At 37.0% G+C, this 72,089-nt stretch overlaps 3 protein-coding genes across 3 annotated transcripts; 1 reads left to right on the top strand and 2 right to left on the bottom strand.

Moving 5' to 3' along the window:
* Positions 1-12,697: 12,697 nt before the first annotated feature.
* On the bottom strand, positions 12,698-13,948 carry LOC116127543 (putative disease resistance protein RGA4). Its single transcript, XM_031413195.1, has one exon. The coding sequence runs from the start codon at positions 13,946-13,948 to the stop codon at positions 12,698-12,700; it is 1,251 nt and encodes a 416-aa protein (XP_031269055.1).
* A 16,872-nt stretch (positions 13,949-30,820) lies between these two features.
* On the bottom strand, positions 30,821-32,145 carry LOC116127542 (putative disease resistance protein RGA4). Its single transcript, XM_031413194.1, has 3 exons — positions 31,895-32,145; positions 31,498-31,786; positions 30,821-31,297 (listed from the first exon to the last, which is right to left on the bottom strand). Exons 1-3 carry the CDS (start codon positions 32,143-32,145, stop codon positions 30,821-30,823), a joined length of 1,017 nt encoding a protein of 338 aa, XP_031269054.1.
* Positions 32,146-47,507: 15,362 nt separating this feature from the next.
* Positions 47,508-57,638, top strand: LOC116127540 (pentatricopeptide repeat-containing protein At4g21880, mitochondrial-like). Its single transcript, XM_031413191.1, is given in 14 exon segments — positions 47,508-47,667; positions 49,320-49,424; positions 50,362-50,426; positions 53,803-53,910; positions 54,157-54,270; positions 54,955-55,050; positions 55,190-55,333; positions 55,399-55,473; positions 55,668-55,772; positions 56,187-56,351; positions 56,424-56,544; positions 56,602-56,714; positions 57,002-57,204; positions 57,313-57,638. Coding segments are annotated over 14 exon segments (1,779 nt in total). The 3' UTR covers positions 57,518-57,638.
* The last annotated feature ends 14,451 nt before the right edge of the window (positions 57,639-72,089 follow it).

The raw sequence follows: 72,089 nt of genomic DNA, 5'->3' as shown, positions 1-72,089 counted from the left end.
AACGAGTATGAAATTATGGACCCATATTTAATTTTCTTTATACACTAAACTTTACATAATATAATAAAGTCTCAAAATAGTAACTCGACAGTTTTGCCCAAACCTTCCGCTGCGTGATGTTCCAAGTGATTGTATCTCACCTGTTTCCTGCAAAAAACATTGAAAACAACGGGTTGAGCACTAATTGCTTAGTAAATAAACCCGTTATGCTACCCTTCTCTCTCCGTTGCTTAAATTTTGAATTTATTTCCTTACTTCACATTTCCCCATTCTTCTCTATTCTTTCTCTATTCTTACTCTGTTTTTCTCTCTATTCTTTCTCTGTTTTTTTTTTAATACTAGTATCATATAATCACGTTAACAATGATAATAATTTGAGAAAAAATTATTTTGTTGAAGTGAAAATAAAGTTTCTTGGGCTCCATAAATTATGGATTTGAAAATTAAACTATTTAAAAGGAAATTTAAGTATAAATTATTTAATTGTTTAATTACTTATATATAAAAATTAGAAATAAAAATATCGAAGGTCAAAAGTGACTTTTGGCTAAGGTGGAGGACCAAAATCACGGGAAATTAGAAATGAAACATGTTGTGCTTCTATTGAAACTACAAATATTGGTACTACTGCACTACTGCAACACATGGTAAACGATGTCGTTTTGTCCACTTCTGAATAGGGGTGGAAAAAACAAAACCGAAAACCGGTCTGAATATTTGGTTTTTTTCTGGCTTCCGTTCAATTTCGGTTTGCCATATTTTGTAAACCAAATATTCTGTTCGATTTCGGTTTTCTGAAATAAATAAAACGATTAACCGGAATTGAATTTTTGAACCGGTTAAATGAATAAAAAATAAATTTATATTTTATTATTTTTCAATTTAAAAAAAAAATTATCCTAGGTTCAGTCTTCACTTATGTGCATTTTCCATCTAGACTTTACACAAAACATCTTTTGTGCCACTGTCGACCAATCTCATTGCCAGTTGCAGCCTACCGTCACCCATCTTTCTAGTCACCATGGACCGTCGTCGCTCAACCTTTGTGAACCACTGAACCTTCCCTTCACATTGTCTAGCCAGTAGCTTTCTCCCATTTTCATCTAAGTTCACTACCAGTTGCCACGGCTAGATTTCTAGTCACCGTTGAATCGTTGACCGTCGTCGCTCAACCTTCATGAGGCATGAACCTTCGCTTGACATTGTCTAACCCTCTCCCATCTTTGCATTTTGTCTCAGAGGTTTCAATTCATTGCTAGTTGATGCCGCCGTCTTTCCAATCACCGGTACAACCGTCTTAGTTCACTGCTGGCATCTTTCTAGTCACCAATTCGACCAATTCTCATTTCTCTCTGAAACCCTGTCTCTTTTGCTAAAAACCTAAACCCATTTTCAATTCATTTCAGGTGCGGTTGTTGTCTGCCGTTGTTCCAGTCACCGTCGACCGTCATCACTCGAACTCCGTGAATCTTCACTTGAGAACACACAATAGCAGCACGTGAGCAGGTGGCCCATTTGAATAAACCTGTCAAAAAAAAAAAAAAAATTGGCCAAAGTGGTGGGTTTGATTGAATTGGGCCGAATTATCCAGCCCATTTGAGTTAACTGGTTTAAAACCATTTAATTGGATTGAATTTTAGGTCCAATTAAAAAACTGTTTACAAAGAAAACATGACCGATTTTGGTTCAATTTTTTAAAAAAACCGAAAACCGGTTCGATTCAAGTTTAGGTATTTCCACCCCTACTTCTGAAACTGGATGTTTTGCAACAAAATTATTCCCCCCTCCCCGGTACACTTTTCATACTCTATTCTATTCTAGTATCTTATCGAATCCAATGAAAAACATGTTTGTTTTAACATTGACTATTCAATTCAATTTAAAATCCAATTCTATTCTATTCAACTCAAAACATTTAACAATTACCTTTCACAATAAAAGTTTATAAATTAACAAAAACACCCCTACCCAACCAAGCCACTATCACCTGCCAGCAGCCACCGTTGCAGTTGCCACCTCCAAACGTCGATGTCGGAATGACACATGACTAGCTGGATCTAACTGATCGTGCATTGATCTTTCCTTTTTCGACCAGAGCTATCTGGTTGTTGACGGCGACTAGAAATCTAACCATAAATCTAGTCTTTTATGATTATATGCATAGTGGATATAATCGAAAAAACAAGATCGGCGCATGACTGGCTAGATCCAGCTAGTCGGGCCCCATTTTGGTGACTAACAGCCACCATCTGGTGGTAGTGGCCAACTTTTGGCAATCGGTTAGGTGTATGGGGGTGTTTTTGTTAATTTATAAACTTTTATTATAAGGAATAATCTACTGCATGTTTGGCTAAGTATTTTTATCTATATTTTAGACCGGATTTTACAAATGTTGTTTGTTTTATTATTTACAGAATCCTATCCTGATAATGGAATCCTGACAACTATCCTAACATGTTTTTTTGACCATTACAGTTTGTTTTTTCATTTTTTTTCACTGCTTCACCATTTCACTTTCTCAGTATCACTGCATCCTCACTACCAGCTTCGTGCTTCAGTTCTCAATTGGCATTACCGTTTTCAGTGCTTCACCTTCTCAATATCCATCACCATCATTTCAGTTTCTGATAATCCATTACCAGGTTCAGTGTTTCACTTCCCAGTTTGCATTACCACCATCTCCCTTTCTAGTTTCCAGTACCAGCACCGTGAACCCCCAATGCCTTCTGTCACAAACCCACATTCTAACCCAACGTGAACCCACCGTCAACCCGGAAATCCCTCACACACAATCCCACCGTGAACCCACCTCAAATCCGCAGTCGTGAACCCACTGTGACCCGATCTGTCACACACAACCCCACCGTGACCCGATCTACCCCAAACCAACCCACCCCGAGCAGCCATGCACCCACCGAGACCCGATCTACCCCAAACCAGCCCACCCTGAGCACCCACGCACCACCGCGACCTGATCTACCCCAAACCAGCCCACCCCGAGCACCCACGCACCACCGCGACCTGATCTACCCCAAACCAGCCCACCCCACCCCGAGCACCCACGCACCACCGTGACCCGATCTACCCCAAACCAGCCCACCCCGAGCAGCCATGCACCCACCGAGACCCGATCTACCCCAAACCAGCCCACCCTGAGCACCCACGCACCACCGCGACCTGATCTACCCCAAAACACCCCCCCCGATCACCCACGGCACCCACCGCCATCTACCCACAACCATCCCACCCCGAGCACCCACGCACCACCGCTACCCGATCTACCCAAACCAGCCCACCCCGAGCACCCACGCCCACCCGACCTATCTACCCCACACCAGCCCACCCTGAGCACCCACGCACCCACCGTCACCGTGACCCGATCTCCGCAAACCCACACCCTGATCTGGATCAAACCGCACCCCAATCTTCATCAAACCCACCTCATATCTGTGTAAAAGTGGGAACAGTTGCATTTTCTCTTAGTTTGGCATGAATGGATTGTGAATGCTTATTTTTGTTTTATTTCTCGTGGGGCACATGGCATGGATGGGTTTTTGTTTTACTTGCAATTGTTTAATTGGGTTTTTTCGGCAATTATTGTTTTATTGGGTTTTTGTTTTAATTGGTTTTTATTTTATTAGGCAATTGGCATAGATTGTTTTAATTGGGTTTTATTTTATTCGGCAAATGGCACAGAATTGTTTTATTGGGTTTTTGTTTTGTTTGACAGCTTTTTAATCTCGTGTACACACGGATCCTTTAATTGTATTTGATGTTTATCTACTCAGAGAAGGGAAGAGGACCCACGACCATATCCAATCAAGTTTGTAAGTTTCCGTTACCTATTTGTTTTCAAGACACCGAGCCGTTATTTTTTTCATTTTTTTTTTTTGGAAATAATTTGTATTAATACTGTTTTTTTTCTTTTCATTAATCCTTTAATTTGGACTTTATAATGCGTTTTGTATTTGGTTAACTCAAATATTTTATTCCGGTTTCACTAATTGATTTTTTTTGTTCTGTATTCGACATCGTTCTTTAATCGTAACCAGAAATTACGCTCATATGCACAGATGTTCAGCATAAATTGTCTCAACGTCGCAAGATTGATATACTTGCAACAGAGGCAAAAGTTTTGACGTTTTTTCCAGAGTTGGAGTTCGTCATACACCCTGTTGGTTGACATTGTCTGTATCTTCCCCTGCATTGACATCTTCAAGCAGTGTCGAATCGAACGGGTATAATTTATATGTGTTTAGTTGATTACGTTAACATGTGAGTATTATATTGTGTAATGTGTTGGTGATTCGTATGGTGCCCCAATGTTGGTTGTCCCTCACCGTACTGTCCTTAGATGTTGATTCTGTGGGCTTGGTCTGCTGAGATGACCCAAAGATTTCTGGTCCTGTTATCTGAGGGCGCCAAACTTCACATGGTACTGCAATAAAAACAGCTGATTACCAAGAAATGTTGGACGACATATCATCACTGGCTAGCGCAGACTCAACGTGACACATTAACCTCTAAGTTCTTTCGCTTGCGAAAACTTTATCAGCATGGCGGAAATTGCTGCAACACACAGGATTCGGATGGGATCAGGAGTCACAAAGTCCATGTGTCCCGTTAAGGTTTGGCAAGAATATGTCAAGGTAAATTTCCATATTTTTTAACTATTTTATTCACGTCATTGTAAAATACGCATTTTTTTTTCGACTGCTAAATATTATATATTATTCTTATTAACTTACCACACATCCACTGGCGCAACAATTTTACCACAAGGGACTTCCCACAAGGAACTTTAGAAAATAATATTTGAGAAGCAACTGCCACTGGAAGATATGCGTACACATCTACATCCAACAGGTGGAGCCCTCCAGTTATTCCCAATCCGGCTCAGTTCATGGAATAGCGACTTTGAACCTGATCCTGATCGTTTACAGGGGAAAAACGGCCAAACACTCTGGCCATGGAAGAGCGAGAAATAGGGAGCATAAAAGGGGGGTCGGGAATTCAATTGCGGATGCCATTTTTTAGCTTGACGGATGAGTTGCGGACAAGGACCATGGGATCCAGGGCTTCCAATCGCATGGATGAGAGGGAAGAAGCGAACACCAGTGCTCCATCTGATCCCTTTCTCCATGAGCAATTGTATTGACATCATGATGGCCATGCAAGTACCGACACAGTTTTATCTGCCGGCTGTCACGTACTTATATGAAATCCAGGGTGCGAGAGATATTTGTGAAACTCCCACTGGAGGAAAAGGCTAACTGTATTCACAAAATTTTTTCCAATATTAGTAGAGTCACTATATTCATAATTGTTTGGCAACAATTTTGTATGCTCATGGTCAGTGTTGTCATTACAATTACATTTATAACGCTACTGTTATGAACTATTTATGTGATATTGTAATGTGTAAACACTGTTTTAGATTGTCATTACAATTAATACTGACTGTTATTTTGCTAAGTAGTACAACAACTGCTAAGATGTGAAATGTTTTGCAAATGTGTAGGTTTAAATGGCGTCGTCTACCGTAAAAGGAGAGACAAACGTGCTCACAGATGAAGGGGTGAAGAAGAATATGACAGATATAGCCATTGCACTCTGCGTGTTGCCGCGTTTGAGGCAAGTCGACGTCAACCCGACATACATTGTATTAACTGTCATTAGTAACTGTTGGAAGTACCAACGGTCATCCTCCTAGCAGGATCTATGACAGTGCCGCAGGACGAGACTGTTTTACATTGTTATGTGAATTTTTGTCCAATCAGGCAAATTGCACCCAACAAGGAGGACGAGTTTGGAAGAACAAGTATGATATTTCTAACAATCGTTGGAAAAAATAGGACAGACAACAACGATGATGGGAGGATTCCAACAATTCGGTGTGAGACATCTCTAGACATGTTACCGCAGTTTGCGGATGCTATATGTGAAGTTGAAGATAGAGTTTATCAGACCACCTGCCTTTAATGATGTTCCATGGGAAATATCAGCCAACAAATATTACCCTTTCTTTAAGGTCTGGTCATTATGTTTGCTATTAGTAGATATTAAGTTCATTGTGTTATTAATTTGTTTGTAGGTTAATATTAGTGAATGCCTTCATTTCATGATAGGACTGATGGAGCCATGGATGGCACACATGTATACCTCTTCGTTCCACGTGAATTTGCCAATAGGTACCATCCTCGCAAAGGATCGATGTCACAGAATAAAATGGATGTATGCGCCTTCAACATGATGTCACTTATGTCGTTACTGGATGGGAGGATCAGCGTATGATTCAAGATTTTTAAATTCAATTATTGAGATCCTAATATCTGGAATTCCCATATCTTCCACCAGGTATAAGTATTTTCTGACGTATTATACGCGTATTACCTCCACTGTTGAGGCGCTGTAATTCAAATAAAATGTCTGATATTATTACAGGGAAAATACTATTGGTTGATGCGTTTATGCAAATAGGGATGGGTTCCTCGCCCCTCATAGGCAAGTGGCTACCATATTTCTGATCACCGCCGTAACCGAAGGGGGCCACAAGAGTTGTTTAATACAGACATGCTTCACTCCGCAAGTTTATCGAGAAAACCTTTGTGTTTTGAAAAAACGGTTCCGTATTTCTAATGGAATGAACAATTATCATTTGGACAAACAAGGAAGATTGTCATGGCATGTGTGACTTCATAATTTTATAGAATGTATAATATGGCGACCGTATCTTCGACACAACCCATAATAGTACGGTAATGAGCAAGCATATTGTATCATAAAACGGGCAGAATATGGCCGAATGGAGAAGGATCGAGTCAACCGCAACAAGATATATAGACAACAGACGACTGTACGGATAACATAACGAAGCCTGTGGGTAGCACAGTGGAGTCCATGTCATAGTTGTTTAATGGAGTATACGTGTAATAATGATTGTAAGGGTTATAATTAGTATTTTTGTCATATATATATATAATGTGATGTTTTTAAACAGTGTTGATTAATACTTGAAATTATATGAGTTTTTGTTTGTAAAATATAATACTTACCTTTAACAAAATTACTCAATAAAATATTTAGTATTATTAAAATGTAAGGTGATAAGTTATATATATAATAATACATTATTTTAACAAAATACAATAAAATATTATATTAATAAATCATTTATAAACAAATATATTAATCAAATATTTAACACAAATATCAAGGTCAAAATACTCTACCAAAACACATATTCTGAAAATCCTATTCTCGTAATCATAACCCTATCCAATTATTCAATACTATCCTCAAAATCCTATCCAAAATACTAAACCAAACGCATCCTAATATTTTTAGAAAATATTTTCTTATAATGTACCAAACACATTTTTAGAATCATATCCTAAAATCTATTCATAATAGGATTTTAGAAATCCTATTAAAATAAGTGTACCAATCGCAGCCATTAGATCATATGGGACTATACGTTAGATAACATTATTTGGTTCTTTATTAATCATTTGAACTTAGTTGCACTAAAAAAATATGAGTTTTGTACGCATTGACAGCCACGGTGCATGCATGTGTATTCAACCAATAAGTGTTTGTAACGTCAATATCTGTGATCTACGCATGTCTCCTGATTGATTGCATACACGTGCGAAATATATGGAGAAAATACTACATCAGGTTACATGATTTGTAAATATATTGTGATCGATCGGAAGTACAGATATAATATGTAGGTACTTTATGATTGATTGAAAATACATACATCCAACGTACAAAAATATAAATTGTTATTTGTTTTAATTCCATAACTATTTAAACAATTAGGTGGACCGATTGTTCACAATAAATGGTTATATTTTATACATTTAAAATTTTCATTGGAGGGGAAAAAATGTAAAAAAAAAAAAAAAAATATATATATATATATATATATAGAGAGAGAGAGAGAGAGAGAGAGAGAGAGAGATGGCTGTAACTGCAAAGCTACAATTTTGTTGACATGTACCAAATCAAAATTCATATTATATGAAGACATCATTCGTGTATTTAGTGAAACTCTTGGGTACAACATGCAAATATAAAAAGATTTGTACCAGAGAGATATTATATTACAAATTTAATGTTCTACATTATAATTCATTTTGTCCCCTCTCATAATTGAATTAATAAAACTAGCCATCGCTAAATAACAACACTAGAGAATTTGGGAGTGAATTAACTGTACAAAGCATCTTAAAATAATTTAATTATAATTAATGAGAATAGAAATATGAACAGAAATCATAATAATAATTATTTTTTAAATGGAAATTTATTAATAAAAGCACAAAAACATACACTTAATATAAAACATCCATGCATAACAAACAATAAAACACAACCAAATTGAAAGCTGAAAGTTGGGACTAATGTGAAGCTTGATGCTGGAAGCTTGCAGGAATCACGATGAAAAATAACAAAGGAGCAACACACCACTCATGAAAACAAAATTTGGAATCACAAAAACGAATATACTTTGATTGGTCTAAGACCATAATATTTACTTAAAATCAACTGAATCTTACATTCAAATAAGAAATACATAAAAAATATATTTGGGTTCATTTAATTTTGATACTTCTCACATCAAACTTAAAATCTTATCCTAGTTAAAAATTAATTAAAAAAGAGTTAAATTACGGATCATCTTTATCAAATAATAATTATTATCATCATCATCACACTATTATTATTATTGTTGTTGTTATTATTATTATAGATGCCATTTATTCTAAATGCCATTTACCTTATTGTGAATTTTACCTTTCTTCACTCACTCTACTCTCAACTACCTAACCATGTTTATTGCTTTATTCTGCAAGTTTATTGCAGTGAGAAGAAACGAAAAAATTTGAGAAAAAAAAAAAGGATCATTTGAGGGGAAAAAAATTAAAATATTATATATATATAATATATATATATATATATATATATATAATATATATATATAATATATATATAATAGCTTTACAGTTACAGCTCTCTCTCTCTCTCTCTCTCTCTCTCTCTCTATATCGCGTCTCCCTTTCGTTCAAGAAATCGCGTTTTCAACTGATGAATTTCGATTAAGCGACGTGAATAGTTAGTGGGGCTTGTTTTGCGAAATTTCAAATTTTGAAAACTTTCATTATTTCTGATTCGGCCCACATATGTTTTAATCTTTTCATTTTAACCCATTTTACTTGTTTAATTAATCCTAACTTTTCCACGTCATCTTCTCTAAATTATAAAAAATTTAATGAACAGTTTCAAGGCCATTTTCTTAAATACATACTTGGGGGGACCGGGCAGCTAAATTTTCTCGTATTTTTCATCCAGACTTTACACAAAGCATCTTTTGCGCTGCTGCCGACCAATCTCATTGCTAGTTGCCGCCTACCGTCACCCATCTTTGCAGTCACCATGGACCGTCATCGCTCAACCTCCGTGAACCACTGAACCTTCCCTTCACATTGTCTAGCCAGTAACCTTCTCCCATTTTCATCTAAGTTCACTGCCAGTTGCGACGCCGGATTTCCAGTCACCGTAAAGTCATCGACCGTCGTCGCTCAACCTTCGTGAGGCATGAACCTTCGCTTGACATTGTCTAACCCTCTCCCATTTTTGCATTTTGTCTCAGAGGTCTCAGTTCATTGCTAGCTGCTGTCGCTGTCTTTCCAGTCACCGGTACAGCTGTCTCAGTTCACTGCCGCCATCTTTCCAGTCACCAATTCAATCAATTCTCATTTCTCTCTGAAACCCTGTCTCTTTTGCTAAAAACCTAAACCCATTTTCAATTCATTTCAGGTACAGTTGTCGTCTGCCGTTGTTCCAGTCACCGTTGACCGTCATCACTCGCTCTCCGTGAATCTTCACTTGAGAACACACAATAGCAGCACGTGAGCTGGTGGCCCATTTGAATAAACTTGTCAAAAAAAAATTTTGGGCCAAAGTGGTCGGTTTGATTGAATTGGGCCGAATTATCCAGCCTATTTGAGTTAACTGGTTTTATAGTTAACTGGACTGAATTTTAGGTCAGATTAAAAACTGGTTTACAAAGAAAACATGACCAGTTTCGGTTCAATTTTTTTAAAAAACCGAAAACCGGTTGGATTCAAGTTTAGGTATTTCCAACCTCACTTTTGAAATTGGATGTTTTGCAACAAAGTTATTCCCCCCCTCCCCGGTACACTTTTCATACTGTATTCTATTCTACTATCTTATCTAATCTAGTGAAAAACATGTTTGTCTTAACATTGACTATTCAATTTAATTTAAAATCCAATCATATTCTATTTAACTCAAAATATTTAACAATTACCTTTCACAATAAAAGTTTATAAAATAATAAAAACATCCCCACCCAACCAAGCCACTATCACCCGCTAGCAGCCACTGTTTTCGTTGCCACCTCCGACCGCCGATGTCGGAATGACACACGACTAGCTGGATCTGACCGATCATGCATCGATCTTTCCTTTTTCGACTAGATATATCTGGTTGTTGACGGCGGCTAGAAATCTGACCGTAAATCTAGTCTTTTCTGATTATTTGCACGGTAGATATAACCGAAAAAGGCAAGATCGACGCTCGACTGGCCAGATCCAATTGGTAGGGCGTCATTTCGGTGATTAACAGCCACCGTCTGATGGTGGTGGCCGACTTCCGGCAATCGGTTGGGTATATAGAAGTGTTTTTGTTAATTTATAAACTTTTATTATAGGGAATAATCTAAATATTTTTAGAAAATGTTTTCTTATAATGTACCAAACACATTTTTAAAATCATATCCTAAAATTTATTCAGAATAGGATTTTAGAAATCCTATTAAAATAAGTGTACTAATCGCAGCCATTAGATCATATAGGACTATACGATTAGATAACGTTATTTGGTTCTTTATCAATCATTTGAACTTAGTTGCACTAAAAAAATATGAGTTTTTTGTACACATTGACAGCCACGGTGCATGTGTATTCAACCAATAAGTGTTTGTAACGTCAATATCTGTGATCTACGCATGTCTCCTAATTGATTGCATACACATACAAAAGATATGGAGAAAATACTACGTCAGGTTACATGATTTGTAAATATATTGTGATCGATCGGAAGTACAGATATAATATGTAGATACTTTATGATTGATCGAAAATACATACATCCAACGTACAAAAATATAAATTGTTATTTGTTTTAATTCCATAACTACTTAAACAATTAGGTGGACCAATTGTTCACAATAAATGGTTATATTTTATACATTTAAAATTTTCATATATATTTAATTATCAGATTTAACTGCTCTTTACCTTATAATTAAAAAATTATTTATTTTTAGTATTTACTTTTTCTTTTTAATTATTAATATTAGCCCACTTTATTTATTCCCTATCGTACAATTGAATAAATTTCCTTTTTTCTTTCTTATTTTATAAATTTAAAATATAAAAATATTATTTATATTAAAAATAAAAATAAAGAAAGAAAATAATATTTTCCATCCCTCCAATTAATTTGAAGCACAAAAAACGAATATACTTTGATTGGATCTAAGACCGATAATATTTACTTAAAATCAACTTGAATCTTACATTCAAATAAAGAAATACATAAAAAATATAATTTGGGTTCATTTAATTTTGATACTTCTCACATACAAACTTAAAATTCTTATCCTAGTTAAAAATTAATTAAGAAAAAAGAGTTAAAATTATCGGATCATCTTTATCAAAATAATAATTATTATCATCATCATCATCACTATTATTATTATTGTTGTTGTTATTATTATTATAGATGCCATTTATTCTAACATGCCATTTAACCTTATTGTGAATTTACCTTTCTTCACTCACTCTACTCTCAACTACCTAACCATGTTTATTGCTATTATTCTTGCAAGTTATTGCAGTGAGAAGAAACGAAAAATTATAGAGAAAAAGAAAAAAAAAGGATCATTTGAGGGGAAAAAAAAAAGAAAATTATATATATATATTATATATATATATATATATATATTATATATTATATATATATATATATTATTAAATATAAGCTTACAGTTACAGCCTCTCTCTCTCTCTCTCCTCTCTCTTCTATATATATATATATATATATATATAGAGAGAGAGAGAGAGAGAGAGAGAGAGCTGTAACTGTAAAGCTACAATTTTGTTGACATGTACCAAATCAAAATTCATATTATATGAAGACATCATTTGTGTATTTAGTGAAACTCTTGGGTACAACTTGCAAATATAAAAAGATTTGTACCAGGGAGATATTATATTACAAATTTGATGTTCTACATTATAATTCATTTTGTCCCCTCTCATAATTGCATTAATAAAAATAGCCATCGCTAAATAACAACACTAGAGAATTTGGAAGTGAATTAACTGTACAAAGCATCTTAAAATAATTTAATTATAATTATGAGAATAGAAATATGAACAGAAATCATAATAATAATTATTTTTTAAAAGGAAATTTATTAATAAAAGCACAAAAACCTACACTTAATATAAAACATCCATGCATAACAAACAATAAAACACAACCAAATTGAAAGCTGAAAGTTGGGACTAATGTGAAGCTTGATGCTGGAAGCTTGCAGGAATCAAGATGAAAAATAACAAAGGAGCAACACACCACTCATGAAAACAAACCAGCATTAACCATAAAAGCTGGTATCATGATCAATAAGATGAACCACTGGAACATGAGCAATCTTCAACTCATCATTTCTGCAGCTTTCAATTAGAGCAGGACACTCTGTAATCTTCAATTCCTTCAGGGAAGTAAGGTGTTCTATCCCTTCTGGAAGAGATGATAATTCGTAACATCTTGTAATCTCAAGTTTTTCAAGTGATGTGAGATTTTGCAACGACTCCGGTAGTGCTTCTAACTTTTCACAGTCTTCAATCTGCATGTACTTCAGAGTGTCAGTAGATGCTTGAAGAAGAAGTTGGGGCATATCCACCAATGATTCTAAATTAACAATTATGAATTTTTTAAGACTCAACCTCAGCTCACGATCTTCTTCTAGTAATTCCATCTTCAAATTAATCTTGGGGCAACTCCCAATCGCTAACGTCTCTAATTTTTTCAGGTATTTGATAGTATCTGGTAACGACGAGATCACAGGATTGCGGGTTAGAAACAATTTTCGAAGACTTTTTAGACCTTGCATCCCTTCACACAAACTTAGTAGACTTTTGCAGCCAACTACGTGCAAACGTTGAAGGGAACTCAGACATCCAATTCCATTTTCTGGAAGAAACTCCTCTTGTGTGGTTATTTCCAAGTATCTAAGGCAGATCATCTTTCGTATGTTATTAGGCAAATTCTTAATCTCAGAACAACCCCGAAGTCTTAACATTTGCAGTTTTTGAATCTCACAAATAGATTCAAGGATCTTCTTTAATGCATCATTCCAAGCTAGATCAAGGTATCTCAGATGTCTCAATGTACTGATAGAATCCGACAACACTTGAACATGTATATCACACAAGTCTAGTAGTCGAAGGTACTTGAATTTGGATATATCTTTACTAATAAATGATCCAATAACAGGTGCATCTCTGTATTTCTCTGCTGCTGGAAAGACAATGCTTCGAACACTCCTTGAGTTATCAACAATGAGTTGTAGAAATTCTTCACCACATAACTCTGTGTCACCATGTGAAAAATGCCGCAATTTCCTATCAACTTTTTGGCTTCCAAAATTTATGAATGCGGACTCACCTTTTGTCATTGATATTGCAAGATCATGCATAAGATCATGCACCTTAAATGTCCAATAAAAACCATGATCCAAGAAGTCCACTAAGAAACCCATTGACCATAAAACTTGCATATATTGATCAGCAATATCTTCTAGCTCTTCAGTTTTATCATTGGTTTTAAGAAGTCCAAGTGCCATCCAATATTGGGCCACATCATTATTGTAATAAATATAATCCTTTGGAAACAATCAAAGATAAGTAAAACATCGCTTCAAGGGAGATGACAAATGATCATAGCTCAGTTCCAATATAGGTAAGATGTCTTCATTATCTTGATCCACCTGCCAAATGTCATTGTTTTTTATTTTCAACCACTCTCGTTCGTCTGTGTTTGCATAAAGTAAGCTCCCTAAGGATCTCACAGTCAATGGAACTCCTTTACATTTTTTTACAATGTCCATCCCAATTTTAATGAGCCTTGGAAAATCTTTCCCTTCTCTATCTTTAAACGCGTACTTCTTAAATAATGACAAAGACTCCTCTTCAGAAAGACCTTGTATGAAATGCGAGGGAACAGTGCTCATTATTTCTGCAACTCTTTTACTTCGTGTGCTCACAATAATTTTACTTCCATTGACACCATTAACCAGTAAGTCTTTCAGTTCCAACCATTTCATCGGCTTCTCATTCCAAACATCATCCAAGACAAGCAAAAACTTTTTACTTGTCAAAATTTCTTGCAAACGCTTAGGAATTTATCTCCTTTTAACTTATTACAATCCTCACCTGTTGCAGAATAAATAATTTCTTTCATCAATCTGGTGACATTGAAGTCATCTGACACGCATGTTCACATCTTTAATGGAAATAACTTATTTACTCTTTCATCATTATAAACCATTTTAGTAAGAGTGGTTTTACCTGAACCCCCAATTCCAACTATTGGAAGGACAGAGACATTAATGTTGGTTGGTTGAATTAAAAAGCTCATGATCTTTTTTTTTATCATCCTTTCTTCCAATCACACAAGAACCTCCGAAGAAGGGATCAGTCTCCCTCTCCTTTGGAATTACATGCGTATCTTCAGCAGGAGTACTCTCAATAAGAGAAAGTCTACTCCTATCACTTGCGATCTGATCTAGCCTTTCTCTAATCTCCTTGATTTTATGACTAATTTCATATTGAAAACCAACAGGATTAGAGCTTGAAAAGCATTGCAATACCTTTATTAATGTGCTCCTCTTTTGTCTCTCCACTTCCCTCCCGGAAGCTTGAAGCTCGAATTCTTCTAAAACTTCCTCAGCATCAAGGAAAACATCTTTAAGCTTCCCAAGCCAGTCACGTAGCTGATCATTTTGTGCCTGCTTTTTCTCAGCATCCGAGAGCACGGCTTTGATAGTGCTCAGGGTTCCCTCCAGGCTTTTTAAATCACTTTCAAGATTCCACAACAAAGACACTTCCCAACCCACAAGAGAGCCTATCTTCGTCAGAACTTCAGTCGCAATGTCAAACAGAATAGATTCTGTCATTTTCTCTCAAAAGAAACGAAGAGAGGGAGAATAAGGTAGTTGAAGATAATTGAATTAGGTGAGAATTAATGGATGCTTAGTATGCACCTATCCTATATAGCTATACCACTAACATAAAACCTTAAAAAACCATGATAAAACATCGAAAAGTCAGCATCCAAGGAATAAAAAAATTCGTTCCAGTGCTGGGGTTGGTATGAGAATCTCAAATCTAGCGATACTGCTAACAAAAAGCATCAAAAAGTCGGCATCAAGGAATAAAAAATTTGTTCAGTGCTGGAGTTGGTTTCAATCTACCGACACCACTAACATAAACCCTAAAAAATTCAGCATCAAGGAATAAAAAATTTGTTCAATGCTGGAGTTGGTCTCAATCTACCGGCACCACTAACATAAACCCTCAAAAATTCAGCATCAAGGAATAAAAAATTCGTTCGCCATTGACCATCGGCATTTGTGACTTCTCCTATCTGTCGAATATTAAACTTGATTTGGGCCAATAATATTTGGGTTTATGAGTTAAATGATTCTGCTTAAGCCCAATGTAGGGCCTACTCATTTATTAGCCTCTACAAACCATAGTAACAAACCACCAAACGGACAGACGATGAAGAAACAAAACACAAGAAACAGAAACAGTAAAATTAACCCTCAAAATTCCACCAAGTTATCCTCACTTTATGAGAGGATTCAGGCAATGAAACAAACCATTAAAACCATAAGCTAAAGCGCAGAGTTCAACATTACTTGTTGTTTGCCAAGGAGCGCATGTAGCCTACCCTAGCAGTTAAATAGTTGGCAAGCTTTTCTCTTTGGTGGGGGGCGCGCAGCATGGTTTAAATGAGTGGAATTTCTCGATGAAGGCCATCAACAACCTTCATTTTTCCAACTTCTTCCATTACATTGAGCCAGTGAGGGATCCAACACAATGCTATCTAGATTCTCAAAATCTCAAATATCCTATGGTTAGGCTCGCCTATCTAACAAAAAACAGAATTATAATGAGATGGGAAGTCATATAGTTCTCATAGAGCAAAAATAATAATAAGAAGAAGAAGCAAGAGAAAAAAAACTGAAAACATGCACAAAATTTTGAAGTAATTTTGTTGGAATTGGAAGCAATAGAATCTAATTAACAAGATATGCTTATGCCAATCGCTATGATACATTGATGACAACTGTTTCTTCCATAAATGAGATATCTATTTTGATACTACAATATATCATTCCTCAATCTAACATCAATTCCCTTTTTATTTATTTAAAAAATTATTTATTTTTGTGTTTCCTTTTTCTTTTTAATTATTAATTTTAGCCTACTTATTTATTATTCCCACCAACCATCTTGTGCAATTGAATATATTTTCCCTTTTTTCTTTCTTATTTTATAAATTTAAAAAACATAAAAATATTATTTATAAGAAAATAAATATATCTTTACTTAAAATTCTCATCCTAATTAAAATTAATTAAGAAAAAAAAGGGGTCAAAATTTTCGGATCATCCTTATAATAATAATAATAATAATGATAAGTAAATAAATAATTGAAATTTGAAACAAAGAAATAAAAAAAATAAAAACGTGATAAAAAACTGTCGTCTCGTCTGCTTCCGAAACTGGACGTTTTTGCAACATAAAGTTATTGTTATTGTCACCTGGCTCTATGCTACTCCAACAATCACTGACACCTTCACAATTACGTTATTGTTATAATTTCTTGAAAATTATAAGCTGATGACATAGATACTTTATTTCCCGTGAAACCAAAGCCCACGCATTGTTGGAATTTGGAGGGGATTGAAGATTTTCCATCTTATTGTTATGACAACGTAAAAATCTCAAACCATGCACTGTGTAATGCAATAGACCAATTTTGGAACCTAAAATGGGACTACATTGGAAGTTGAATGGAAGATTACAGAAGTTGATTGTTATGGCTCTATACATTGGAAGGAGTAGGCTTTCAAATGGAACCGCACCTTCATCCAGTTGAAAAATGACTCATTTAGCAAAATCACATGGGATAGAAATGATAATGAAAAAAGGTTTAGGGACTTACAGTAATAGGCCAAAAAGTTAGTTGGTCCCACATTGATTAGGAATGAAAAGTGAAAAACTTTTGGGCCTACAATAAGGACCCAAATCATTGTTATTTTGTATCCCAAGTTGTAATTCCATTATACTTCGAAATGGATTGTGATATTAGGCCCACGCCAAGCTAGATGCCTACCATAATCAGTGGGAGTTTTGTTCATAAAGAGTTATGACAAAACATATCGAAATAGATTATAATATTAGGTCCACGGCTAGGCCATAGTGAACCTAAGAGGTCACACATAAAAACTAAGGAGAATGGAGAAATAGCCAAAGAGAGTTGATTATCTAAGGTTGGCTAGCACCTACCAATGGTAATAAAGTTATTTATATGAAACATTTTCTTTATATTAAATTGGATTTTACAAGGGGTTGTAATTGTAAACAATTTGTAAACAATTTAAGGGTTAAATTGTTATGTAAACAATTTAAGAGTTAAATTGTTAATTGTGATTAAATGTTAATCCAATGTTATCATTTAAAGAAGTTTAACAACTTCATAACAATTATGGAATTGTTTAAGGAAGTACAAAACAATTATTGAATTGTTTACAAGGATTCCTATATAAAGAAAATGATATATCAATTTTTGTGTAGAGAAAAATCTCTAAGAACCCTAAATCTCCCTCTTGGTCAAATTTCTTCTTCCCTTGGTGTGGATACTCTTTTGCTTAATTTCTCTTGAAATTAACAGTCTCCAAGGTTGCTAAGGGCTTAAGGTAACATGTTCTACCTTACTTATTTCAATTTGATTGAAATTTATTTTTAAACTATGACTATACTTGTTATAGTATGATATGCTTGATTTTCCATGCATCTATCTTTCATCCTCATCAGGACTGGTTGTTTAATTTTGAAAAATTTGATGGAGTTGTTTATATGGGCAGTGATGATGCTTGTAAAACAACTAGGATAGGTTCAATTTGGTTGAAGAATCATGATGGCTTAACTAGAACGCTGACAGATGTTCGGTATGTACCGAAGTTGAAAAAGAATCTTATCTCTTTGGGAGCCTTGGAATCTAAAGGCTTCATGGTGAATATGTGAGATGGAATTCTAAGAGTTTATTCAGGAGCTCTTGTGGTAAAGAAAGGCACAAGGAGAAACAACTTGTATTACTATAATGGTAGTACGGTTATTGGAACGGCAGTTGCAGTCGTAGAGGAGGATGCAGATTCAGAAATACTCAAGCCGTGGCATATGTGTGTGGAGCATACTTAGCAGCAGGTGGAGTTTGAAACAGCAGTTGAACTAGATAGTGTCCACGAGACAGAAAGTGATTCTGAGGTGACTAATGTGGATACTATAGATGAAAATGAGATTTTACCCCAAGAATCTCCTCAGCAACAGGAATCGATTGCATACAAGAGGCCAAGACGAGAAATTCGCAAGCCTGCTTGTTTCGCTAATATGGTGGCTTATGCACTTCCAATCGTAGGTGATGATATTCCTACTACTTATAAAGAAGTAGTTAGGAGTTCAAATTGTGAATCATGGAAACCGGCTATGAATGATGAAATGCGATCCCTACATTAGAAGACGATTGGATGCAAATGGGTGTATGCAAAGAAGAAGAGATTTCCTAATAGAGAAGATGTTCGGCACAAGGTTAGGTTGGTAGTAAAGGGATACGCTCAAATGGAAGGATTTGATTATAGTGAAGTGTTTTCTCCTGTGGTAAAGTATTCTTCCATTCTAATTTTGCTAACCTTGGTGGCACAGTTTGATTTTGAACTAGTTCAATTGGATGTGAAAATCGTGTTTTCACATGGTAGTTTGGAAGAGGAAATCTACAAGACTCAGCTAGATGATTATAGGGTTGCTGGAAAGAAAAATTGGGTTTGCAGATTGAAGAAATCACTATATAGTTTGAAGTAGTCACCAAGACAGTGGTACAAGCGATTTGATCAATGTATGATGGGCCATGGGTACACAAGGCCTGATATTTCACAAGCAGTTAGTATGGTGAGCAGGCATATGCATGATCCTGGTAAAGGACATTTGCAAGTTGTGAAATGGTTTCTACAGTATATTTTATGTACTATAGATATTGATTTAGTTTTTGTGTGGGATTATATTGAAAATGGGAAAATGATTATTCAGAAGATTGGCATTGAAGATAATCCTACAGACATGTTGACTTCAGTAGTGGCAAGGGTCAAGTTCATTTATTGTTTGAACTTGATCAACATCCTACAAGCTTGACTATGCCTTTTGGCGTATTTGAAGGTGTTGCAAAATTTGACAGAAGAATACAAAACTTTGAAGGTTTGCTAATTCGCCAAGCTGGAGATTTGTTGAAAAATGGCTCATTTAGCAAAATCACATGGGATAAAAGTGATAATGGATAAAGGTTTAGGGACTTATATGTAATAGGCCAACAAGTTAGTTTGTCCCACATTGATTAGAAATGAAAAGTGGAAAACTTTTGCGGCCTATATATAAGGACCCAAATCATTGTTATTTTGTATCTCAAGTTGTAATTCCATTATACTTCTTTTGTTTAGGGTTTTTTCTTTAAGGACCCTTTAGTTTACAAGTTTTATTGTATCTTCCCTTTGTTTTAGGTACTTGTTGTATTGCCCAAAAGTTTGTAATATTGTTTAGAGATAGTAGAGTTTTCTTTTGCAGCGCCCGAGGACGTAGGTTTCAATACCGAACCTCGTTAATTCCTGGTATTCTTTATTTTTGTATTTAATTTTGGTTATTTATTTATCCTTTACTACTTGTTATTATTATATTCAATAGCTAGCATTAGAGTTTATGTTTCCGTTGCATAACACATCCCTCTAACAAGTATTTGTCCATGTGCTGCGGGAATTTGTGATGTCCTTATCCAAATGTCCATCCGCCAAGCTGCATAATGAATCCTTTGATCTGCAAATGTATGAGAACAAAAGTCATGTGCCACGAGTAAGGAATGCGAACCACGGCTTAAATCATCGCAGAGTAAACACATAATAAATGCAACTGCATTTAGTTTCAGTTTATGTGCTACTGATAACAGATGAAACCTTCGCACAACTGCCGACAAAATATCAGCCAAGCTCAAACAAATTGTAACAAGCAATTAGAACACTGAATTCAAAACAACATTAAACAAGAACATTATGATTGTCTGAGTAAAATTAACAATAAAAAACTCATCAAAAGACTGGAACAAGAAACTAATAAGATAATTGGACACAGAATCGCTACTCTAAATTGTTTTTATCAATGGGACTTACCTGCCTCAAGTTAGAAAATTGACAATTCAGCAACCAGATAACCAAGCCTAATAAATTCCACAAAATCACATATCATTCATGATCAGAAATTATTCAAATGCAAGCTTTGCTAGTTTAAAAAGAATAAAAAAGCATGTCGCAAAATTACCAGCAAAATCTTGGTCATCGTTTGTGCCACGGTTTACAGCGACATAAGTCAAACAAGCTATTTTACTTTCGATCTAGTTTATGCAAATCAGTCTCCTACTCCTTGCATCTTTCAACTTTGAGAGCAATGCGTTATCTTCTTCATTGATATCAGATTTCTCTTTTTAGCACTACCTTCAACTCCCTCGCCACTGCTTTGATTTCATTTAAATTATTTCTATACCTAGAAAAAATAATAGGGAAACAAAAAAAAAATCTCACTTTTGAATTTCTCTTTACTAATTCAAAACTTTAGTCTTTGGAATGAAAAACTCATAATTTTGAACTTTCTACATAGGTATCATCGTGAGGTCAATCGAGCGGACAGATAGAATGATAATGAGAAAATCGTCCATCAAGGGTTGGTCACAGGGGAGACCACGTAGTGGCTTGGCAACTATTTGTCTCCACTCCCCAAGCCTATGATCACTTGTATATATTTTGCTCGAGTTGTGTTAACGTAGAAGAAAGGTGCAAGACGAGGTATCTAGGGGCACCTATTGTAGCCAAAATGCCCGAGAAGATACAGCCACCTCCTCCTTATTACAATGACGTACTGGGTAGAAGGGGGAAAAAAAAAAAAGCGACAGGATTTCCAAGATAAAAGTCTAGCTTAGCGGGATGACTCCTATTATGGGAGGGCTGGTTGCAACTATGTACTCCTATTGGTGGCCGATAGAGTAAGTACTTCCCTCCTCAGTTGCGACCTCCAGATGATTCTATCAAAGTCCATCTGAACACCCCAAAAGAACATATTTACCTGAAGACAAGGCATAAAACTTTGTTCACAGACCCGCGCCATAAAAAGTATCCTGCCTTGACCTTGAGAAACCGTAACGAGTATTCTAATTATCACCAGAGTCGGGCAAGAAAAGTCACAATATTGCTTCGATCTTAAAGATAGAATTGAGGAGCTCATACAAGGAGAGGAGTATGTTGTTTCCATCAAAACAATTAACTGAAAATACATAGTTGCTTTCTATCACGCAATAAAGCAACTCCCGTTGGCCAAGTAAACGATCACAATCACAAATGAATCAACTCAGCCGTAACAGAGAAAAAAACCACACTGCTCACCAAAAAATTACAAGAGAGCAGAGGCATAGTAATTCTCACAACATTATCCACACCCACCAACAAAAAACAAGTCACGTATCACAACCATCTTCAAAATAAGTCATAGTAAAATCGCCTACTTAAGCACACTACTCAATCCAATTAAAGTACAGTTGTCCATAAAAAACAAAAAGATAAATAGACACCAACAAAGTATATACACCAAGTGATAATGTAAATGAATATAAACTGTCAATAAATTAATTAAATTTCAATTTACGTAATTTATACCTTCTTTTTTATGGTGGTAGTAGCAGTAGCGCTCTCACTTTTCTCAGCCTCTGTCTTCAAATCAACTTGAAGATCCTCCATAATGCTCTTCCTCTCAAGATCCCAGATCCCAGCCTCGGTCGTTCAATTTATAGAAGATCCAAGTAGTTTATATTATCTCCATTATATATTTGAACTAGTGTTGGTTGATGAAATATATTTAAATTTTTTTGATTAAATATGTTGTTACAAATATTTACAGTAATCAGAGATACCCAATCGACCATAGTGGGACTGGATGAGATATGCGCATGATTATAAGTAATCAACTTGGAATGGATTAGGAAATCTATAGCAGAGACAAACAAGAGGTTTGTAATGTGATTTGGTGGATTAAAACTTGGCCTACATTCATTGTCATCTTTTTGCTTATATCTAGATTACATAAAAGGGAATTACAGGAGAAAAGAAGTAATGGCGAGCTAATGCTTTTTCCAGTTAGTTTTATGTACTTTAGTGTGCTTAATCCCGAATCCTCAAAATGAAGGGGGTGCCTCCTTTATATACCACTATTTGATAGCGGTTGGGAGTTGGTATTACGGGGTGGACTACACACATAATCTCCTGTAATCATCTAAATCTGATAGTGATTGGGAGTTGGTATTACGGGGTAGACTACACGCATAACCTCCCATAATCGTCTAAGTCAGTCCTCGTCATACTAGTCAGAACACTCATGCTTCGAACATATGAGTTTATTGGTTAAGTCTTCTGCTGTGGGAGCAACACGTGGGTGATCCTGGCTACTAGATCTCGCCATCTCGGTACGGTTTATAGACATGTGGCACAAATCTGATTGTCAGGAAAATCATGGACAACAAAATCATTAGTTGAATATTAATAGAAATTGAAAGTCTCTTAACACCTTTAAATTGTGACATGGAAATAGGATAATATTAAACACGTAATAATAGATGAAAAGGAGAAAGGGTAGGAAATGCTTGTGGTTGGTGGTACATTGAGAGAAATCCAGAGATGTAAAAAGCCTGGGCCTAGCTTTTCTTGCCAAAACTCGGACTCGTTTTTTCAGGCCTGGGCCCAGCTGTAATAAAAGTCTAGGCGGGGCCACCTCAGTCTTGGGCTAGGTCACGAAGCAATTTTTAGCTCCCATTGAACTTATTAGTGTACCCCCACTACAAATTTGAAAGACATCTGTTTTATATTTGAAAAATATATCATTAAACCCCATTTAATACTAAAATAACCCTTTTAGATTTATATAATTTTTTCTTTATACCTTTTTTAAAAGGTTTTAAAGTATCTTTAAAGAACTCTTTATAAGACCCAAACTCTTTAGTATAAAGATTTATTCAAACAACCTTATTTTTTAAATATAAATTAAAGAGTGAGTTTGACTCTCTACATCTAGAGAGTCAAATTTTAATCTCTATTCTAATTTTATTTAATAAATTATAAGTTTGTATGTATTTTATTTATTAATTTTCTCTCCTATTGAATATAAAGGAATAGTTTAACTTATAAAGAAAAATAGAGGGAAAGTAATGAAATATAAAGAGGGAAATTTAGGAAAAAGAAGAGGAAAAAAAATTAAAATCATAAATATTTTGTGGGAAAATATAAAATGAAGAATTAATATCTAAATTTGAATAAAAATTTTGTTCTTCATATTTATAAATTAATGAAAATGTTCTTTATTTATATAAAAGATGTTCTTTAAAATAAAGAGCACCATTAAAGATGCTCTAAGTTATTTTTACTCTAAGTTAGTCTAAAAATAGGAATTCAAATACCTACTTTCACCTCCATTTTCTCGAATTTTTTTTTTTTTTTTTTGTATTATTTCTTCTGTTCTTCTACCGGTAATTGTTGAAATCTTGGCCTCCACCGTTCCAATTAAAAGTTGGTGAACAATGTACTCATCAAAATTCATAGTATATAAAGGAGTAAACGACATTTTCTCACCCAAATAATGGCTTAATGACAATTTCACACTTATGAATTTTTAAAATACTATTTTACTCCCTATAGCATACATCTGTGATCTGTTAGTAAAATTTGTTATGAAAAATCGTAAGATAGTCCAACATCCTGATAGTCCAACATCCTAATAGTTATTAGTAAGGACAGGATGATCAATTAAAATTATGTATAAAAAATCAAAATTTAAAATTTCTTGTTCCATCCACTCACCAAAATATTTAATATCTAAAACCACTTGTCCTATGTCTAATGCAAGAACTTATAAGGCCAAGTACCTATAATGCAAGAAAACAAAAATTATTAACTTATATATTAAGGGTTGACAGATTTTAAAAAACATCTCCAAAGTCGCTTAAGCAATATGGTGTATCGCTTAAGTGATGTGGTATATCGCTTAAGCGATCTTATGTCATATACCTGATCGCTTAAGCGATCGGCTGTCATATATCAGACTTGTAGCAGATTACTTAAGTGATTTTTTGTCATATACCTGATCACTTAGGCTATCTGTCATTTGCTGCATTATACCAGACATAATAGATCGCTTAAGCGATACACAAGATTGCTTAAGCGATCCATCAGATCCAAAACACATTTTCAGTTATCTCCACCTACAATCGGTGCTACCACACCTAGCTACCCACAATACAAGAAAAATATTCAATAAATTTCATTCCTTTAAACTTGCATTACATCAAACACAACCCAACAATCTAAACAACTAAATAAAAATCATATCCCAAACCTAATCCATTATTAAATCCTTGTAAACCGAAATTTAAAATGCAAAGAGGAGATACACATACTTGGATGAAATGTTAGGAGGAGGAGGAGGAGGTATATCTTTGGTGGAGAAGATGTTAATGACGGAAGAAGAAGAAGATGTAGAGGAAGGAGGAAGAAGAAGTTGTAGATAAAAGGTGGGTAGGGACCGGTCCCTTGCGGGCCCACCCATGAGAAAAACCAGGACCCTGACCAGGCATTAGGCCTGGTCGGGACTGGTCCTATGGACCCAGGACCGATCCTAGGACCGGTCCTATGGGCTTGGATAATTCCCCCCCTGATATTTTTTTATATATTAGGGGCGAAATGAAGTTTTATAGGGGGTTCTTAGTATTTTTCAGGGGTTGATTAGTAAGTTTCTAAAAATTTAATTAATTTGAAAATAATAAATTAATAGTTAATTTTAATTTTTAACATAAATGTAATATTCACATTTCACACATTCACGCTTCACAAATAAACAATTAAATAATTTTTTTTAATTAAATTATTCATCTTCAATTTCATCGTCAACACTAGTTACGTTATTCAAATCTGTATTCCTAAAGAGTTCGAGTAGTTCGGGATCTTCAGGGTGTTATTGTAGTCTTCTTTCTGCATGAGTCCAATCCTGTAAACACGTTATCACTTCAATCATTTCATCGGTTAAAGAACATCTTCTGTCTTCAACAATCCGACCACTCGTTGAAAATGTTGACTCGGATGCAATTGTAGAAACTGGCACAGATAAAATGTCACGTGCCATTTGGGATACAATGGGGAATCGACTTTCATGTTGGTTCCACCATTGAAGAATATCTATATCAAGTTGCTCCTTCATCGTAATAAAGGTCAGGTCCACCTGTAGGTAGCGAGTCAGCTCATTTGGTCCATGTATGTATGAGCTGGAGCTTCCGCCACGTTCCACATACGCCCACTTGCTCGATCCTTGAGGGGGGGCTGCATCAAGGTCCTGATTGCCTCTCCTAGATGTTCCACTTCCACTTCCACTTCCATTGTACATGTTCTCATATAAAGAAAAAAAACCCATCCAATTTGTGTTTAAAGTCAATCAAATAAGACGTATAATCATATCCTAAATGCCAACCTAACTCAGTAATTACACCGTTAATTACGGATAATTTAAACCTAGGATCTAGAAAGAGGCCTAATCCATATAAGAATGGAATATCTAACCAATATCTCTTATATTTTTCTTCCATACATAAAACAATTTCACGTAAAATGTTATCATATCTATATTGAGCAAAAGTTTTAGCAATTTGAACTAAAATATCTAACACTAAATTAGTAGTTGGATAATAAATACCACTTAATGTATTAGTAGCATCATAAAAAATTTTAAGAAATGAATTAAAAAGTTTACAAACCGCCCAATCATCATAGCTGACAACTTCCTCTGGATGGTTCTTCCGGTTGACGAAATCTGTAATTTATTTCGCGGTTGGCAAAGCTTTTTCCAACATCAAGTAGGTAGAGTTCCAACGGATAGGCATGTCTGTACATAACTTCAAAGGTCGAATCGGTAGCTCCTCTTGCTTACAATATTTGACGTACTCCTGCCATCTTTTATTACTATTGCCGACGATAAATCCGATAGCTCTGCGCACCCTCTCCATCTTTGAATGTATAGCATCTAAACCTGCTTTAACTATCAAATTGATGATGTGACAAACACATCTCTGGTGAAAAAATTTGCCTTCACCACGCGGATCCAATCTCTTTTCAAATAAAGAGATTGCCGTAGTGTTAGCAGCTGCATTATCAAGCGTTAGCGCTACAACTCTATCAGTTAATAAATATTCTTGCAAAACTTCAAGAATTGTAAAATAAATAGTTTCAGCATTGTGTTTTTCATATAATGATTTAAAACCTATCAATTTTTTTTTGTAAACCTCAATTATGATCTAAGAAATGTACTGTGACAGTTAAAAAATCGGTTTTTGATCTACAAGCCCATATGTCTGATGTAAGTGCAATATATATATTCCTAAAATTTTGAAATTCGTTTTTAAATTTATTATTTATTTTGCTATAAAGTTTTAGTATATCTCTTCTACTTGTACTTCTACTAACAGGGGCATATGCTAGACAAAATGCAGTTTTAACCATATTAACAAAAAAAAGATTTTCAGATGAACAAATGGGAGTGTCCGTAGCAACTATATATCTTGCTATTTCCTCTCGTGCAACATGTGTATTGTATTGCCATGTTGAGAGAGTTGAGGATTGTGGATTAAAATTAAGTTGAGTTTGAATTTGTCTACCTGATTCACTTGAAGATGCATCTATTTGGGGATGCTTCTTCTCTACGTGTCGTCGCATCGTCGAAGTCCTCTTCTCAGTGCCAATAATGGTTCCATAGAAATTACATATCCCACACGATTCTTCCCCCTCCCCACTTGTCTTTGGCCGTTTTGATTTGGTGAAGTATCGCCATGCATCGGACACGACCCTCTTTGACGGTCGGGGGGGTTGGGCTATGCCCGTGCCCGTTGACTCGCAGCTCGTATGTGTTTGGTTACACCTCGTCCCGACTGAATGTGGTTGTGGAATTGCAGCTGCTTCATCTGGAGGAAATAATGAAAATGGATTGAAGCCTTCCATTTTTTCGGTGGATGGAATGTAAAACTCATTTGGGGAAGCCACTATAAATTTATGATAAAATAATAAATAATTAAAATGAAAAGAAATTAAATAATAATATGAAATTATGATGATATTGAAAAATAGAAAAAAATAGAATAATATAAATAAATATTATGAATAAATTATAAATATAAATATAAATATAAATTGAATGAGAAATTGATTGGAGATTTGGAGTAGAGAGATTGAGAGAATGAAAGAATGAGAGATTGATTGGTGTAAAAAAAATGAAAGATTTTAATAAATTTTTTTTTTTTTAAATAAATTTTGTAAAATTTTTTTAGCCCTTGTAATTTATATTTATTTAAAATTAATAGGGGGTTTAATGTAATTATACAGGGGACTAAAAGGAGAAAATATAAAAAAATATGGGCCCAGGGCTGGGCCTTGGAGGAGGGCCCAGTGGAGGGGCCCGGGCCCTCCTCCTTAGGCCTGGTCTCGTTTTGGGACCGGTCCTCTCAAGGACCGGTTCTAGGACTGGGTTTTGGGACTGGACTTTTGGTTCTGGTCGCAAATGCCCAACTCTAGTTGTAGACGAAGCTTGTGTGGGTGAGTGTATGTGTTTTTATCATTTTACAAAAATTTTATATATTGAGGTGTTTAGTTAAATTAGTAAACTTATAGGGTTTTTTTTGAAATTTTTTAAAATTTACCCGTAATAATCACCCTATTCAACCATCTAATACTATCTCCAAAATCTTATCCAAAATAATAAACAAAATACATACAAAACTATTTACTTAACACTTTAAAACTACAACAAAATGCATACAAAACTATTTACTTAACACTTTAAAACTACACGGTGTTCAAATTAAATTTGATCTTGATTAGGTCTTTTAATAAAATGCCCCAGTTTTCTTCTTTTTAGAACAAACATACATTTGCTTACAGACGAAACCAAACAAACAAACTGAAATTTCTCCCTCAAATTCAAACAAATCCCTTCATCACCATCATTATTTTACTATGTAATCAGTAATCCTTCAGTCCATAACAAAAACAGTTCTCTAAAATGGCTTCTACTTCAATCATGGACACCCTTTTCCAGCGCAATCTTGATGACTTAATCAAGGGCTTTTGCCAACACCAAGTTAAAGAATCTATATTCATCTCCAAAGTCCTTGAAGAGATTCGTCTTCAGATTAAATCAATCGACCTTCAAACCGAATCCGCCACTCTTCAGACATGAAGTTCGCTTCTTTTCACGCCATTGCCCACCGCCCATCTCCGCCATCGTCTTCATCACAATTTTTCAACTCAAAATCATCACCTCCCATCTTTCAACCCACAATTAAAAATAAATAAGACTGTGATGAAGCTTCTCTCGGTCAAGTCGTCTTTGACTTAGTTTGGTCGGAAAAGGAAACTTTTCGGCGGACCAATCAAGCCGGAGAGAGAGGAAAGATAAAAAGAGTAAGGGAAGGGAGGAAAGAAAAAGAACGAAGAAAAGAAAAGAGAAGGGGAAGAGAGAAAGCTGGTGCAACTGAGAGAGGAAAGAGAGGAAGAGAAGGAAAGACGAAAGAGAGAGAAAAAAATTAGGGATAAATTGATAATTTAATTTTAATAATAAAATTACTTTTAAGTCAAACAATAAGGGACATTTTGGTCTTCTTAATGATTATTACTATATTTGAAGGAAGTTATTAACACAATTGAATAGTAAAATGATACTTAAAAATTATATAGAGAAAAAGTGTCGTTAAACCATAGTGAGGAAAAGTCGTTTACTCTGATTCTGTGTATTTAGTGAAAGTCTTGGGCAGAAAATACAAATATAAAAGAATGTATTAGTTGTCCTACTCTCTCCCATATCTGAAACATAAAGATTTATAGGGTACCGTGGAATGGAGATATATTACAAATTATTATTTTTTTTTTAAAAAAAAACCTCTAGAAATTTATTAATAAAAAGCACAAAAATATACACTTAATATAAGAAACATAACCATTCAAAAGTAAAAATACAACATCATCCATGCATTAGAAACAATAAAATACAATCAAATTGAAAGCGGATAAAAATGAAAGTTGGGACTAAAATTCATTAAGATGAACCACTGGAACATGAGCAATCTTCGACTCATCATTTTTGTAGCTTTCAATCAGAGCATAACAACCTTCAATCTTCAATTCCTTGAGGGAAGTAAGGCATTTTATCTCTTCTGGAAGAGATGACAATCCGTGGCAATGTATAATCTCAAGTTTTTCAAGTGATGTGAGATTTTGAAACCACTCCGGTAGTGCTTCTAAGTTGTCACACATTTTAATCCGCATGTACTTTAGAGTGTCAGCAAATACTTGAAGAAGAAGCTAGGGCAAATCCACCAATGATTGTGACAAATCAATTATGAATTTTTTAAGACTCAGCCTCAGCTCACGATCTTCTCCTTGCAATTCCATCTTCAAATTAATCTTGGCGCACCAAATAATAGATAATGTCTCTAGTTTTGGTAGGTATTTGATAGTATCTGACAACGAGATCACAGAACTGTTATATAGAGTCAAGGTTCGAAGGTTTTTCAGACCTTGCATCCCTTCACACAAATGTAGTAGACTGTGGCACCCAATTAAGTACAATTGTCGAAGGGAACTCAAACATCCAATTCCATTTTCTGGAAGAACTTCCTCTTGTGTGGTTATTTCCAAGTGTCTAAGGCAAATCATCTTTCGTATGCTATTAGGCAACTTCTTAAGCTCAGAACAATAAGAAAATCTTAACGTTTGCAAATTCTGAAGCTCGAAAATAGATTCAGGGACGATCTTCAATGAATCATTCACAGATAGATCAAGGTACCTCAAATGTCTCAATGTACTGATATTATCTAGCAACACTTCACAAAATAAACCAGACAAAATTAGTAGTCGAAGGTACTTGAATTTGGATATGTCTTCACTAATAAATGATCCAAGAATAGGCGCATCTCCGTAGTTCTCTGTTGTTGAAAAGATAATGCTTCGAACACTCCTTGAGTTATCAACTATGAGTTCTAGAAATTCTTTACCACATAACTTTGTGTCAGTATGTGAAAAATGCCGCAATTTCCCATCAACGTTTTGGCTTGCTAAATTTATGAATGCGGACTCACCTTTTGTCATTGATATTGCGAGATCATGCAAAAGATCATGCACTTTAAATATCCAACAAGAACCCTGATCCAAGAAACACTCTAAAAAACCCCTTGACCATAAAACTTTCAATTACTGATCAGCAACATCTTATAGCTCTTCAGTTTTATTAGAGGTTTTAAGAAGTCCAAGTGCCATCCAATATTAGGCCACCAAAGAACTAAGATACTCGGAATCCTTTGGAAACAAGCAAAGATAAGTAAAACATCGCTTCAAGGGAGATGGCAACTGATCATAGCTAAATTTCAACACTGGTAAGATGTCTTCATTATCTTGATCCACTTGCCAGATGTCATTTTGTTTTATTTTCAACCACTCACATTCATCCGTGTTTGCATAAAGTAAGCTCCCTAAAGATTTCACAGCCAACGGAACTCCTTTACATTTTCCTACAATGTCCTTCGCAATGTCAATGAGCCTTGGAAAATCTTTCCCTTCTCCATCTTTGAATGCATACTTCTTAAATAATGACAAGGATTCCTCATTGGAAAGACCTTGCAAAAAATATGAGGGACCAGTGCTCATTATTTCTGCAACTCTTTTACTTCGTGTGCTCACGATAATTTTACTTCCATTGACACCATTCACCAGTAAGTCTTTCAAGTCAATCCATTTATGCGACTTCTCATTCCAACATCATCCAAGACAAGCAAAAACTTTTTACCTGTTAAAATTTCCTATAGACGCTTGGGAATTTTATCTCCTTTTAACTTATTACAATCCTCACTGGTTGCAGAATAAATAATTTCTTTCATCAATCTTGTGACATCGAAGTCATCTGACACGCATGTCCACATCTTTAATGGAAAGAACTTATTTACTCTTTCATCATTGTAAACCATTTTAGTAAGAGTGGTTTTACCCAAACCCCCTATTCCAACTATTGGAATGACCGAGACATTAATGTCGGTTGGTTGCATTAAAAAGCTCATGATATTTTCTTTATCATCCTCTCTTCCAATAGCACAAGAAGCCCCCAAGAAAGGATCAGTTTCTCTGTCCTTTGGAATTTCATGCCTAACTTCAACAGGAGTACTCTCAATAAGAGAAAATTTACTTCTATCACCTGCAATCTGATCTAGCCTTTCTCTAATCTCCTTGATTTTATGACTAATTTGACGTCGAAGAACAATAGGATTAGAGCTTGAAAAGAATCGACTTACCTTTCTTATTGTGCTCCTGTTTTGTCTCACCACTTCCCTCCCGGGAGCTTGAAACTAGAATTTTTCTAAAATGTCCTCAGCATCAAGGAGAACATCCTTAAGCTTCCCAAGCCAGTCACACAGCTGATCATCTTCTGCCTGCTTTTTCTCAGCACCCGAGAGCACAACTCTGATAGTGCCTAGGGTTCCCGCAAGGCTTTTTAAACTGCTTTCAAGATTCCACAACAAGGACAATTCTCGACCCACAAGATAGCCTATTTTCATCATAACTTCAGTTGCAATGTCAAATAGAATTGATTCTGCCATTTTCTCTCAGAAGAAACGAAGAGAGTGAGAATAAGCTAGTTGAAGGCAATTGTGTAGACAACTTTGAAAGCAGTCTCATGTCAAAACTTTTCTGGATAAGAAAAGCCAATATATGTTTGATGTTTAGATTTCTACCCCTTGTTTATTTGAAGATATGAGATATTTTAAGTCAAAAGATAAAGGATTATAATGTAATTTTCTCTTCGAGAGCAGGCCTTACATTTAAATATGCTTTGTTTTTAAGTGAAATGTGTTTATTTCTTGACACAAGAAACAAAACAACTAAAATCTGCCAATCAATGCTTCTTCTTTCCATGTTTAAAGCATGTAGTTGGAAGTTGGGAGTTGAGAGACCTTTATCACATGGCAACATTATAGTTATGGTTGCTGAAATTAATGTTAGAGTTTCCATGTTTAAAGCATGTAGTTGAGAGTTGGGACCTTATCACATGGCAACATTATATTTATGGTTGCTGAAATTAATGTTAGAGTTGAAGCTATATATATATATATATATATATATATAAGGCAATAAAAATCAATGATATTTTACACTATGGTCCCAACCAACCCATCAATAATTTAGTGATTTTGATGCTTAGCTTGCGTATGCAATAATCTTTTTCCCCTACAAAATTTTACTATAAGCTACAATAAAGGGAACACGATATGCTTAATTGCTTATTCCCAATCACTATGGTTCTTCCCTTGTCCCATTTATTTTTTTTAGTGTTTCCTTTTCCTTTTTAATTATTAATTTTAGCCCACTTATTTATTCCCACCAACCACCTAGTACAATTGAATACTGTTATGCTTGAAAAAGTAGGGCTGACGCCAGGCCTTGTCAGCATAGGCGGTCAGAGCTTAGGTAGGTCCTACAACCATTCAGATGCAGCCACGTTGTATGCTGACGTAAACGGCCTGCTCTTGCCAGTGCAGTGGGTGTGTGCCAGATTGGCGAAAGGCTGGAAACGACCCACGTGTCCAATCCTTGCACAAGTCGAGGAAATCACTTGAGCAGGGGAGCAACGGGACACAAAGAAGGATTTGTACGGCAACCTGACCCACTCACAGATTTAGTAATTATTACCTTAATCCATCCTACTATAAATAGAGGACTCCTCTCCCGTTTGTGGGATTAGCTAATTTCACTCTAGAATAGCATACTCTCTCTCTCTCTCTCTCTCTCTCTCTCTCTCTTGTATTCTCTTGTATCCTCCAAGCTATAAATCAGATCGCTGAACGCGACCTGATCCTACATATTAATACAATATCAGTGGATGTAGGATTCGCTTGATTAAGCATCCGAACCATTTTAAACATTGTTCTTTATCCTTTATTCAATCCAATACCCCCATATTCACGTGTGATCACTGAGTCAGCTCAGCATTTCCCACGTGCGATTAGTTGGTGTCAAAATCAAATATTAACAGTTTGGCGCTAGAAGGAGGGCACTGGTTTAGTACTTGTTCTTCATCAGGAGAATCTCTAACTAATTGGTCACATTACAGCAAATGGCTCGCCGATTTGAATTTAAGCAAACCAATCATGGTGATGAAGAGATCCCCTAGGTACAAAAGGACATTTCCCCTGAGGTGCCTTCAGTCCTGCAAAATACCGTGGGGGATATCTCTTCAAGCTCACGGCTTGACCCAGCCGTTATGAGCTACCTGGAGAGGTTCAATAATACTCTCCAAACAGTCAGCCAAAGGCTGGACTGATTGGATCGGGTCGTACCACCCGAATCTAATGAGGTGGTGCCACAGCTAAAAACGCCTGCAAGTCGCATGAAAGCGTGAAAAAGGGCAATAGCACATGCCACGCGCACTGCAGCGCTTCGAAGAAAGGGAAAATAGGTGGGGCACAATGGGCCTGAAGGCTCCGAGGGGCTAGCGAACACCGACCGCGCCACAGGTAGAATACCCGTGGCATTAAGGCTCGGTGACATGTTGCGACCTGAGCCATCTCATGCCACGTCGTGCGAGCACTCCCACAAAAGTGCAGGGAGGGGAGATTCCTATTATCGTGAAAATTACAATTCTGATCATCGTCGTGTGGGAAGTTCCTACCATCCGCGGGTCAGTTCGTACCACTGCGGAGGTCGAAAAGGTTCCCTAAACCATGCAGTGCCATCACACGACTCTAGCCAGTGTGTGTCAAGATTGGCCGGAATTGTCGACTGAGGCGAAGAGGAATCCGACCTATGGTCTTTCCTCAACTATAATCGTGAGGGTCAAACCTATGTTGCAGAAAGTGATCCCCAGATAGCTCCGTTACCTCAGATTGAGGAGCTGCAACAAGCTTTGGATCAGCTAAAGGCCCAGCAAAATGAGGAAGGGCAGGTCGTAGAAGCGTCTCCCTTTTCTCTGGTGGTGTTAGCCGCCCCTCTCCCGTCAAGATCCAGAATGCCCTTTATGCAAGCATTCGATAGAAATTCTGATCTGTAGGATCATTTATACGAGTTCAACGACTTGATGGAACTCCACCAAATTTTTGACTTGGCAAAATGCCGTTGCTTGGCAATAACTCTTACTTCACATGCCAAGCGATGGTTCAGGTCACTCCCAGTAGGATCTGTTAGCTTGTGGCCCCAGATGAGCTCGCCATTCCTGAGACACTTCCAAGCGAACAGGAAATTCTCAATGCCTCTAAGCTACCTCAGTAACATAAGGCAAGAGAGGGATGAATCCCTCCAATCTTATATCGACAGGTTCCACAGGGAGTTTCATAAAGTAGCTCACACTCCTGAAGAGTTCGTTCGGACTCTTATCATCGTGGGAGTTTGTCCACAGACAGATTTATGGAAAGAGCTGCAATCTGAGGACGATGTTTCCCTCACCCACTTCTACAGCTTATGGAGAAATACCTCTGCATTGAAAACTCCCTGGCGGTGCTTAGCTGCCATGACCCCAGCCCTTTGGGCAGTGCACTTCGTCGGCGGGAAAATAGGAGGGCTGATCGCAAGTGGGTTAATGACGATCAGCAGAAAGGAAAGAAGTAGTGATTTGAGCCCAAGAAATCGTACGCCGCAGTTCTTCATCATGATCGTGACAACACACCCTTCTAAATACATCAGTCTCGGCTATTCTTGATAAGTCAGAAGAGGCTGGCCTGCTCGGGGAGCCTGAGCCCATGAAAAATCCCCCCTCAGCTAGAAACAGTAAAAAATACTATCACTATCATTGGGATAATGGGCATCACACCGATGAGTGTCGAGCCCTTAAGCAAGCAATCGAAGACCTCATCAAGTAGGGGCATTTTAAAGAGTATGTTGATGACTCTGCTCCCGTGTGGGAGAAGAATCAAGAGGAACTGGGCAAGAAGCGTCATAGTCGTAAGGGTATCTACAGCGTAGGGATTATCATTGGGGGACAGCACCTCGTAGGGAATTCGTGAGGTGCCCAAGAAAGGTATGCTCATGCAGCCCATCACGACCCCACAGTGTAATGAACACGACGCCGTGATCGTCGAAGGTTCGTAGGGAAGAGGAAATTACTTTTTCCAAAAAAGAAGCAATACGATTGCATCATCCCTATGACAATGCTCTCATCATCACTGCGATGTCCACAGAATGTTGATGGACAATGGAAGTGCCGTGAACATCCTGTTCCAGTAAGCTTTTGAAAGAATGAAACTGGATGAGGCTGACTTGAAGCCTGCTTCCATCCCTCTATATGGTTTCACTGGGGATCACCTAAACAATCTCACTTCTAGTCACGTTGGGTGACACCAATGAGATAACCAAGATCACTGAGTTCTTAGTAGTGGACTGCCCGTCCGCTTTCAATGGCATCCTCAGGCGACCTCTACTGAGAAACTTCAAAGCAGTCACCTTGATCTACCATCTCAAGATGAAGTTCCCCACCCCAACGGGGATAGGGGAAGTGAGCGATCTCAGTGTGCATCTCGCGATTGCTATGTAAAGGTAATGCAGATGGTGTGTGGGGGACAAGGCACTCTGTATGTCATTCCCAAACAGACAATAGCGATAAATCAGATCGAACCACAGCTTGGCCCAACCGAGGGTAATATGGATCCTCGTATCCAGAAATGCCCTTCCAGTGGGCCAGTTGAGGATTTATCTGAAGTATCAGTCGACCAAAGTGAGCCAAGCCGAGTGTTGAGGATTGGAAGCAATCTGAATCCCCAGCTCGGCAGCGACCTGACCAGCTTCCTTAGAGAAAATATCAACATGTTCGCATGGACGCATGCCAACATGGTCAGGATCAGCCCAAATGTTATTTGTCATGCCTTGAACATCGATAGTGAGGCCAGGCCAGGCCAATCCGCCAGAAGAGAAGAGCAATGGATTCGGAGCGATATGTTGCCTTGAAGGTTAAGGTAGACAATCTCCTTCTAAATGGATCCATTCGGGAAACGCTCTATCCGAGTTGTGTTGCCAACCCGATTCTGGTAAAGAAGCCCAATGGCAAATGGCGGACCTGCATTGACTTCATCAACCTCAACAAAGCTCTGCCAAGGATCGACTAGCTCATTGATGCCACCTCCGGGCATGAGCTACTGAGTTTTATGGACGCTTACTCGAGATATAATCAAATTCTGATGTACGCGTCGGATGACGAGCATACATTTTTTGTTATAGATCGGGGGCTGTATTGTTATAGGGTTATGCCCTTCGGCCTAAAAAATGTTGGAGTAACTTACCAGCGACTGGTTAGCCGGATGTTTTTCGAGTAGATCGGAAAGTTGATGGAAGTCTATGTTGATGACATGCTAGTCAAATCGCGTGTCACTTCAAATCACATAGCACATCTCGCTGAGATGTTCGACATCCTCTGCAGATACAAAATGAAGCTCAACCTTCTCAAATGTTCGTTCAGAGTGTCTTCGGGAAAATTCCTGGGGTACATGGTTAATCAAAAGGGAATAGAGATCAACCCCGAGAAAATCCAAGCTCTCTTCGATATGAAAAGCCCGACCAATAGAAAGTAGGTTTAGAGCCTTAATTGGCGAATAGCGGCACTCAGTATCTTCATATCGAGGGCAACAGATCGTTGCTTGCCATTCTTCAATGTACTCAGGGCCAACAAGAAGTTTGAGTAGACTTCCGAGCGCAAATAGGCATTCAAGAGCATCAAAGAACACCTCGGGAAGCCACCTCTTCTGTCCAAGCCTCTTCTGCAAGAAATTCTCCTCCTATACTTGTCCGTCTCTCAGTACGCGGTCAGTACAACTTTAATCTGGGAGGAGAATAGGGCTCAATGGCCAGTATATTACACAAGAAAATGTCTGTTGGACGCCGAGATGTGGTATCCAGAAATGGAAAGATTGGTTTATGCCCTACTAATCGCTTCCAGGAAGTTGCGACCTTACTTCCATGCCTACACGATCCATGTGTTGACTAATTACCCGCTCAGAAACTAAAGGCTTCGGGTAATTTGCTCAAGTGGGCCATGGAACTTAAGTCAATTCGATATGTAGTACAGACCGAAAGCAACCATTAAAGGGCAGGCTGTTGTCGATTTCATCTCAGAATTCTCATATCATCCAATGAAGGAATCTGCGCAACAGGCTAGCAAAGTCACCCAGGAAACTGTCTAAAATCTGTCGACCTGGAGTCTATACGTCGATGGATTATCGAACAGGAAAAAGGCTGAGGTAGGCCTTCTCTTCCTTAGTCCCGAAGGGACCCATATTCATGACATTTTCTGGTTCGGATTCAAAGCGACCAACAACAAGGTTGAGTATGAAGCTCTACTCGTTGGACTGCGGTTGACAAGAGAAATGGGATCAATTGTGATCAGCATCCACAGTGACTCTATGCTGGTTGTCAACCAGATTTTGGGGGAATAACAGGTCAAGGAAGAAAATATGATTGGCTACCTAAAAAAAGCTAAGGCTGCACTCGAGCTATTTAAGCACTTTACGATCACGCAGTTTCCCAGAGATAGCAATTCTATCGCGGATGCCTTGGCAAAGATAGCTCCGTCGCTTGACTCAGATGCCCCAGAGGATATTCCTGTTCGATTCATAGAGACTTTTAGTATTAGCTTGCCCGAACAGGTCGTGAATGTGACCGAGTCAGTTTCCTGGATGACCCCAATCATCCAGTATCTCCGAGATGGGACCTTGCCAACGACAAGGTTGAGGCAAGAACCCTGCGAACTTGTAACAACTGCTTTCTACTCATATACTCAGAAAATACATATAATAAAATAAATGTATTATAACATAAATAGATGGGCCCAAATTTCTCCTTTATTAAATATACATATACTTTGCACAAATATAAAGTATTATATATACAAAAGCTCTCAAAAACAGGGTGGACAGTGTAACTATTTCTCTTCGCTTGCCGACGCCCATTTTACTGCATCCTCACCTAGAACTTGCAACCACAAAGGAAAATGACGAGGTGAGCATAAAAAGGCTCAGTAAGTAAATCCTCTACTAATTTATCCCCGTAACTCTTTCTCTTAATTCTTTTCCTTACAATACTCTCTCGCTCTCTTTGTTTCTCTTCCACATAGCTCTTTTTCTATCAACTGTTTCTTAAATGTCACGGCCCCATCTTACCGGAGGCACGGTTGGAACTCGCTCCACTTTTCGTGACTTATACTTTTCACTCTCTGTTCTTTCTCATTTGAATGTCACGGCCTCATCTCACCGGAGGCACGGCCGAGAACTTAAGCCTGCTCTACGTGACTTTTACTCACTCATATGTCACAGCCTCGTCTTACCGGAGGCACGGCTGGAAGATCACAAAGCTCCCACTACTCGTGACCTTTTCTCATTTTTGTTTTCTTTTTGTTTCTGTTTCTGTTTCTGTTTTTGTTTTTGTTTCTGTTACTCATACTCTTCTCTATAAGTTCTTTGATGTATGTCACGGCCTCTTCTGATTGGAGGCACGGTTGGGGAATCACAAAACACCCATTCTTCGTGACTTACTCATTTTCTCTACCGATTAGATTTGGTCATGCATGGATTCGGAACCCTTGGCCATGTGAATGTATTCTCTCTCTCTCTCTGAATGTCACGACCACTTCTGCACTAGTGGCATGGCTGGAACCTAACATTCCACTCTTCGTGAAGGTCACGGCTTCTTCTGACCAGAGGCACGGCTGGGGATTACAAAGCACCCACTCTCGTGACTATACTCATCACTCACGGGTTCCCCATCACACAACTTACTCTATTCTTTTCTCTAACTCTTAGGGTAGCTTATGCACAAGGTCTCTACTCTTTCTCTAGCTACTCATCATAGTGTAGCTTAACTTTTAGAGTAATTCACTACTCTTTCTCAACTTTTTCTCAAGTTCTTTCTCAATGCACAATTAATGTATATGGATTATTCATGCTCATTAATGCACTTAGGAAATACCAATATGCAATGTTGCAATAACTAAGGTTCATAACTCATTCTCATGCTTCTCTTAGGCATTTCATCAAACAACTCAAGTGCATATACAAACTCTACTATAACAATAGCTCTATTTCTTTCTCTTTCCATCCAAAATGGGAGAAAACTCTCTCACAAAGCTACAATTCCTTTCAAGGAATAACACTTCTAAAAAGGTTCACTCAAAACCTTCCAAACTCCATCTCAAACTACATCCTCTCATCACATTTTAACACTTCTCTTAAATAAAGTGTAATCAATCACAACATGGATAAATACTCATAACATCTCAACTCAATTTCTCAACAAGTTTAATACATACAAACATAAAGAAAATCTCTACTCAAATGATTTCTTAAACTTTAGCTTGAGTTGGATTTTACTTACTTGTGATGGAGTGATTCCACTAGCACTTCTCTTTACCTTTGATAACATGTCTATTCTCTACAATTTTAACCAACCATGCCATAAGACTTCACTTCATATAAAGGAAAAATTAACATCTAAAGCAAGAATCCTTACCTTAGGATGTTTTAGAATAACTTCCCACTTCAAACTACTCAAAAAGCCCTCTTGAATCTTGAAAGATTAAAGGAAAACTTGAGAGGAATGGAGAATAAAGGAGGCGGTGGAAGAAGAATGAATGAAGGGTTCACTAAGCTTCAACCCTTTTTAGCTCAAAATATCCTCATTAATTCCCATAATGCCCTTGCTCTTTCTTAGAAATTTCATCTATATCCTTTGATTCATTACAATCACACCCCCATACTAACATATTCTCCATAAAATTTTCTTACATTTTACTCCCCAATTTTCCTACTAATTAGGGGTAGAATGGTCATTTAACCCTTATGGAAAAATATCTAGAAATCTCAATACACATTTTAGTCGGCTCGTCGCCGCGGTAAAGAAATTTTCGTCGCCCCGGTGAAGAAATACAGAGCCTACACCGCCTTACTCAAGGCCAACGTCGCCGCGATGAAGACTATTCTTCGCCCGGGCGAAGACTGCAAATCTAAAATTCCTCAAATCTCAACCAATTTCAAGGCAAACACTCAACCAACTCAATATACAAACTCAATTAAAGCTGAATCAATAAACATTTAAGCAAAACAGCAAATCTTAAGTACGTACCTCAAGTGGGGCGTTACAGAACTAGAGCTGCTCGTTACACACTCATAGGAGACCAATTGTACAAGCGAGGGTTCAGCGGCCCTCTCCTCTGATGTGTAACTGATGAGGAAGCAGACTATATCATGAGGGAGATACATGAAGGGATTTGTGGAAATCACACGGCCGCACGATCCCTCGCCAACAAAGTTGTTCGCCAAGGGTATTACTGGCCCCTGATCCAAGAAAACACCTATAACTTTGTTAAAAAGTGTGACAACTGCCAACGGTTTGCGAACATACAGCGAGCTCCTTCCCACCAGGTGATAACCATGACTAGCCCCTGGCCATTCTCCATGTGGGGAATCGATCTCATTGGACCCATGCCAGTTGGTAAAGAAGGAGTCAAGTATGCGGTGGTCGCGATAGACCACTTCACCAAGTGGGTCGAAGTGGAGCCATTGGCAGCAATCACCACAAAAAAGCTCAAGGACTTCGCCTTTAAGAACATTGTATGCCACTATGGAATTCCTCACACCCTCATCTTTGATAATGGGAAGCAGTTCGATAACAAGGAATTCAAACAGTTTTGCGACGAACTAGGTATCCATAAGAAATTTGCCTCAGTCGCAAGACCGCAAGCAAACGGTCATGTTAAAGCTGTCAACAAGACCATCAAGCATATTCTGAAGGCTAAACTTGGCGGAGCCAAAAGAAATTGGGCCGACGATCTTCCTGAAGTTCTGTGGGCATACATGACAACTCCGAGAACCTCTACCTCAGAAACCCCTTTCTTGCTAGCATATGGCTATGAAACGATGATCCCTATAGAGGTAGGAACCGGTTCACTTCAGAGAGACCTGTTCAGCGAAGCAGACAATGAAGTGATTTTGAGCGCAAGTCTGGATTTAGTTGAAAAATATCGCAGCAAGGCTCAGCTAAGACTTGCAGCTTATCAGCAGCGCGTGAAAAGGTTCTTTGACTCTAAAGTTAGAAGAAGAAACTTCCAGGTCGGCGACCTTGTTTTGAAAGAAGTCTTTCTCGAGTTTTGGGGCCGAATTGGGAAGACCCGTATCGCATCGCCAAAGTGATAAGGCCAGGGACTTATCACCTCAAAAGACTGAAAAGTTTCGAAGTACCGCGAGCTTGGAATGCTGAACATCTCCACCCATATTATCAGTAATTCTGAACTTATTGTTCCCTTGATAAAATTTTACTTTTCTCAATCCTTGTAAATAACACGTCCTTTTGTAATCACTTTTTTGCATGTATATGACTTTGCTCGCATAGACATTACTTGTACAAATGTTATTATAAACAGTTAGAATGCAACTTCATGTGTAATGTTTGTGAGGTACAAAAAATTGTAAGTACTCGCAAAAGATTAAGAAAGAAATGTCTTTATTTATTAATTACTAATAAAAAGTACATAAAAGCGAGCATAGGAAAGGCAGTACAAAAGCAGAAAATCATTGGTCTTCATCCCCAGGTCCCGAAGGTGCGACCTTAACATCTTCAAGCTGGTCGCCAATCACTTGCTCGGGCGCAGGCTCCTCTAGAACATACTTCGGATGCTTCTCTTCCAGGTCAGGTCCCCAAGCCGTTTTCGTGTCCTCAGCCCGTGCCATAGAGTTGAGGATATTCTAGTACTCTTCGGGGAGGTCGGTTAGATCGATGGTGGGGTTCTTTGGCCGAAGGGCGTAGATGGACTAGATTGTCCAATCAACAGCCTTTCTCTCAATCTCCAATTCTTGCTGCTACATCTCTGCAGTCAGCAAAGTAACACACCCTTGGGTGAATTGGAGTTTGGCCTAAAGCGCCCACCTCTGCTTTTCGGTGGTCTCCCACAACTATGTCCATTCTTGCTCTGCTCGTGAGGCCCACTCGAAGTTCGTTCGTAGCTCCAGCTCTTTCTCGCCAGCCTCCCTGGTGAGTCTCGCCACTGTCCTTTAGAGCTCCTTTACTTTCTCTCCTCGCTTCCCCAGCTCCGCCTTTTGGAAGTCCATCTTGCGAAGAGCAGCATTCCTTTCATACAATTACTGGTTTGCCTGAATGGTGGATAAGTCTTTCTCAGCTTGTGCTGCTTCTAAGTCTCGTTTAAGCCGTACATTCTCTTCTCTCAGCTCGACCAACCCCACAACAACCCCCAGCAACCCCCAGTTGAACCTTCTGCAAGGATAGGTGCATAGAGAGCAGGGCCTACAAAACAAAGAAAGTAAAGAGTTAATTTCCTTTCTACTGAGAAAAGCAAAGCAAATGTAAAGAAGTCCTCATCGAGGACAGCTTGTTTTACCTAGCTTAGGTGCTGGAAGGATGTGGACATCAAATCCATGGGGTTGGAGGCCACGAATTGCTCGATCGCCTCCACGAGTCTGCACTCCAGTAGGGTGAAAACCACCGATTGCAAATAATCTAGAAGTTCCCCTATCGAGTCCAACACGGCGCGCCCGTTCCCATAGCAGGTAGTGTTTCCTTCTCTGGTTCCTTGCCCGATCTCCTCCCAAGACCTACAGCTTCCCTTTGCCTTGTCCGCGGACCCTCTAGGGCAATGGAAATACCAGTCGTGCCCCTAGAAGGCTCTCTTGAGTGGAACGCTTGGTAAGGCTGCAACCTCTTGGGTTGGATGGCCAGACCCTCCGACTCGAACTCTGACTCTTTAGCCCTAAGTTGCTTTCTCTTCTTGGGCATTTAGGCTATAGTCTTTTGCCTCGGGCGAATAGCCAAAGGTTGTGGAACGCTTGCAAGTCAAATTGGAGCACCCGTCGGTGTCCCTCCGACGTGGGGACCGCTGGGAGCCGCTCCAGCTGGTCCAGTGATGCCCACTCATGGGAAGGTAAACTACCTTGGTCGCGACGATCTAGACACTTTAGGAGGCATGGTCGCTGCATGCGAACATAGTTAGTAAAATAGTTCGCTGCATGCAAATAACAAAACAGGCTAAGGTTGTGGTGCTTACTCGGTATGGTCTCTAAGGTTGCTTCAGGATTGAAGAAATCGTATTTCTGCAAGTTCGCGGTTGTCACGTGCAGTCTCGTATCGTGACTCTTTTTGGGCAAAAAGTCAAAAACAGTGATTCTGTCAGGATCCTTGAGAGCCAAACCTGGTCATCTTGTTAACTACGAAGAAACAAAAAAGCTCATTAGCTAAGATTAAAAGGAAATTCTCAAACTTAAAGAAAGGAAAACCTACTCGGCTCCCTAAATTGGCAAATTTCATCACATCGAAAGAAGAAAAAATTTCATAGATCGCTTCGAGAGGTAGAAGGAATCCTTGTCCTTACTCTTCTTCAGATAGTACGAGCAACCAAGCTCTAGTGCAGTTAGCTCGCCCAAACTGTTTTCGCCGCATGCAATATACATAGCCACGACTATCATATATGCATTCAGCATAAGCTGTAGCGGTGCGAGTGATCGAGGATCGACCTAACGAAAGGGTGGAAAGGAATCAACGCTCCACTCCTAAAAATGTTCTCGGAGATCGCAGCCATTCCTTTTAGCGGATTCCGAGTTGTGTACGTCCTATGTTGGTAGACCTCTACGCTGAGAGCGTATTGGTATACCAACTTCTGAATCTCCTTGGTAGTGACCATCGATAGAATCTCCAGAGGGGGACCCGCTGGAGCATCCTAAACAGACGAGCTGGTTCCCTCATCTGTCCTGGTCGCTGGAGGGTCCATTCTTATGCGGTCTGAAAAAAGTGACATGCAAGAATCATTCAGTCGTTGTACACTGTTTAGTACGATGACTTGGAGGAAAAAGTAAATGCTTCCTCCTTTAAACCCTAGAAAAACCCTAAAAGAATCCTTAAGAGCACCCCAAATGGCTCAAACCTTAGGAGAAAGTTTATTCTTCAATCAACTACCAGCAAACACTTACTGTCACCGCATGGCAACTATCAAAAATAGAAAAAAGTGGCAGAGGAATCACCCTTACCTCTTGAGTGTGAAGATTGATCCTCCTGCTCTAAGTGTCAAGCACGCACCAGTCTGAAAGATGGAAAATCAAGGCTCATGAAAGTTTCTTGCTCTCTCTGAAGAAGTGAGTATTGAGACATTACCTGAGGTGAGCTTAGGGTTTCATAGTGAAGGAAGTGGCGCTTGATTTTCCCAAAGTCAAACAACATTTGAGCGAAAATCACATCTCACCGTTGAACGCAATCACGTGTCTCTAATCAGCGACGAAGAGTGACTGTCACGCTTCGAGAAACCAAATCATCATTCCTTTTCATTGACACTCAAGCGGTGGCTCGTTTCCCTCCTCTACATTAAATGCGCCCACATCCGCATTTAATGTTCTAATAGGGAATGTCGTTTCAGCATGGCTCGCATTTAATGCGCATGGCTGGCACTTATTGCGCACATGACACGTCTATTAGAGCAAAAGGTGTTTCATTAATGTATCAGCTACAAAAGTGCAATGGATAACATCTAAAGAGGTCGTTACGTAAAACACTCTTCGTCGCGTGTCAGTTGCAAAGCGACGTGACCCTTTACTTTCAACAAAAATTTCGCTAAGTGTAGTTAGGTCGTGAACCTCGGTTAAGACCAGAATCATCGTTATGGCACTAAATATTGTCTAGAACAGGTCGCGGACCTTTAGGATGAAGATCATTTCAGGTCACCTGCATGGAAATGTTTTCGTGACCTTTTTGCAACCAGGTCGGATCGACCAATGTCCCTTCAACGCACATCAAATCAAGGCATAATTGTGTAGTTTTCAAGGTTTGATCCTCAAACCTTAAAAACTATGGGACTTCTATTATGCCTGAAAAAGTAGGGCTGACGCCAAGCCTTGTCAGCATAGGCGGTCAAAGCTTAGGTAGGTCCTGTAACCATTCAGATACAGCCACGTTGCATGTTGACGTAAGCGGCATGCTCTTGCCAATGCAATGGGTGTGCGCTAGATTAGCGAAAGGCTGGAAACGACCCACGTGTCCAATCCCTGTACAAGTCGAGGAAATCACTCTAGTAGGTGAGCAATAGGACACAAAGAAGGATTTGCACGACAACCTGACCCACTCACAGATTTAGTAATCATTACCTTAATCCATCCTACTATAAATAGAGGGCTCCTCTCCTGTTTGTGGGATTAGCTAATTTCACTCTGGAATAGCATACTCTCTCTCTCTCTCTCTCTCTCTCTCTCTCTTGTATCCTCCAAGCTATAAATCAGCTCGCTAAACGCGACCTGATCCTACATATTAATACAATATCAGTGGACGTAGGATTCGCTTGATTAAGCATCCGAACCACTTTAAACATTGTTCTTGATCTTTTATTCAATCCAATACCCCTATATTCACATGTGATCTCTGAGTCAGCTCAGCATTTCCTACGTGCGATTAGTTGGTATCAAAATTAAGCATCAACAAATAATATTTTCCTTTCTTCTTTCTTATTTTATAAATTTAAAAACATAAAAATATTATTTATATTGAAAATAAAAATAAAGGAAGAAAATTTTCCTTTCATCCCTTCAATTAATTTGAAGCACACAAAACAAATATGCTTTGATTGGAATAAAACCCATAATATTCACTTAATTCAATTCGAATCTTAGATTCAAATAAATAAATACATACAAAATATAATTTGGGTTCATTTAATTTTGATACTTCTCAAATATGAACTTACAATTCTCATCCTAATTATAATTAATTAAGAAAAAAAGGGGTTAAAATGATCGGAACATCTTTATAATAATAATAATAATAATAATAATAAATAATTGAAATTTGAAACAAAGAAATAAAAAAGATAAAAACACGATGCAACTTTTTCAATGCACGGTCAAGTTCTATTCACCATCTGAATATCCGCGATTTAAATAAGGGATCAAAACAATAGATTGTTGTGTTAGTCTTCTTCAATTATTAGTTAAAGTGTACATAAATTGACTCAAACACCTTAATTTAAAATAATAATAATATTAAAATTAAAAAAAGGTAATGCGCATCAACATTCAACATATGATGGAAAAGTTAACCTGCCCATAAAGCCAATAATTATTGTTATTGAAACATGTCCTGCTTTTATTGATACTACAATTACTACACGTAATAAAACACTGTCGTTTTGTCTGCTTTCGAAACTTGAAATTTTGCAACACGAAATTATTGTTATTGTCACCTGGCAGTGTACTATTCCAACAATCACTGACACCATCACAGTTACGCGTCTTCCTCCTAGTGGATCATTCCACCACCCGTCAATCATGAAATGTAGGAGTTCATGATCCATAGTTCATGTGTGCTACCATGATTGATCCATCTGGCAATATGAGAAAGTTAACCTTCCAATAAAGCCAATAATAGAATAATAAGAACATATCAAACTATAGGATAGATAACAGTCACGGGGCATGTGTATTCAACTAATAAGACGTTGTAACATCAAATATTTGTGATCTACACGTCTCTTAAATAATTGCATACACGTATGCAATACGGAGAAAATACTACATTAGATTACATGATCTATAAATATATTGTGATCGATCGAAAATACAGATGTAATATGTAGATACATTGTGATTGATTAGAAATACATACATCCAGCATATAGAAGTATAAATTGTTACCTTCTAAATTTCTTGAAATTTATCAGCTTATGATATAGATACTTATAGTACCTGTGAAACCAAAGCCCACGCATTGTTGGAAAGGATTGACGATTTTCCATCTTATTATTGTGATAATGTAAAAATATCAAACTATGTACCACGTAATGCAACAGACCAATTTTGGAACCTAAAATTCCAGAATTTCATGAAATGAAGATGATTACAGAAGTTGAATGTTATGGTTCTAGACATTGGAAACAGTAAGCTTTTCAAACGGAACCGCACCTTCATCCGTCTAACAAGTATTTGGCGATGTGCTACGGAAATTTGTGATGTCCATATCCAAAGGTCCATCTGAGAAGGGCAGCAATAAGCTGGTTCATGAATTCTTCGATCTGCAAATGTCTGCGAACAAAATTCATGTGAATGTCTGCGAACAAAATTCATGTGCCACGAATAAGGAATGCGAACCAGGGCTTAAATCATCGGAGAGTAAACACATAATAGACACATTTGCATTTAGTTTCATTTTAAGTACTACTGATAAACAGATGAAACCTTTGAACAGCTGCCAATAAAATGTCAGCCGAGCTAGAACAAATTGTAACAAACAATCAGAACACTGAATTCAAAACAAGATTAAACAGGAACATTATGATTGTCTGAGTAAAATTATCAATAACAAACTCATCAAAAGACTGGGGCAAGAAACTAATAAGATAATCGGACACAGATGCACTACTCTAAACTGTTTTTATCAATGGGAATTCCCTACCTCAAGTTGGAAAATGGACAATTCAGCAACCAGATAACTAAGCCTAATAAATTCCACAAAATCACATATCATTCATGATCAGAAATTATTCAAATGCAAGCTTTGCTAGTTTAAAAAGAATAAAAAAGCATGTCACCAAATTACCAGCAAAGTCTTGGTCATCATTTGTGCCGCGGTTATGCAAATCAGTCTCATACTCTCCATTGCATATTTCAACTTTGAAAGCAATGTGTTATCTTCTTCACTGATTTCAGATTTCTCGTTTTAGCACTATCTTCAACTCCCTCGCCACTGCTTTGATTTCATTTAAATTATTTCTATACCTAGAAAAAATAATAGGGAAACAAAAAAATCTGACTTTTGAATTCTCTTTACTAATTCACAACTTTAGTCTTTAGAATGAAAAAACTCATAATTTTGAAATAAAAGAAAAAGAATATTTTTTCAGGCTCTGCTCCTTTGATGATTTTAAAGGTCTTAGGCTACGAAAAACATGTCTTTGATAAAAGCAAGAATGCAGCAAATAGTTTTGAAGGTAGCAACTTACAGCTTTGTCAGTGAACAATTTATTTCTCTTGAGAACTGTACAATTTATTTCTCTTTAGAATTGTTACAAACAGAGAACTGATTGTAATATTTTTCATATTGTATTGATAAATTATACATTAATATATAGGAAAATAAAGAACTAATCTAAGAAATAAATAATTTAATCTAGGAAATAAATAATCTAACTTTCTATTTTACAGATTTGTTCCTAATATGTATTGATTATAATCCTAATATCCTATTTTAGATTTATACACTTAATCATGCAATATCTGTAAGATTTTGCATGATTATCTATAACACTCCCCCTCAAGATGGAGCATAGATGTTAATCATGCACAGCTTGTTACAAATATAATCAATCCGAACCCTATTCAAAGCTTTAGTGAAAACATCTCCTAGTTGCTCTCCAATCTTCACATATCCTGTAGAAATTAAACCTTGTTGTATTTTCTCACGAATGAAATAACAGTCAATTTCAATGTGCTTAATTCGTTCATAAAATACGAGAATAGAAGCAATATAAAGAGCGACTTGGTTATCACACCACAATTTTGTTGGCAAAGAGGTCATAAGACCAATTTTAATAAAAAATTGATATATCCATATTACTTTACAAAAAGACGGGCCATAGCCCTGCAATTGATTATGGGGGAGACTATTTCAACTTGATAGGCACGTGGTTCAATGTCATCTTGACTCTATACCTGTTTCCCGTCAATAGATTTATTATTTGATAAGTGTTTTGGTTTACCCTTTTAATTTAATAATTGCCTACTTTGCATTACTGGGCTTACAAGATTCAACCCTTGCACTGCAGAGAATTACTTGTTAGCACTTTGTGAAAGCAAAAGGAATAGTGAATTTTTGCAACTTTTGGAGACTGTGGACATAACAAAGGCTTCCTCACTGGACCATGTGATGAGTATTTTTTAATTCTTGGGGAGGCCAGAGTTGGAGTCCTTTGCGGAGAAGTATCTTTTAGCATTAAAAATATCTGGTATGTACATGGTTTTTTCATTTTCCTTGATCTGGAAACTTCTTATTAAGCATTTACTAAATTCTTATTTACACTACCTCTAGATATGTTTGGGGAATTCATATCTGAGTGCAATACAATTTTGTTGCTAGTGTAAGTGACAAAGTTTTTAGGACAAAAACTAATTGCAGTTGCAAAATAGACGCGGAATAAGAATCAAGGAGCCTTAAAATAAGTTGCTAAATTAGTATGAATCTAGGCATTGAATCCTGGGCTCTTTTTTACACATTAATGTATTGAATCGGAGAGAGGCATGCCTTGGGTCTTCCAATTTGGGGCAAGTCATTGGTGTTAATTTTTTTATGGGGCTATTTTCCATGCCAAAATCTTTACTTTGCTAGGGACTCTTGCTTTCCAAATCAGAATTGAGGAATATAAAATAGGGATACTAGATTATCTACTAGTTTTACAATACGATTGGTAGAGAACAAGCCATACTTTTCATCATCTATTCATATGGAAATACTAGTGACAATCTTGATTTCTTAAGCAAAGAAGTTATTTGTTTATTTGTTTGCTGTACTTTTTCAAACATTATTCATACTTAATATCTCAATCTTTTAAATTTGTTTCATAACTGTATGTATTATTTTAACATTATGCAGTTATACAAAGCTTTAATGATATTTTGGATAACTAACTTTGGGTAGTTCATTATGCAATTAATTGTGCTAATGCATCTATGCTGTATCTTTCATATGTATCCTAAACAATTAAGTTCACTTACCTTGTCAGTGGAATCTGTAATAGAGAATGTGTAGGGTCTGATGGAAGACTAGGAACTTGTTATTAATAAAGCTATCCATGCTTGGCAAAATTGTAGATTATGGAGCAAAGAATGTCTCAAATGTCATCTTTAGCTACACCTTTGACATTCTAAATTTAAAGGTGAGCAACTTCTCATGAATCATCCTGGTAATTTTCAAGGGACCATGATCCTATGAGACACTCTTAAGTACACATACAGTTTGCTATTTCATTTTAAAAACTTCATTCTACTTTTACTTCATATAAAATTTAGGAAACTCATGAGTTGATTGGTTTTTTGTAGGGAGGTTGAAGTAAAACCCCTTTGGTGTGCTAAATCAAGTAAACCCTAAGTTCTCAAAAGAAATCATATAGCCACATTTAATTACGGCTTAACTGGTTGGATTTTTTGTATCTTATCTTATTAAGAAATTCTAATTTTTTTCAGTTGTGATAGATTCTTCCGAGGAATATATTTTGGTATGATAGACAAGCCTTAGTGGAGTTTTTTCATTGAAATCTTTCTCTCTTTTTTGTAGTTTGAGGGAGGTTACTATTTCTAAATGCTACATTTGGACCTTTTTCCTGTTGAAATGGCTTGTTTTTTAAGGTGACACTTTGGAAAAAGATAATGTTTCTAGACTATGCCTTATGTAATAGCTGCTTTCTACTCATATACTCATAAAGTAACACATAAGAAAAATACATGTATATTAGTAAAAGTAATTAGGCCCAAAATTTTCTTTTATTAATTATACACATTCATTATACAAAATATAGTATCATGTACAAAAGTCATCAAAAATAGTGGACAGTGTAGCTATTGCTCCTCGCTTGCCGATGTCCATCCGACCGCGTCCTCACCTAGATCCTGCAAAAACACAGACAAACAACGAGGTGAGCACAAACAATGCTCATTTAGTAAATCCTCTACTCGACTATCCTCGTAACTCTTTCTCTTAATTCTTTCCTTACATTACTCTCTTCTCATTTACTTTCTCTTTTATAATTCTCTCTATTTTTCTCTTTCTGTTTCTGTTTCTCACAACTCTTTTCTACTATCTCTTTTGTATGTCACAACCTCATCTTACCGGAGGCATGGCTGGGACTCGCTTCCGCTCTCGTGACTTCTATTCATTCTCTCTCTCTCTTTTGGATGTCACGACTCCATCTTACCGGAGACACGGCCGAGACTTACTCCCACTCTTTGTGACTTCTACTCATTCTCTGTCGATCGGACTCGGTTATGCATGGATTCGGAACCCTTGGCCATATGAGTGTATATTCTCTCTCTCAGGTACTCTAGGGTATAGCCCTCATCCGCATGCACTCTCACGGGCTATACCACTTATCTTTTTCATACTCAGGCCGCTCTCTCAATGCGGCATACATGCGGGAATACTCTACCCATCACTCATGGGTTCCCTATTGTACAACCTACTCTATTCTCTTCTTTAACACTTCTCTCTCCCTTATTCTCTAGTGTTTATTCTCTCTTTCTCTTTACTCTTAGAGTAGCTTATTCTCAATACTCTCTACTCTTTCTCAAGCTACTTCTCAAATGCACAATCAATGCATATGGATGGCTCATGCTCATTAATGCACTTATGAAATGCAAATATGCAATGTTGCAATAATTAAGGTTCTCTACTCATACTCATGCATCTCTTATGCATTTCATTAAACAATAGGTGTGCATATCAAACTCTATTTTAAATATAACTCTTCTCCTCTCTTTAATCATCCATGGTAGGAGGAAACTCCCTCATATACTCTAAGTTCCTGTCAAGGAAAACACTCCCAAAAAGATTTATGCAAAACTCCTCTAACTTCAACTCAACTTCAATCTCTCTTCACACATCAAACACTTCTCATAATGTAGACATATCCAACAACCATAAACTCAATACACATCTCATCTCAATTTCTCAACAAGTATATATATATATATATATATATTATATATATATATATATATATATATATATATATATATATATTATATATTTATATATATTATATATATACACACACACATACATAAAGGAATCTCTACTCAATGATTTCTTACACTTACTTGGGTTGGATTTATTACTTGTGATAGAGTGACTCCACTAGCACTTCTTTTTCCTTGGGTAGATAAATCTTTCTCTACAACTTTAAACAACAATACTATAGACTTCAACATATCTATAAGTAAATTTACAATCTAAAGCAAGAATCCTTACCTTAGGATGCTTAGATTAACTCTCTATCAAAAACTACTCAAAAGCCCACCAAAAGCCACCAAAAAAATCCTTAAAAGATTGAGTGAGAAGTTGAGAGAAAATGGTGAATGGGAATGGCGGTGGAAGTAGTGAAATGAAGGGTTTACTAAGCTTAATCCTTAATAGCTACATTACACACATCTTTCCATTTTGCCCTTGCTTTTTTTGAAAAATCCATCTTTATCTTTGATCATTGCAATCACCCCCCCAACTCTAACACATTCTCCATGAAATTTTCTTACATTTCACCCCCACTTTTCCTGCTAATAGGGGTATAATGGTCACTTTGCCCTTATGGAAAATCTCTAGAAACTTCACCCAACTTTTCAGTCGGTCTTCGCTCAGCGAATACTTTTCCGTCGCCCGGCGAAGAAATCCAGAGCTACGTCCCCGCGGCGAAGACTATTCCTCGGCCCGGCGAAGATGTAACTTCAAAATTCGCCAAGTCTTAACCAATTCAGGGCAAACACTCAACCAAACCAAAACCAATTCACCAAAGGGCCAACCAAACAATATGAACAATTACAACTCATTAAGAGTAAACCAATAAACATTTAGACAATACAACCAGCAATAGTTACGTACCTTAAGTGAGACGTTATACCTTATCAATTCAATTTGTACCATTCCTAAGGAGCAAAAAATGGAAGAATCTAATTTTTGTCAACTTTGAAGAGCTTGTACTAGTTCACCTTCGTTAGGCAATACTATTTTTTTTTTTTTTTTTTTTAACTTTATTACTTTTTGGCTCTCAATCTATTTTTCTTAAAGTTTGAGAAGGTTACTTTACGGGGCATTTTTGAGGAAACCAAAGCTTTTTTTTTTTTTTTTTTGTTTTGTTTTGGTGACGTTGAGAGAATCATTAAGTATCTATACAATTGGTCAAGTTTTCAGGGTCTCTATTTTGTTTATCTATCAGTCATCCATGCAGATCAATACCTCCCCCTAATTTTGCGGTCATCAATTGGGAAATTGTATTTTCGCGTACAAGCTAGGTACTTTGGCGTTACATGACAAATTTTTATTGTGGGATATTCATTGCATCTTGTCTGCAATCAACATCTTATTTTATGTTTTATGATTTATGAATGTTTTGGCATCTAAAAGGCTTTAGATATATATTAACCTTTTTTTCTAGTTATGTAACTTTTTTATTGCTTCTATGCATAAGCAGTATTAACTTAAAAACTGATCAACTTACATGTGTTTTTCATCTTTGTTTTCTTTCCATATATTGTTATAAATTGAAGGGTGAGGATATTATTTCAAAGTTTAAAGAGTTGCATGCCAAGCTGGAGATCAAACCTTCTTTTGCCTCCTATGAGAAGCTCATTGCTTATACTTGTGATTTATACGAGGTGTGAATCCAATTTATTTGTAGAAGGAGAAATCCGACTAATTAAAGGAAAGTGGAAAAGAAAGATGAAAAAATTTGAACATAGTTTTTTTAGGATTATGGTGTCATGTGGATTATTGAAAAATTGTTTTCCTCTTTTTTTTTTTTTTTAATCTAATTGTGTTATCATACAATTTTTGAATTCTAATTGCTATTTATTTGGCAGAAAATTAAAGTTAAACTAATATATGTTTGATTCATTTCGAAGGTGCTTTTGGCTCTTGATATAGTTGATGAAATGTCTGAAGCTGGATTGACACCATCCATAGACACACTAAACTCTGTTTTGATTGCTTGTGACAAGTCCTTAACATATAATTTGGTATGTAGGTTTGACTCTGACCATTTTCTTGTTTGTATATTTGTGTAGATATTATAAATACTTAGACTGCGGGTTGTTAGGACTCACTAGTAATAAGAAACATGATTTTAATTACTGAATTGCTAACAATGATTTCAAGAGTCTCTGTATTTGTCATGTATAACGATGATGAACTAATAACAATGTCATACCAGACAATTTCTTTTGTGATATTTCTAGGTATAGTAAAAAAAAAAAAAAAAAATCGTGTTTTTGGTCTTCTTTGATATGTGAAATTTTAAATGTTCATTCCGAACATATGAATAACCAATTTTTATATATCATTTTATAAAATGTAAATAAATAAATAAACGAAGGAAGTTGGAATGAAAGTGAATCCACCATGTTTGAAATCAAGGAATCTTGAACTTTAGTTCACTGGAATGGTCATGACTTCTGATGGTTAGTTTAATTGTCTAATTATTGTCATATTACTGATCTCTGTTGGTGCACCACATTGATCTGAGCTATGGTGCATGATCTGGGGCCTTGAAGATATTAGCTAAATTGTACTCTTTTGCCACGAAAAAATTCCTCTTAGTATAAACAAAAAATATGAAGAGCCATGTATATTCATGCATGGTTAATCCTTGGTGTTGTTTGAATCTATTTCTGTTGCATTTAATTATTTGTTTCTTATTTCAGAGTTAGCAAGTCTATTCAACTATCTGCCACCTTAACTTGAAGGCAAATAGCGAGACCTCCAGGCGCATGATAAGTTTAAATGTGAAAATGTGTGATGTAAGTAGTTGCGCATCTAGCTTGTGTTGATTTTTTTTTTTTTTTTTTAAATATTGTGATGTGCTAAACACTTAAGTATCCTATGGTTGAAACTTAACATTATACTAGTTAATGTTGAAACTTTACTGTTCCAATATAGTTTGATGGTGCATATGCAATGCTCTGTGATGAAAATAAAATGAACTTGATGCTGACTGCAGACATGTACAATGCTATAATGGATGGGTATTTTCAGAAGGTGACTTTTTCACTCTCGATATATGCTATTGAATATATGATGTTTGTCTCATTTTGTGTTTTGACTTCCTATGTGGCTAAATGCACTGTAGAAAGACATGGCTGGAAAAGGCAGATGTGAAACCCAATTCTCAAACTTTCAGCCACCTGATAGAAAATTGTAGCAATGAAAAAGATATTGTCAAGGTAGTTTAAGATTCCTGTTTTAACGAGAAGTTCATTTTATCCTTTTGCCTATGAAGAGTAGATACTATTTTATTGTTATTGATAAACAGTTTTATGATGTTCTCCTACAATTTTTTTTTTTTTTTCCTTTTCATCTTATTGCCAAAGATGGATTTCTCAATAAGTGATGTGATAATTTGGTTTTTGGCTTTTAGTATTATGAAGAAATGACGTGCTGCAGAGTTCAAGCTACAAAGCAAGTCTTCATGGCACTTATTACTGCATATGCATCTTGTGGAGAGTTTGAGAAGGCAAAACAGGTATTGGTGCATGTCACATCTTGATTTTGCTTGAATCCATTGAATGCAAAAGTTTTTTTGGATTGGTCATTGGAAATATGACACTTGTCTGCATGATGTGATTTTATGCTGCTGCATATTGGATAAAAACATATATGCTTCTGGTAGACTTGTCTGCATGATTTGATTTGATGTTGCTACTACTTTTGGATAAACATATATCATATTCTCCATTTTGTTACATTATTTTGCTTTATACAATTAATCCATGGACTCAGATAGTGCGATATACATCTTCACTTGTGTTTAAATCCATTGCATTGCTTTTCTTGATGTAGTTTAGCTAATAGAAAATTCTTTTTTTTAGCCCTGAAGGCGTATCTAGATTGAATTGTCGATTTATGATAATCTAATGTATACCATTTTCCATAATAGGTGATCTTAGACAAATGTATTCTAGCTGAAAGCCTAAATGAAATCAAAGGATCACTTGTCTTAGCTCTTGCATCGAATGGACAAAAGTTTGATGCCCTTGTTATATATGAAGAAATCAAGCAAGCTGGATGGAGATTGAAGCCTAAAGCTGCCTTTGATCTTATTGTAAGTTTTATATAGAAATATTTTATGTTTCATGTTTTTTCAATGCAATGACAATATCTATTCCTATCTTAGCTTCATCTCCTTTCGGAAGAAAACTTGAGTATATTGATTCAGATATTGGAGGATTTGAAAGATTCACCCTATTGGCTTGTTGGTTGCGAAGCAGTGATTGTGGTCGCTGTTGGATGCAGGAGCTTAAGGTCCTTATACAAAACTCACTTTTTTTTTCTTGTTTAATCAATTTACTTAGCCAGTTTGCCTATGTTGATCCTCTTTCATTCTAGCTATGCGGTTCCTTTACTTAAGCAACTCAAGGATGAAATCAAACCTAGTCGTTTTGTTTCGGAAGTCTTTTTGTTTCAGGTTTGCTCCTATTCTTTTTTGTCCCATTTATAATATAATCTGCTTGCTCTAATCACATGCATTGTTGGTTTGCAAAATTATTGTGGTTGGTTGGAAGACATATTATAATAGTAGTATATGCAAACTTTTAATACCAGTTCGTTTCCATGTTTATCAATGAGTATGCAAATATCATGTGTCTAGTTAGAATATTGTAGTATCTAGATTTTCTTTGTATATTTATAGTATGATTATGAATTAATGTGTTGAACCTTGTATTTTATCCTTTCATTTTTATTACCGTGTAGCTATTCTAGGCAATAGCAGAAGAGCCCACCGATTCACAATTTGGCTTAGACTTGCTTCGGATCATGAAGAACAAACTTGACCTTGCTCTACTACCTGAATGTTTTGATTTTCTTCTCAGTGTTTGTGTGAAAGAGAAAAATCTGCAAATTTCTCGTTTGATTTGGAAAGAATATAAGACAGCAGGTTTACCTTATGTTACTTTTAGTTGTTTTATGGTAAGATATGCTTGTTCCTGTTTTTATATTTTATGTTTTTTTATGAATAATGAGAGTTTTATCTTTTTCCACAACTTATAATTGGATGTTTTTCCAAATTTTTGCAGGATGTATCGAGCCCTTTTGGTTTCAGGTGATCGTCGAGGTGCAAGGAAAATACTTAGTAAAATTCCGAAAGACGATCCCAATATCCGTATGCTAATTAGGGGTAATAACCATGAAAATTGGTTAGAATCGGAGGTTTACTGGGGTCCTAGTTTCAGTTTCCTACCTGGAACTGGCCTGCAGAGGGTAGCATAGGTTTTGGTTCCAAAACCGGGGTTATCGTACCCTATTGGGAATCAAGGGTTCAGTGATAGTTCATAAAGTCATGGGGGTACTATGTAATTTTCCATTTACCGTTTACCAAACAAATCTTACTGTGCCATACAGTTACTAATCTTACTACTCCTTTTTTTAATTTATATTATTTATGAATATTTTTTGTCTTTGAAAGATTAATTTAGGATTTTAAAGGAGTTAATGACTTTTTCGCACCCAAATTAGGGTGGGAGTGCGCTCATCGGCCGATTCCGACAGTGTTGTTACCATAATCACTATTCTTTTTTCTGATCATTACTCATCAAAACCCCTTAAACCTTGTTTTCATTGACCCTACTAATCGTTGACAACTAAGTGATTAGGGTTTGTGCAGATATTGTTTTAAAACTCGAATCAAACTGGTTGGACGTCGGATTGGTTGAATTGGGACCCCTGTTTTAAAAACCGGACCGGACCGACCGGTCGGACCTATTGGACCGGGAACCGGTAGCTTCTCCGGTTCGGTTTTGGTCTCAGGGGGGTTTTTGAAATATTTTAAAATTATGAGGGTTACTTTGTAATTTTATAGGGGTATTTTGAAGATATATCAAAAGTTTTGGGATTAATTGGTAATTTTATTGGGGCATTTTTGGAATAAATAAAAATTTTAGGGACCAATTTGAACTTTTTTAGGGGAATTTTTGTAATATATTGAGATTTAAGGGGTTAATATGTAATTTTTTTAAATAAAATATTGCTGACGTCATCGGTCCAACCGACCGGTCCAACCGGTTGGACCGATTGAACCGTGACCCGGACAACAAAACGGTTTGCCCTCCGGTCCGGGTTTTAAAACAATGATTGGGACTTGACAGCCTCTCCGGTCTAGTTTAGGTTCCACTACTGTTTTAGAGGGTTTTTGTTATACTTTAAACTTTAAGGGTCTACTTTTAATTTTCTAGGGGTGTTTCCACAATTTCAAACCTTTAGGGACTAATTTGTAACTATTTAGGAGTATTTTTGTAATATATTAAAATTTTAGAGACTAATTAGCAATTTTTAGGGGTATTTCTATAATATTTTTTATTGTTAATGTCATCGGTCTGATGTCAACTTTCAACCAATCACGTTAAAATTCAATATGTCACTACCAAAAGACTTATTAACCCTTTTCAAAAGACCTTACATCCTAAACTGAGTTTGTTCCCTATTCGCCGTCAAATATTTTTGATAGTAAATAGAATATAAATTTGGGTAGTAAATGGTATTTTAAAAGTCTTTGGTGGAAAAGTGTTATTAAGTTATTATTTGGGTGGTAAAAAGTTATTTACTCGATTTTAAAGTGAGATTATATTGATAAACATATTGAAATTATTAAGAAAGATTTATATTCTCTCGTATTCAAACCCAATGTTTAATTGTTGATGTGATATTCCATGAAATCAATTATTTAATCATTCTTATATATTTTAAAATAATAAAAAAAATTACATAGAATGAAAAGGTCTAAATTGTATTTATTATTATTTTAATAAGTTTTAACCATATGAAAATTTTGTAAGCTATTCATTAATGTTTAAGCAAGCGGACTAACTAATTATAATTATCTTTTTAATGGAACTTTAAATAGTTAATTAAACTATAAAATTCAAGAATGAAAAAGAAATAAGATCATGGCACAAATTTCATGCTAAACATTCAAAATTGCAAAGAGAATAATTGAAAATAAATAAATAAATAACTCTCATAAAATTCGATCGAGTGCGGATTAATTGCAATGAATTGAAACTGTAGATCTCTTTCTTTCCTAATTATGGTGGCCAACCAACTTGTGGATCTCAAACGAAATGATAAAGAAAGAACAATAAACAGATGGGGTGTATTTGTAATTTTTAGGGTTATTTGTAATTTTAGAAACTAATAGAGATCATTTGCAATCTTCCCAGGTACCTTGGACTAGAACAGGAACCTGAGACCTATTCAAGAACCAGAACCTCCCCTGTTCCGTACTCTAGGAACCGACCAGTTTCGATTCCGATTCTGATTCCTTAAAAAAAAAAAAAAAAATGGTGGGTACCTAAACCCAATCATCCATAATTAATCAAAGATCCTAATAGCTTGCATATGAAAGTAAAAGAAAATAAAGAAAAGGAATGATGTATAACTTGATTATTGATAATCCTCCAAACATTCATTGTATAGAAAAAAAAAAAAAAAATTGATATAAACCCCAGCAACTTTTTAAAGCATTACTCATGGAAATTACAAGTTAGAGATAGAGTACTCGTCATTTTTGTAATTCATAGTACTTGTAATTTTTGTAATTCTTACATAAAAGTCCTCACGGAGGCTACCACAACACCCACCACTGTGGCCTCCCAGTTAAATCATGGGCATTTTGCTCTTTGTGAGAATTGAACCCGAGACTATGCCCCTATACACAGTTTCTAGTTCGCCCTTGCCACTCTGACTCGGCTAAGCATGGGTGGGTTTTGGGTTTTGTGATTGAATTTTGATACACCGATTTGGGAATCATGTATATATATATATATATATATATATATTATTGTTCGAAAAGAATTAGCAACAAGTATGGCTTGTTTGCAGCGAGCTTTAGCTTGCTTAAGCCTTTCACCCAAAGTCTTTTCTTTAACAGCAGCCTTCACGATGGCCATGTCCATCTCCATCAACCTCCAAACTCTAGACAACTCTATCACCATTTTGTCCTCAACTTTTCCTTCATCTCTCAACAATTTTGCCTCTTTTCTCGCTCTCTCTGTCATTATCTCTCCTACTTTCGCTAGAAGCGTTGTGGAACCCTAATCTCTGTCCATTAACTCCTTCAACTTCTCCAAGAGGTCCATTATCTCATACCCTATTGGCTTCTCCAAATTTATCTCTTGGTTCTTCTCCAATCCACTTCGAAGTTTGGTGGTTATGGCTTACGAAAACCTACTTTTGAGTTTCTTCCCCAGAGTATCTCAGATTTTCTTCTCTTTTCGATTTCTATTAAAGAGTTAAAAGAATCTTAAGGATTTAAAGTGAGGCTTATAACAATCTGGGTGACTTTTGAGTGAAGGTTGGCAAATATTTGTAAGGCAAATATTGATTTAGGGGAGCCGAACCATAGGCAAATGTTTTTGTGACTTTATCCGAACAGCCGAGCCAAATGGATTGCCGAATATGCCCCAGGCTAACTTTGATAAATGTTTGCTAGAGTTTCAGTTTAATGACCCTCTTCCCATAAATGTTCTCTTAGTTCTGGATAGGGGTGTTAACGAGCCGAGTTTTCGGCTCGAGAAAAAAGATTAAATATCGAGCCGAGTTCGAGCTGAGTCGAGTCTTAGATTTTATGGCTCGGCTCGGCTCGAGAGAAATTTAAGTATATTTCGAGCCGACTCACGAGCCGATTTCGAGCCGGCTTGCGAGCCAACCTCCAAAAATTTAGTTTTTTTTTTTCAAAATTCAAATTTTTTTTTAATAAATTTCCTGGCAGCATGCAGGCGGCAGGTCTGAAACTCTGAATATTGTAGACTTTAGAGAAGAGAAAGGAGGCATTTGTCAGCGTAGGAAGGCCCACCAAGCGAAGCTTTTTCTTTCTTTCTTTTTTTTTTTTTTTTGCCTCTTAGATCTGTTTCACGGTGAACAGAAAAATCGCGACGAACTTCCAAATGCGATAAAAATCCGATGAACAACACGGTGGAAGAATCTGATGACGAAAACCGATGAAATTTCGACTGGGAGTTATCCTGATGACGGCGACGAAAATCACGACTGGGGATAACTTTTACGGCACAACACCACCATGGCACTACTCTTCACAGACAGCTCTTCCTGAAATCTTTCACCGGAAAAAGCCCCCTGTTACAGGCGAACAAATCACGAAAAACAAGTTAAAATTTGACAAAAATTGAAGAAACCCCAAACAAACAATTAAATCTCAATCGACCAGCCAGGACTGATGACAAACCGATGATATCCAGTTCAGATCTGACGAAAATCCAATGAAGATGATGAAGATCCAACGGCTGCCGAAGGTCCGACGAAGATGAACAATATCCGGCGAAGATCCGGCGAAGCTAACGAATATGAACAAGATCTGGCCGCAAATCAACACTTTGGGAGGATTTGATTCAAATTTTACGGCAAGGGTTCGAGTCTGATAGATTTTGTGCGATTTGGGGATTTTAATAATGGGGGCCAGTTTGTTATTTTTCAAAACTTGTTTGCATTATGATAATTAAGTCCCAATGTTTCAGAAATTCTCGAAGACCCTCCCGCTTTTTCAAGCCAGGCGCGGCTCGTGAGCCGGACGAGCCGAGCCTTGTATGGCTCGAACTCGGCTCGTTTTGTCTCACGAGCCGAGTCAAGCCGGCTCGTTATTAGGTGAACCGAGCCGTTAACGAGCTGGCTCGCGAGCGGCTCGGTTCGTTAACTAGCCCTAGTTCTGGATGTTATCCCATGGCAGAGCCGAGTGACATTAGCCTCTCATGTCCAAAATAAGGCTAGTAGAGACGTGTATGGCTAGGATGTTTGACTAGAAATGGGCGGGATAACTTTGCGCCCATTTTTCAAAAACCATTGGATGGCAACCACGTGGAATCGATGGCAAGTTGCTCATTTAATAGGAGAAAGAATATACAGGCTTTTAAGTGCCTCCTCGACTTCATTTCGCTGTTTTTCTGTAAAACCCAATTTTAGAAGTAATGAAGAGCTTTCATCTCCGACAATTTGGCGACATAGCACGGTAAATTCTTCATTTCTTCTTTGAATTTCTTGTTTGTTTTTCACTCCATTAGTGTTTTTAGTAGATTCTGAGTAGTTTGAGCCTCATTTGGAGAGATTTGAGCGAAGTTTTAATTTTGAGACTAGAAAAATTTTGTCTTTAGAAAGGCGGTTTCTTTTGGTAAGAAGGCGGTTTTTGTTTTTGATTTGAATCAGGGAAAGAGAAAGGCAAATTCGTGTTTCTAAAAGGGGTAGTAGACTTCAAGATTGGATAGGCTTTAACCATTGCTTGGTGGAGTCAAGCCGCATGGATTGTTGTACAAAAGTAATCTGACTATTCTATTTTGGTGAAGGGCTAAGCTCAGTGAGTGGCAGGAAACATATATGTTTGAATTGTGGTGGTGTCGAGCCAAGGGTTGGTGAACTACTAATACTGAAGGTGAGTGTTTGGGGAGGATACTAAGTGATGGAGTAACTGATTGTTTTTTAAAGCAAATTTGTGCGATGATGTCTGGAAATGAGTACGAGAATGCTCCCACGAGAGTGGTGCTTCCTGAAGGCGAGGAGCCAGCTCTAACTAGGGGAGTTAATGTGGCATTCAGTGTAAGGCACATGCTGAGGGGTTTCAATACCAAGCCGAGAGATGGTGAGTCTAGCAGCGAGACTTTCAGTGATGATTTTGGGGCCGACGATGAGACTGAAGTGTGACATACTGGCAGAGTTGAGTTGCCATCCACTAGTGGTGGCCATGGGGATGAGCCGAGCCGGAGGTGGCATGTTAGTTGACAATCCGCCATCTCGCTTAACCCATGACGAGGAACTGAAGATGAAGTATCTTTATAGAATCTTGGACTCTATAGACATTCGCATCTCGACTGAGTACGAAAGGGTGGACTGGTCAATGCTAGGTTGGATTAGTATTTATGAACCCTAGTTAGTAAATATGGGTACGGAAAAAAAAAAGGGTACGGGAATTTTATGGGTATAATACGGTAAACAATGAAAATTACGTTTATAAAAATTCGGCCATAAAATTTAAATACGAGAAAAATACAGTACGGGTATATGCGAGTTTAATACGGTGCATTGTCAATAATACGTTTTGAAAAACACGGCAATATTAATCTTAGTTTTAACACTTTTATAGACTACCTGGTTAAAATCAATATAGCATTTCAAATGCAAAGTATTCAATTAACCAATAACACAAATACATAATATATAACTGATATTCAAATTATAGTCTCCAGACTCAAACACAATATTTGTTAGGAAGCGATCCATTGAGCTAGCGGAAAACAAAAACTTTTAACTATACAGATCGTTCCATAGAACCAAGATCAGGGCATAGATTTACAGTTAATATATCAAAATAAGAATCTGCAGAAAATTAATCTAGAGTTTAAGAATCATACGCATGTTTGGAAGCTCCTCCAACTTTGTCTCTGAACGTATTTTGTCCCAAGTATAGGATCGAACCGACGTAGTCCACACGAAGACAATCACAAAGAATTGAGGAGGGATTTGCTAGATCCTCTTTAAGCTTAAGAAACAAGAAGAAATAAAGAGTATTTGATTTTAAGCAAAAACCAAATGTGGCGTGGGAGAGTGAAGAAATGCTCTTTATTTCAAGCAAAAACCCAAATGTGGCGTGGGAGAGTGAAAAAGGGGCTGTGTGTTTTCTCTTTTCCAATCAATTGAAAATAATTAAAAAAAACTCTCTCATCTTTTACAACTAAAACTTTTCTTTTATAGTAAAGTTTAATTGCCCTATTCCCATATGGAATAGGCTTGGGTTCCAACCCAAACACCCCATGTTTCCAAACACTCCCAATTAGATATTTATTTTAGTTCATCATTATCTCAATTAAAATCAATTAATATATATATATATATATATATATTAACATTTAACAATAATGATAATATGTTTAAATATGTGTTAATATATGCGAACACATATTTAAACGTAATTTCACTTATTTAATTTTTCTAACAAATCAAATAAAGGCTATGACCTCAGCAAATTTAATTACACTGTGAAATTACCAAAATACCCTTTCACCCAAAAAGACGAAGACGCCCTTCTAACTTCCTGGCTCTTAAATTATCTTCTATGTGTGTGACCTATAGGCTCCTCATCAAACCGGCAGTGTGTAGTATCGCGATTAACACCAATTAATCGTCTCACTACACATAGACCAAGATTGGCCCTTAGCAAAGCATCATGGCAACCCGACAGATTCGGATTTAGTAAAGTAGCTATCTATCAATGATATGGTTACCGTACAATTCGATCTTTTCATCATCCGTTATCTCGACAAGACGAAGGCATAGAAATAGTGTCAACCTTCGGTTACTCTTGATATTATGTATTCAGTTACTAGACCAATGACCTATATAATAAACTGGATAGAGCAACTCAATCCCACCATGGCCACAGTTTTAGTGTCATTGTCATTTACTGAATTGCGTTGTGAATAACTTCTCTCGTACCTGGGAGTGATGAATCCTCTGTCTATTCACCATAGTCTTGATACACTCCTTGATGTAGCCAATCACCACCGTATTGACAGCTCTGAATAGAACTGCGTTAGGCTAGTGTCAAACTGCATCAATCGGTGCACAAGACGCTCTGGTGATCTCAAGTCTAAGGATCATATGCACAACCATTCATTAGAGGATTTGTTCCATAGATACTGGTGTTATCATCCATATGGAATCCTCTGGTGGGTCAGTCCAGTGAACTTGCTGCGGTATATTCGCCTACAGCAAGCACCCATATGTTGCCCCAGGTTGTCACCAAACAACCTTGACAAGTGAGATCTGTCGCTGCCTTTCGACAGGGTTGTTCAACACTATGATAACCTTACCATATTATTTGTGCCCTTACTTCAGAATAATACTGGGGCTACGGACGTTTCTAAAATGGCCACCATATGTGCTCATAGGGTTCTCAATATCAAGATTTGAAACACTTGATACCCTCGTCATAATTATACCATTCTAAGGACATATATCAATACATATTGCAATAATAATGATTTACGAGATATAGAATAAAATGCCTTTTATTGATTAATGAACATTATTATAAAGAATCAATTCTACAATAATTGATTGGCTCTAGGGCATCTACTCTAACAATCTCCCACTTGCACTATAGCCAATCATTCATGTATTTGATACCAAATGATCTCAAGTGCCTTTCATGCTTCTGCTGCGACAGATGCTTTGTCAGTGGATCTGCGAGATTGTCGTCAGTATGCACTTTACTTATCTGCACATCTTTCCTCTCAACTATCTGTCTAATGAGATAGAATTGTCTGAGTATGTGTCTAGACTTCTAATGAGACCGTGGTTCCCTGGCTTGAGCAATTGCTCCATTGTTGTCACAATAGATGTCTATAGGATCAACAATCGTGGGAACCAAACCAAGTTCAATAACGAACTTCTTAATCCAAACTGCCTCCTTGGCCGCATCTACTAATGCAATATACTCAGCCTCCATTGTAGAGTCTGCTATATTGCTTTGCTTGGAGCTTTTCCAGCTCACTGCACCCCTATTGAGACAAAATAAAAACCCTAATTGTGATCGATAATCATCTTTGCCTGTTTAGAAACTAGCATCACTGTATCCTCTTATAGTGAGCTTATCTTCCCCTCCATAAACCAAGAACATATCCTTAGTCCTCTTCAGGTACTTAAGAATATTCTTGACAGCCATTCAATAACGCTCACCTGGATTCGATTGATATCTACTACAAGTGCTCAAAGCACATGAGACATCAATCCCAGTACATAGCATGTCATACATAATGGGTCCAATTGCTAGGGCATATGAGATCCTCTTGATAAGAGCTTGAATGTTTATATTTTTTTAGTGATTTAATTGGTTTATTTATGGAAAAATGTGTTTAAAGTGTGGAATTTGGATTAATTCTTTCATAAATACCATTTATGGGATCACGGGTGCATTTTGAGTGTTTTCACACTCAACCAGATTTTTGAAGGGAAGAGAATGATGTCAATGGGATTCACAACGCGTTGGAACAAACGGCACAAGAATCAGAGTCAAAATGAGGAAGTTGTGGCGCGTCGAAGATGTTACGGAAAATCTAGAAATCCTTCATCATGAGTATGCCTTGATGTTTCTATCATAACTTGAGCTGTAGAAATCGAAATTTGATGATTCTGATGGCGTTGGAAAGCTTATTCAGAGAGCTACAATGTTTATGTTGATGACTTTTTCAAATTCCGAAGATCACGGATACCTTGGACAGAAAGAATGATCGTCGCAACGATTGTTCTTACCGCCGCGGCGATGGGTCACGGGTGTGTGTTAATACATTTTCCTAATCCGAATCTGAATGGGCTAAGTTTTTATAATCTTTTTCCTAAGTATGATCAGAACCCTAGGGATATAAAAGATGGTCTTTAAGAAGTTAAAAGGGGACTTTTGAAGGAAGAAAAAAGGAGACGGCTACCAAGTTGGAGATCGGGATCCTGGAAGCTGTCGTTCACCGATTAGAGAAGTTTTTATCTTTTTATTTCTTGAACTCATGTCATTGAATAGAATGATGGATTTTTTTATTGTCATTATGAACTAATTCTCTTTTCTAGGGCTACAGATGTAGCCCAATTTATGAATATGTGTTGACGTTATCATGTTGATTTTACATTGAGCATTAATTCTAAGTTTTATTATCGTGTGTAATGCTTTCAATTCTCAAGGGTCCGAGAGTTGAATGATATCATGGGTTGGGTTGAGATCGAGAGATGAAACCTGATTTGTCTTAGGTAATAAAACCATAGATTGAGCGAACGCTAGAGATAGGTTACCGCGATCTGTGAGGCTCTGGTAAATTCCATAGAACCTAATGATCTCTTAGCTTCTAAATCCAACTTAGAGATATCTTGGGTTGTTGCTTAAGGGTTAATTTGCTAGTTGCTTGAGAGAGAGTTAGTGGAATATTAGGGAATTTGGATTTTAGAATACGCTTAATTAGGTTAACAATAAATGTCAATGCATAGGAGTAAATTGGTGCAAAACCTAAGCCCTAGGTTCAGTCATATTAATCTTTACATCAAAGTGTTTACAAATTCTGCATTTATTTAGTTTTTAGTTTGTTACCTTTTCATTAAAGTTATTCTTAAAATTCTAGTTTATCAAATAGCAATAGAATAGACTAGTGTGGTACTTGGTAGGTAGTTCCCTTCGGATTCGACACTCGTTTACTCGAGCTTTATTACTTGCACGATTTTGTACACTTGCGAATAGCCAGTCACCTCTTCATCCCATCTCTCTCATCTTATGTTCTAGGACACAATTCCTTAGAGAGATAAACACCATGTGACATTGGAAGAAATCCCTTCTTGGATTCTTCCATACTGAATCTTTTCAGTACTTTGTTAATATATGCACTTTGACTTTGGCCAAGCAACCTATGCGATCTATCACGATAGATCTTTATACCAAGGATGTAGGCTGTTTCCCCTAAGTTCTTCATGGAGAAGCACTTGGATAACCAAGTCTTTACCGACTGCAAGTTCGGTATATCATTCCCGATTAGAAGTATGTCATCGACATACAACACTAGGAATGCCACTGCGCTCTCACTCACTTTCTTGTAAACACAGGGCTCATCTTCGTTCTTGATAAAACTGAATTCTTTTACGGCTTCATCAAAATGAATGTTTCAGCTCCTTGAAGCTTGCTTGAGTCCATAAATGGATCTCTGCAACTTGCATACCCTATTAGCTTGACCATCAAGAACAAAACCATCAGCTTGTGTCATATACACATCCTCCTCAAGGTTTCTGTCCAGGAAAGCTGTTTTGACATCCATTTGCCAAATCTTATAGTCATGATATGCAACAATCGCAAGCATAATCTTGATGGATTTAATCATCGCAACCAGTAAAAAGGTTTCTTCATAGTCAATGCCATGAATTTGTTTGAAACCTTTGGTAACTAGTCGTGCCTTATAAGTATGCACCTTGTCATCCATGTCAGCCTTCCTTTTGAAGACCGATTTATGCCCTATGGGTTTTACACCTTTAAGTGGTTCCACCAGAGACCATACTTGGTTCTGGTACATGGAGTCCATCTCAGATTTCATGGCTTCAAGCCATTTAACGGAATCTGGATCCTATATAGCATCTTCGTAGGTTCTGGGTTCATCGTCTTGCTAGACTAGTACGTCACCATGTTAAGTCACGAGATAACCGTATCTCTCGGGCTCATGGCGTACTCTCCCAAATCTACGTAACTCCTATGCTACTTGAGGTGGTTCACTTTGATCCACAAGTTGTGGAGTAACCTCCTCATGATGCTCAACCACTTCCTGTGGCACATCATCCCATCCTTCATCTAGTATATCTTGTGGTTCTAGAACTTCATCAAGTTCTACTTTTCTCCCACTAGTACTTCTTAGAAAATATTCATTTTCTAGGAAGACACTAGATCGAACAACAAAAATTTTGCGCTCTTCTGGGTGGTAGAAGTAGTATCCTTTGGTCTCCTTTAGATACCCCACAAATATACATTTACAGGATTTTGGGCCCAGCTTGTTCGAAGTCAATTTCTTAACATAAGCTTCACAACCCCAAATCCTTAGATAAGACAAGTTGGGCTTTCGCGCAACCCATAGCTCATATGGAGTCTTATCTACAAAGTTTGATGGCACACGGTTCAAAACGTGAGTCGCAGTCTCTAGGGTATAACCCCAGAATGATGCAGGTAAATCACTAAAACTTATCATTGACCTAACCATATCAAGTAATGTCCTATTCCTCATTTCCGAAACTCCATTGTGTTGGGGTGTATAAGGAGGGGTGAGTTGTGATACTATCCTACATCCCTTCAGGGATTTAGAAAACTCTAAGCTTAAGTATTCACCTTCTCGATCCGATCGAAGAGCTTTAATACTCTTGCCCAACATATTATGTACTTCATTCCTGAATTCCTTGAATTTATCAAAGGCTTCAGACTTATAGCTCATAAGGTAGACATAACCATATCTACAGAAATCATCAATAAATGTGATGAAGTATGAATATCCACCTCTGGTCTCAACTGTTAGTAGACCACATACATCACTATGGATGATGCCTAACAGCTTAGTAGCCCTTTCACCTTGTCCTTTGAAAGAAGACTTGGTCATCTTGACTAATACACATGACTCGCATACCTCAAATGACTGAAAGTCAAAAAGGTCCAAAACTCCATCCCTTTGAAGTTTTGCAATGCAAGTCTTAATAACATGACACAATCTATAGTGCCAGAGATATGTCTGATTTTGATCGCTATGTTTAGCTTTCTTGGTTTCAACATTGAGAATATATTTATTGTTTAAGTCAAGAACATATAATCCATTATATAACCTTGCAATTCCAAATAGAATATCATTCAAACTAAAGGATAACAATCCATTAGATATCTCAAAATGATACCCTATATTATCCAAAGCAGATACTGAAATAATATTTCTAGAAATAGAAGGTACGTGATAACAGTTATGTAGTTTCAACAACAAGCCCGTAGGCAAACATAAACAGTAAGTCCCTACAGCCAATGTAGCCACATGTGCTCCATTTCTAACTCATAGGTCCACCTCTCCTTTGGCGAGCACTCTACTCTACCTTAGTCCCTGCACATCAGTACAAATGTGAGTACCACATCTTGTGTCAATGTCCCAAGATGTTGAGGGAGAGAAGTTAATCTCGATCATAAACATATCTGAAGTCATAGCATTTGACTTCTTCTTGCTTGCGAGGAGAGCCTTACAGTGTTTCCTCCAGTGACCAGGCTTGCCACAAAAGAAGCAGACTACCTTGCCCTTCCCTATACCACTCTCAGGCCCAAGAGCAACCTGTCCTTTGGTCTAAGGCTTGGGCTTGGCCTTGGGCTTGGCCTTACCCTTGCCATTACCCTTTGCTTTATTGGTAGCAACCAGCAAAACAGGCTTGGACTTCTTCAAGTCTTGCTCTGTAGTCCTCAACATGTTTAAAAGTTCTGATAGGGTTTGCTCCATCATGTTCATATTGAAATTCATTATGAATGGAGCATAAGAGTCGGGCAAGGATTGCAGAATCAAATCCATTTGTAATTCTGCATCTAACTCAAATCCCAAAAGTCTTAAGTCTCTCTATGTGCTCGATCATCTTGAGCACATGAGGACCAACTTGGCCTTTCTCAGTCAGAGGACTCTCAAATAGTGCTTTCAACTCCTTCTACCTCTCATGTCGAGCATTTCCTTCGAAAAGCTCCTTGAGGTGTAGAATAATGGAAGCAGCATCCATATTCTCATACTGTTTTTGCAGCATAGGTGTCATCGATGCTAAGATCAAGCATTAAACGCTATCAGCATCATCAAGGAACTTTTGATAAGTTTCCTTTACTTACTGAGTGACATCAGGATCAGGCTCAACCATGTATGGCTTTTCAAGGTTATACAATGTCTTTTCTGACTTGAGTATAATCCGAAGATTACGATACCAGTCTGAGAAATTGATCCTGTGGTTGAACCAAATAATAGAGCCCATGATATTCTTTACCAACCGCTATCATTTACCCAGTCCATAGGTCCTGAAATAGGCAAAAATGGGGAAAAGAATATAACAGTAACATTATTGTCTTTGCAAAATTTAGAAATAGACAATAAATTGTAATGAAATTGAGGGAGAAAAAGAACTCTTTTGACTCTAATCCGAGAGGAAATGGATATATCACCAATATGGGTAATTGGGGTGGTCATACCATTTGGAAGTTTAACACTAGGTTTTTTTGTAGACTTGTATGAAGAAATATTTTTTCAAGCTTTGAAAAACAAAAGTCACATGGTCATTGGCTCTTGTATCAGGAATCCACTCATTATATAAAATTGTCCAAGAGGAGACCTTATGTTACCTGCTATATTGGCAGCGATTTCAGAATCATCCTGAGTCAATCTAGGAGTATTTGAATCATCTATGCCAAGAAGTTTGAGAATTTCTTGGTACTACGCTGGAGTGAAAAGATTCAAAGGCTTGTTCACGAAAGCAGAAGTCTTGTGTAGATCATCCATCATAACAGATTCACTATGGTTAGCAACGAGAATTTTAGAAGTACCTCCTCTCTTCTGTTTGTTTGTTTGTCGATTATCGGGATAACCATGCAATTTCCAACAAAAATTGATGGTGTGATTAGTCAAATGGCAGTATTCACACTCCATAGTCTTCTTCTCTTTGGTGCCCTTAGCATGATTATTTGTAGACTTAAAATTGTAAGTAAAAACGGATGACACTTCAGATTGAGAGTTGATTGTAGATGTAATTCGTCTTTGTTTCTCTTCTTGATTAATCATTGAATAAGCAATGTTGACTGTAGGTAATGGATTCATCAATAAAATGGAACTGCGAACTGCCGAATAACTCTCATTCAGACCCATAAGGAATTGCATAACTTTTTGAGTCTGTTCATGTTCTTTAGTAACTTTAGAAACAGGGCAAGCACAATTAGCAGGTGGAAGCATTGAAGCATATTCATCCCAAAGAATCCTCAAGCTTGTGTAATAAACTAGAATCGTTGATGTGCCTTGTTGAATCGTAGCAATCCCCTTCATGATTGAGTAAATTCTCGATCCATTAATCTTATCATAACTTTTTTTAAGATATTTCCCATACTGAGGCAGCACTATTCCCGTATATAACTCTAGCAACCAAATCCTTTGAAATAGTGTTCATAATCCAAGATATGACTATCGCATCGCAACGATCCCACTGTTGTGTCTGAAGTGGATCGAGAGAACGTGTAAATGAGTCATCCACAAAACCTAGCTTGTTCTTTGTTAAAAGTGCAATTCGC

The sequence above is a fragment of the Pistacia vera genome, unplaced genomic scaffold (genome assembly GCF_008641045.1).
Source record: "Pistacia vera cultivar Batoury unplaced genomic scaffold, PisVer_v2 Contig192, whole genome shotgun sequence".
Classification (NCBI taxonomy): Eukaryota; Viridiplantae; Streptophyta; class Magnoliopsida; order Sapindales; family Anacardiaceae; genus Pistacia; species Pistacia vera.
The sequence above is the reverse complement of the archived record's forward strand: the minus strand, read 5'-3'. Positions and strand labels throughout refer to the sequence as shown.

What these genes read in the sequence shown, in the direction of transcription:
- LOC116127543 (XM_031413195.1), bottom strand. Translation starts at nt 13,948, where the DNA reads ATGGCACTTGGACTTCTTAAAACCAATGATAAAACTGAAGAGCTAGAA.
- LOC116127542 (XM_031413194.1), bottom strand. Translation starts at nt 32,145, where the DNA reads ATGGCAGAATCAATTCTATTTGACATTGCAACTGAAGTTATGATGAAA. An exon ending in GACATTTTAGAAAAATTCTA is followed by an intron (nt 31,787 to 31,894) that starts GTTTCAAGCTCC and finishes ACGTCAAATTAG; the next exon opens with TCATAAAATCAAGGAGATTA. An exon ending in TGGTTTACAATGATGAAAGA is followed by an intron (nt 31,298 to 31,497) that starts GTAAATAAGTTC and finishes TGGAATGAGAAG; the next exon opens with TCGCATAAATGGATTGACTT.